General features: G+C 35.7%; 2 protein-coding genes across 2 annotated transcripts; both read left to right on the top strand.

The window, feature by feature from the left end:
• Positions 1-14,504: 14,504 nt before the first annotated feature.
• Positions 14,505-28,602, top strand: LOC134669931 (nose resistant to fluoxetine protein 6-like). The gene is made up of 15 exons (XM_063527550.1): positions 14,505-14,704; positions 15,069-15,417; positions 15,488-15,491; positions 15,823-16,025; positions 16,363-16,442; positions 16,548-16,747; positions 16,896-17,010; positions 17,420-17,631; positions 18,241-18,402; positions 22,244-22,314; positions 23,610-23,748; positions 26,212-26,398; positions 26,597-26,739; positions 27,380-27,488; positions 28,547-28,602. The coding sequence occupies exons 1-15, from the start codon at positions 14,521-14,523 to the stop codon at positions 28,600-28,602; spliced, it is 2,214 nt and encodes a 737-aa protein (XP_063383620.1). The 5' UTR covers positions 14,505-14,520.
• A 2,828-nt stretch (positions 28,603-31,430) lies between these two features.
• LOC134670792 (O-acyltransferase like protein-like) lies at positions 31,431-44,453 on the top strand. Its single transcript, XM_063528617.1, has 13 exons — positions 31,431-31,617; positions 32,752-33,121; positions 33,702-33,890; positions 35,121-35,200; positions 38,207-38,406; positions 38,844-38,958; positions 39,189-39,406; positions 39,510-39,700; positions 40,476-40,623; positions 41,289-41,475; positions 42,071-42,213; positions 43,461-43,569; positions 44,279-44,453. Exons 1-13 carry the CDS (start codon positions 31,431-31,433, stop codon positions 44,407-44,409), a joined length of 2,268 nt encoding a protein of 755 aa, XP_063384687.1. The 3' UTR covers positions 44,410-44,453.
• Positions 44,454-60,948: the final 16,495 nt, after the last annotated feature.

Raw genomic sequence — 60,948 nt, 5'->3', positions numbered from 1 at the left:
ACATATTTGCTGTGACTTATTTTTAAAAAGTATTTTTTTTTATAAAAAGGACGTCATGATCGATTACCTTTTTTCTAATTGGGGCATTTTACCCTATTCCATATTTACTTAAAAATTAATTGGGAGGAAAACTAACTTTTTATCCCGCCAGGCCCCTATTTCACGGAATTTCGTGACAATTGTCGTATCGTATTTCTTGTGACAATTGTCATTAGCTTCGCAAAATAAGTACTTATTAACTGGCACACCGCCCGTCTGATGGTAAGCGGTTACTGTAGCCTATGGAGGCCTGTGACGTCAGTAACAGTGATGTCGTCAATTGTCGGACCTGTCACGTTGGTGAAATAGGAGCCTGGTGGCGAATTAGCGATTTTACCTCGCTTTGACATAAAAACTGTCAAACCACATACATTTTTTGTTTTTTGTAAGTAAGTTATTCTAAACTTGTACAATTTTCTCAAAAATGCCTGAATGTAGTGCGCCAAATTGTACAAACAGAGGAGCTCATTTATTTCCCAAGGACCCAACACGAAGAAAACGTTGGGAAACTGCTCTGCGTATTAAAAACTTTAGGGCAAGGGATTCAGCCCGCTTATGTGCAATGCATTTTAAGGAAGATGATTATTTTGGAAAAAGTAGATATACAGGTAAGTAAATTAATAAATGAATAGAATAGAATATCTTTATTAGCACAAAATGAAATACAATTTAACTTTAATGCTAGTAAGTTCGGCATAATTGTCTTGAATTCTAACATAAACTGTGTCACTTAACTTCAAACTTAGGTAAATCTATTCTGCTGTAAGGTTGGTTATTTAAAAAATAATATAATAATCTGAATAATAATCAACCTTAGAGTAGAATTAATTTACCTGAGTTTAAAATTAAGCGGCACAACTGATATGAGGTGATGTGATGTGTCCTAGTTAATACATACCTGGCTCAGTATTAGTACTATTTGTACTTTCTAAACATTATTTTTTAATTTTCAGACAATGAACCAGTTGCAAAGTTCTTAAAAAAGACTGCAGTACCAACCATATTCTGTTTCACTAAAATAAAACAAGTAACACCAGAAGCGCTTAAACGGCAGGAGCGTTATGAAAAAATAAGTCACAGAAAACTGTTTAAAGATGTCAAACAGGTCTTAGTAGAAGCAACACCATGTGTATTACTATTGTATTGTTCACAAGCATAATGCTGGATCTATAAGTGACAGGCAGACAGTTGAACGAAGTGGTCTAGTGTCAAAGTGTGAAAGTGGTGACAGTGTACTAGCAGATAGAGGATTTACAGTACAAGATGTGTTTATAGACAAAAACATTACTGTAAAGATATATATATCGCAGTCAAAAGTGTGAACTGGTCAAAAGAACTTTTAACCGACAAAAACAGGCAAAACTGCTTTTGACTGAGCATGTTGGTCAAAAGTAGTTTTACCTGAGCCCGTTTTTATCGGTTAAAAGTTCTTTTGACCAGTTCACACTTTTGACTGCAACATATATACTTTTATGAAAGGAAAATCACAGATACCAGGTTTAACAATCATAAAAGATAGACAACTTGCAAGTAAACATGTCCATATAGAAAGGATTATTGGATTGACAAAATCCTGGTACCCTGATAGGCTATAGCCATACCTTGCAAAAAACAGATTCATATAGTAGAAACACTTTTTGTATGAGCATAAAAACCTATAATAGACTGGATAATAACATCAAACAGTTGCCTTTGAAAATGTTTAAGGGGAAACTAATAGCATGGCTCGTACAAAAGGCCTTCTATTCCATCGAGGAATACATGGCATCTTTTGACTGAGGTGGGTGACATAATATAATATTAGGCCTCGACTATTATGACTTATGACTGTTTAAACTTAGTTTTAGTTGTAGTTTTAGTTTTTTGCATGCCAGATGCTGGTGATGTGTTACCCAATATTGTCTGACCATCTTTTGTACCATATTTCATGCAAAATAAAGTTATTTGTATTTGTAAAAACCTACAAAATATTAGTCTTTTATTGGAATATAGTCCATTTCGGCCGCACATCAAAAGGCTCCTCTTCACGTTGGGCCAACCCCAACGCCAACGAGGGACGCATTTATGCGTTAGAGGGAGCAAGTGATATTGCTATCTCATTCTACCGCATGGCTGCGTCCCTCGTTGGCGTTGGCGTTGGCCCAACGTGAAGAGGAGCCTAAAGGGATTGGCCAAGCGTGGTCCAATCGGCACTATCGGCAGTGCGCGGTCGAGGGTGGACGTTCATGTTTTTGTGTTTTTTAAAATTAAAAATGACGAATACGTGGCCGCCCCACGAAAATATAAAATTTTTAGAGCTATATAGGGGAGAAAGCGTAATATGGAACCCCAAACATATAAACACCACAAGGATAAAAATAAGGTAAAAATATCGTTTTACTTATTTATATGTTTGTACAGTCAGCAGCAATAGTTGCTAAGCTGGCTAGGTGTTCAAAATGATCTTGCCGCGACTTTATTGTTACGAGAATAAGAGCGTGTCAAGGTAATTTTGAACATCTCGTCCGCCTAGCAACTTCTGCTGCTGACTGTATGTATTACCTGTTATGTGCAATAAAGTGACGTACATACATACTGTTTGTTCGCGATTATTTCGCGTTTGGCTGAACCGATTTTGATGCGGTTTTCATAAAAGTGTTCGTTATATTCTAGAGAAGGTTGTAGTATACATAGAGCTGAGCTGATGCTGAACCCTCGCTGTACCTAGTGGAACTCAGGTTTGGTGCAACAATAGACACACTCTGTTTTGGTCATCCGACACGCCTAGGTGAGCACTTGGGAGAGCAGTACCCAAATAGAGCTGATGCTGAACCCTGGCTGTAACTGGCTTCCACGTCCACCTTGGAAACCGGTCAGATCACAACTGAAAGTCGCCATCGTGTAGTAGCGTTCCGACCAAGGCACGGCTAAAGGCTCCTCTTCACATTGGGCCAACGCCAACGCCAACGAGGGACGCATTTATACGTCAGAGGGAGCAAGTGATATTGCTATCTCATTCTACCGCATGGCTACGTCCCTCGTTGGCGTTGGCGTTGGCCCAACGTGAAGAGGAGCCTTAACTCATGGGCCAAGCGTTGGCGGAGCGTTTGGCCAACGTGTAGAGGAGCCATGATATGAATATTTGGCATATTTATTTTTAGAGACGTCAAAGACGAACCCAAATAAATAGGTACCTACGTAGGTATGTATGTAGATTGTAGATTTCGTATTAAGTAACTAAGTATTTCTATCTTTACATAATATTAATGAATCTATTTATCTTTAAGTAGGTATTAGTAGTAACGGGGTGGTGTGAGCACAAACCGATTTTGCCTAAAATTTATTAGGTAAGTACCTACTTACTAAGTAAGTAAGTACCTTTAGTACCTTCTTAATTTCCAGCGCACGGGCGGCATTCTCAGCAGGTTAAAACTTGTTCATGGAATTGTATTAGGGTTTCCACGTGTCCAGTTTCTGTTTCTTTGTCCAATGTGTGTTTTGTCTCACATTTTGCTTGAGAGAGAGAGAGTGAGATGCCATGACATTGGACAAACATATCATTGGACACATTACCGCACCGCACCAAGGTCATTGTGCGACGCACCCATAAGTAAGACCTTGACAACAACCTTGACAATGTCCTTGGTGCGGTGCGGTAATGTGTTAGCACTGTTAGCAGCTTTATGGTAACATTCCATTTCTAACCGCAGCTGCACTACCGGTACTGAACGCGTCGATGTTATTGTCAATTTCCATAGTAAAATTGACAGTAATGCAGCTGCGGTTAGAAATGGAATGTTACCATTAGGCATTAAGTAGTTTGTTTTCTATTCTATGTATGTAGGTAAAGGATAACTCACGCTCACGTTAGACCGGGCCGCATCCGGGCCGGAGCTTCCGGCGCTTAGGTACTTTCCTATGACATGACAGGCGAACACGTGATGCTTTCCATAGAAAACGATGCGCCGGAAGCTCCGGCCCGGGCACGGCCCGGTCTAACGTGAGTCACCCTTAATGGGTACTCGTATGTTACCAGTGTTGGGCACTCAAGAATAAAATCATTACTTATTTGAATATATACATATACCTAGTAGTTAGGAGTTCGTAAAAATAAAATCATATCGATTTAATTCCCGTCAAAATTATTCAAATAATTTCTTCGGGAATCCATATCCATACTTCCATACTATATATAAATAAAATAAATATAAATGCTAAAGCTAATAAATGCGAAAGTGTGTCTGTCTGTCAACAACCTCTTCACGCTTAAACCGCTGAACCGATTTAGTTGAAATTGGGCATAGAGATATTTTGAGTCACGGGGAAGGACATAGGATAGTTTTTATGTCGGGAATCATCCTTAAAGAGAGTGAAAAGGGGGGATGAAATTGAGAGAGAGTTAATGAATTGCCTGATCACTGATTGAATGAAACTTATGCTCAAATTGAATGATTGCTATTACACTTTCTTCAGGCGCTATTCTTACACTAGCTGGTAGCTGCTGTTACTGATTCCACGCAGACAAACTTGCGGGCAATAGCTAGTAATTCATAAATGTGAAAAAAACTCGCCCACCGAGGATTCCGTACTTTTTAGTACTTATTTATTGTTATCACTCACACCTTAATAATGAGAGAGTGAGACACTGACATTGGACAAAGAAATTGAATGCAAATTTGACAGGTGGAATACCACCCTAAGGGCCCCTTGCATCATTCCACTAACCCGGGGTTAACCGGTTAAATCTGGAGTTACCTTGGTTACCAGTACAATTTGACACTGGATTAACGGTTTAACCGGTTAACCCCGGGTTAGTGGGACGGTGCAAGTGGCGCTAAGCTAAGTTAGTTAAGTAGTGGTTTGGTATTTTTCCTTTTATGCTGTTTAACTTGTTTGAACTAAAATAAATAAAAATGTAATGTAAAGACACACATTGAAATAGTAAATTTGCAGAAAATTAACCCATTGACCGCCACAGACGGCTGTGGACGTCATTGGAAAGTTTTGCCAAGGGCGCCAACGACGGCTACAGCCGTCAGCTTCGCCAATTCAACAGGGAGTTACGGGAGACTCCGTAAAGTTCAATTTCGCTTAAATATTCGCGATCGACTGGTGTCGGCATGTTCCTTTGCCGTCTGGCGTTCAAAGGGTTGGGAAATTTCATTGTATTGTTTTTAATTTTACTGGCATTTTTCTGAATATTACATAAAAGATAAATAAATTTACATAAAAAAAAAATTCACGAAAGTATCACGACACACGACATTATGTAAAGTTCCCCAAAGGGTTGGTCGAGCACCACCTAGGTCTGACCGTTTGGCCGGGCCGTCTAACATTTTTCTGACCGGAAGCGGTCAGACCAAAAGTCGGAATTTTCTGGAGATCACGAGACCGCCCTCTATATGAAACTGTCGAAGTCTAACACACCACGAACCTCCTTCTGGGAGAACAATTGTGTCATCAGTCAGTCGTGTTGCAGCTATATAATATAGAAATACGTACATAATAAAATTATTTTTGTCCCTGACATTCCATGTAATTTTACAGATTTTATGTAAAAGTCCATTGTCTTAGTGATTACTATACAATACATATTGAATATGTAAAAAAAAACATATTCACGGCCTCCTTAGCCTATTAGTTGATAGTGATACCTTGCCTATAAAGCAGGACGTCCCGGGTTTGCATCCTGGTTAGAGCATTTATTTGTATGTCTATTATCACGTATATTTGTTCAGGAGTTATGGATGTTGCCTATGTATTCAAGAATTTATCGATTATACATATATATATACCTAAAGTGCCCACAACACAATCCTTATTGAGCTTACTGTGGGACTATGTTAATTTGTGTAAAATTGTCCTATATATTATTTATTATTTTACCAGTAAATTTACAGAAAATATATAGGTATACCATTAAGAAGATATTGGTAAATATCATAATATTGTTTGTAATATTACTGACATGTTTCGGAATATTACATAAGACTTAAGTAAATTTACATAAAAATGTATTTTTCAAACAAAATAGTAAATTTGCGAGTTTTTTATGTAAAATACCCGTTCCAATTGTTGAAAATCAATTGTAGTATTACAGATATTTATGTAAACGGGCATTTCTTAGTGACTATTACATATTTATCGTGTAAAAAGACACATTTGAACAGGAAGTTTACAGAAAATTTGTAATATTAAAAAAATGTTGGGAAATTTCATAATGTTTTTTGTAATTTTTCTGTTATTTTCGGAATATTACATAAGAAGTAAGTAAATTGTAATAAAAATGTGTTTCTCAATAAAAAATGGTAAAATCACGAGATTTTTATGTCAAATTCCCGATTTAATTGTTAAAAAAATACATTAAACAAGTATTTGTCCCAAAAATTCCATGTAATTTTACAGATTTTATGTAAACTGTCATCTCTTAGTAATTATTACATATTTATTATGTAAAAATACCATTTAAACAGTAATTTCTACAGAATATATGTAAATTTGAAGAAATGTTGGGAAACTTCATAATGTTTTTTGTGATTTTAATGACAGTTTTTGGAATTTTACATAAGACGTGAGTAACTTTACACAAAAATGTAATTTTCACAAAATTAGGTAAAATTATGAGATTTTTATGTAAAATACCCATTTTAATTGATATAAACACATAAAAAAATGAATTTGTCCCAAACAATCCATGTGATTTCACAGATTTTATGTAAACTTCTATCTCTTAGTGATTATTATATATTTATTATGTAAAGCGACACATTTAAACAGTAAATTTACAGAAAATATGTAAAATTAAAGAAATTTTTGGAAATTTTATAATATTGTTTGTAATTTTCCTGACATTATTCCGAATATTACATTACACGTAAGTAAATTTACACAAATATGTAATTTAAAAAAAAAATGGTAAAATTACGAGATGTTTATGTAAAATTCTTTTTTTAATTGTTAAAAACACATAAAAAAAGTATTTGTCCCAAACATTCCATGTAATTTTACAGATTTTATGTAAACTTCCATCTCTTAGTGATTATTACATATATGTTATGTAAAAAGACCATTTAAACAGTAAATTGAACAGAATATATGTAAAATTAAAGAAATGTTGGGAAATTTCATAATGTTTTTTGTAATTTTACTGATATCTTACGGAATATTACATAAGACGTAAGTCAATTTACATAAAAATGTATTTTTCACGAAAATAGGTAAAATTGCGAGATTTCTAAGTAAAATTCCCTCTTCAATCGTAAAAAATACATGCCAAAATGTATTTATCCCGAACATTCCATGTAATTTTACAGATTTTATGTAAATATTCATGGCTTAGTGATTATTACATAAATTTTATGTAAAACTACATAAAAATTATTGATTTTACCGAAAAAATTTAAAATTTACGAGAATTACGTAAAATGTCATATTTTTCCGTAAATTTCCCAGATTTTTCGGGAATTTTACAGGATTATGTAATTTTTTTGCATGTAAAATTACATAATTTTTAACAGTGTAGCTTTGGGCTATCGCTACTGAACGGATTCTCATACTGCATCAATCGTGCTCAAATTATCAAATTTAAATATTTCTTCACTAAACTGCGATGGGATATCTCTGTGTTAAGCGTTATTTAGGATCGTGTACTAATATGTTGTGTTTTGTTCCTTAAATAAAAAAAATACATCCTTAGGTAATTTGTGATTGATTGCATACAAATAAATGTACTCACTGGGATTCGACCCAGGACATCCAGCTTCGCAAGGGCTCATTTAGACAATGCGAGAACTCGCATGCGAGTTTCATCACATTGCTGGTTTTGATAGGTAGGTTGAATTGGACGTAACCAACAGTCCGCAATGTAACTAAAATCGCATTTGTGTTCGCGCGCCGTCTAAATCAGCCCTAAGGGTCACTACCGACTTGTCTAGGAGGCTGTTAAAATCTTAGAGCCATAATTTAAGATGGAGTGCTTATTATTCAAGTTGTATTTAACAATCATAAACATATTATATATTATTTAATTAAATAAGTAGGTGCTAAAACTTCAACGAAGCAATCATTTCAGTTTGTTAGAGTGTTGTTACTTTTGCAATTCATCATGATGTTGACGGGACAGGTCGCTGGAAAAAGGAAAGATGGCGGTTGAAGGAAATCGTGGTTGCGTAACATCCGAGAATGGACTGCGGATAAAAGGGTGGCCGAACTCTTTCGCCTCGCTAAGGACAAACAAAATTAAATATGCGGAGCTGACTGCTAAGCTTCACTAGTTAGAGTGGCATCTGAAGAAGAAGTTTGTTACAGTGTCTACAAAAATAGGTACCTACTTATTTATCATAAAATTATTTTATAGAATAATTCATAGTGATGAAGGATGAACTTAAGATTAAATCTATTAAAGCAAATTTTGCTTTGATTTCTTATCGTCAGACCTCTAAGCTAGTAGAAAAGACAATTTGTAATAAATTATAGTAAAAGTTTTTATTTAATAATTGTATAAAATGTACACAATAATAAAAATATCGTCAAGTTACTTACTTTAAATGTAATATATTAAGTTCATGTCAAGTATAAATGACCTCCAACATTATAATTTTATCATGAAACAAACCTGTGGAATATATGTAGGTACATGATATTAAACCCGTACTTTAGCTTTTAGTAGCTTCATGTCACATCCCATTGTAGCGTTCTCATTCAACTGACTTGATGAATACATCGATATATTTCCTGGGCAATTACTAGAATTATACACTGAGCAATTATTTAGAAAATATAAGGATACCATCGCCTTATTTGTAATTTTGAGCCTGATTTGGTCTAATTGAGCAAGTAGTTTAAATAAATGATATCCTTTTTCACTAACAAAAGGTAGTTAGGTTGAAACTTGGTTTGATAAAGCACCCACAGACTTTATGTATGTCAAATCTGTGAGTGCTTTTATGATTTCATATTGATATTATTTTGCCATTACTGTATCATCTCACTGCACCTTAATAAATATCGAAACATTAACCGTAGTCATATATGGAAGCAGGCATCAGATCTTCGATAGCAAGTGATAATGAGGACATAGATCTTTATCATGATGCCTGATTCCAAGATACAACTTCAATAAGCTGAGGAACACACATCAAGACGTTTGAATATACAATGTGCTTTATACTTACTTTACTTATACAGTACCTACTTAAACACTTAACAGTACATAAATATAAATGTGCTCCAATAGTAGATCTAGACGTCTTTCGAAAATATTGGCCTAATATTGCCATAGAACGAGACGCGTAGAAGAAAGAACTACACTCTCACCTTTCTATCCAGAGAGGAAAGTAGCTCTAGTCCTGTTTTTGACCATGCTCTTCTTCCTTCACGATTATTTGGTAACCAATTTGTTACAAAATTCCTATAAAACAACTCTAACTGAATACTTACCTATTTAAGCCTTTTAATTCCGTAGGTAAATAATACTTATTTTTATGAATTACATTTCTTTTCCTAAAAATAATATTAATATGAAGTAAATTATGCTTATCATTGGAAGTTAATCACATCATCGCACTCATTTGTATTTTTTTAAATAGTTTTTGGTAATTGTATCCACTTGTTAAGTCTTTGCCCACTACGTTATTTTTATCGGGATAAAGTAATTTAATACCGATATCCTTTTTAAATCCAGTCCCTATATCGAGTGCTAATTGCAAGCAAAATGTAGACATAAAGCCAGCTGTTCAGTGCAGAATTGTATTAAAAAAATTACAATTAGAAAGCTAAAATAGGTAGGTACCTAATTTAGAGGTTTAGAACAACAGATAAAGAAAGAAATAGTTTGGAACCTTTTCCCATAGTATGTACATAATGATATGATGGGCTAGTAGTAGGATAATACTATTACTTATTCTGTGATGTGACGAATGGAGATAAGGATATGTAGGTACTATACGTATATAGACGTCGCTCGACCAAACGTATTAATATTAACATAACCACTTAACATTAAAACGACAGTACAACAAATCTGCTGGCTTTGCACACTGATGCTAAGTTTGTACATATATATGTATTTTTTTCTACTCGGGTACTTTTATCTGTCATTTACATAGTCACGAACGAACATATAAGGGCATACATTATTAATACTCATTAAAAGTCTATAGTCTATTGCCCAAAAAAGCACTTGTGTCGTTTTAGAGACATTACGATACGGTAAGCTAGTGCAGGGTAGCAGGTGCCACATACCGACATTACTACCAACGTGACAAACGATTGAATGCATACGGTTTTTATTAAAAAAGAAACAAATTTGTACTGAGTTCATTGCTACCAACATAATAAAAAATACTTTTATACCCTACAGCACCACGACCCTGGTGCGGTGCGGTAGTGTGTAACGGCTTTAAAAAAAAACATAACCATAGACATTACTCGTTTGTTTCTCGTTTCCCGCCTTTCCCGGTAATTTCTTATTCTTTGAGTACTTTGCGTTACACTATTTGTTTTGCGTTCATAAAAAGTGTTGTAAATGGACAAAGAGGACTACATTGTTTCTACACCTGAAGAAATATCCGCTGCAGCACAAGCAGCGACCGAAAATTTGTTGCCTAAGTACTAAATCTCTTCTCATACGACAAATCTTATGAGAAGTTCATGGCGTGGAGTTTGGAGCACAAAACTTCGTCATTCTCTGAAAACGTCTTTAGTGTATTTTCAAAGACTAATTGGAAGCACCGGATCAGATCTATCTTTTAAGCAAGGTTGGTATATGTTATAAAAAATTTTGATACACATTTTTAGGGTACACAGTACAACGAGCTATATTTATGTACATTTTATATTTTTGCATTGAAACTGAATATTATTTAATTCTCCTCTTTCTTGTTACAGGTTGCAGTAATATTTGGTATTATGGGTGCTTGTCGCAGACAAGAGCTACATGCATATAGTAATACCTACTATCCAAAATTTACATTGACATTTTCATAAATAAAATTTTGTTTATAATTTTTTGTATTTTATTTAATATTGCCTACTCATAGAAAAAGCATTGTATGCGACGTTGTATAAGTAGTCAAAAAATGCTCATGGCGTATTTATTAACAATGTTCGCCTTCGGCTCACATTGTTACCCACGCCACTCACATTTTTTGACCCCTCTTATAAAACTGTTGCATAAAATACTATTATTTCGCACTTGAACATACATCTATTGTTTTTAGCTCGATTAGCTCGAACATATAAGGCTTTATCTGCCACAATATCTAAGCGCTTATATTGACAATCAATTCAGAAATCCATCGAACAGCGGACCTTAGCCCGGCGGGGCACGGCTGGAGATAACGCGGACAAGCCAAAGAGATCCGCCTAAGATACCCCTAACAATTAACAATGCGACATTATACTCCCGTAATTACCGCGGTTCGGCCGATTTGCTCCAGGACTTAAGTTATAGCATCTTGTTTTGTTTTAATTGACTATGGTTACCAGTTTGGAGTAATGATTAATGTACGAACGATACGGTACTGTAGTTTGTGTTGTACTCAGTTAATACGTGGAGGAATTGACTGTTTCATATTTTTGGAGGATGAACATTTGTCACGCTTGACAAATGTTCATCAGTTGAGATTTGAAATTAAGTTATGTAAACGCGGACTACGAAAATGCGTAAGCGATTGATTAAACAAAAATTTTCTAAATTTTAACTTTTATTGACGCAGGAAATACGTTTCTGGAGAAAATATTTATCCAAAATTGTTCTATTTACAGCTCTACAAACATTTCTTCTGATTTTTTGTCACAGGTAGATGAAGTATCAGTTGTCATGAACTAACAGGCCAGTTTGAATATACACTCAATAATTTTTAAGAAAATAAAACCGACTTCTATGGGGCCCGGTGAAAGATTATGGTAGATGGTGCACTATGTAGAAAAGGAGGTAAAACCAGTACTTTCTAGTAGCATTTCGTTTCCGTAAGGGTCGTAGTTCTAGCCTAACCTAACCCACTTCTCTGATAGCAGTTCGGTTCTGTGAGGATTGCAGTCCGTAGTTCTAGCCTAACCAAACCCACTTTTCTAATAAGTAGTAGCATTTCGTTTCTGCAAGTCTCGCAGTTCTAACCAAACCTCACCCACTTTTGTTCGATTCTGTGAGGATCGCAGTTCACACCTAACCTAACCCACTTAACGGCGCATGCGGTGCGGTGTACGGCGTGTACGGGGGTCTGAGCGGGAGGGGTTTGGCATCATCATACTTTATACCTACATTTTATGGTAGGTAATCATATAATAGCGGTTTATTTAGTTATTAGGTTTATTTAGGTATCATAGTGGTTTTCCGGGTCAAGCTCCGGGTCTCTGAGTCCGAGTCCGGGTCCGAGTCCCGGTCCGAGTCCGGGTCCGGGTCCGAGTCCGGGTCCGAGTCCGGGTCCGAGTCCGGGTCCAGGTCCGGGTCCGAACCGGATCCGGGTACGAGTCCGGGTCCCAGTCCAAGTCAAAATCGAAATTCGAAATCACCAAACGTGTACTATGCGTCGTTGAAGAGTTCTGTTCTGATCATCATCAGCAGTTCCACTTCATCAAATGCGACAGTTTTTAATGTAAATGTTTGATTTTATGATGAAAATACAGAAAATTCTATACGTATGCCTTTAAGATTGGAGGAGTTCCTTCGATTCCTTATGGATCCCATCATCAGAACTCGAGCTTGACAAAAATGTGGCTTAAAAACTTAACTTGCTTAACAAACATAACGAAGAGGACAAATCGCCAAACGTGAACTATGCGTCGTTGAAGAGTTCCGTTCTGATCATCATCAGCAGTTCCACTTCATCAAATGCGACAGTTTTTAATAATAATGCTTGATTTTCTGATGAAAATACAAAAATCTCTATACGCATGCCTTTAAAATTTGAGGAGTTCCCTCGATTCCTCATGGATCCCATCATCAGAACCCAAGCTTGACAAAAATGTGTCTTAAAAACTTAACTTGCTTAACAAACATAACGAAGAGGACAAATAGCCAAAGGTGAACTATGCGTCGTTGAAGAGTTCCGTTCTGATCATCATCAGCAGTTCCACTTCATCAAATGTCACGTTTTTGAATGTATATGCTTAATTTGTTGATAAAAACACAAAAATCACTATATGTATGCCTTTAAGATTTGAGGAGTTCCCTCGATTCCTCATGGATCCCATCATCAGAACTGGATTTTGACAAAAACGGGACCAATCTGTATGCATATACATACAAACAAAAAAAGAATTTTCCAAATCGGTCCAGTAATGACGGAGATATGGAGTAACAAACATAAAAAATAAAAAAAATGAAAAAAATAAAAATAAAAATAAAAAAAATAAAAAAAAACATACAACCGAATTGATAACCTCCTCCTTTGGGATTTGGAAGTCGGTTAAAAAGAATAGATAGTATAGAGGGGTCCTGTCATTGTCAATTTTGTAGTCACGGTACATTTACTGCCATCTGTCGACACACGATTAAAACTTAAAATAAAATTGAAAATGTATAAATTAATCATAGATGGGCCTTAGATGGGGTGCCGCAAGGTCGCTATCAGCATTCGACCGCGTGCGACTTGTAGGTACCTACTGCCTAAATGTTATCAAATGTGTAAGAACGAGACACTATATTTACTATGTTGAAATAAATAATGGAATTATATTTTTATCACTATAAATCCATGCCGAGTAAAATTAAGAAACTAATCCCCAATCAATGTCCGATAAAAATATAGAAATAGGGATCCTTAACCATGCGTTTAATTTATGTCACTAGAAATAGTAAATAAAACAGCAGTTATTCATTTCATTCAGTCATTTCGATTTTGATAAAACTTAACAAAGGCAAAACCAATGGCTCCGGCGCCGGCCACTCCAAGGGACGCACCCATGCGGTAGAATGAGATAGCAATATCACTTGCTCCCTCTAACGCATAAATTACGCTGACGCTGACCTATCGTGTAGAGGAGCCATAAGATTTAGTATACAGACAGGAGTGCAGAGTTATATTTGCATTAATAATATGTATTTTCAAGAATGTCTTCACTATTTTATTCGTTACGTTTTGATTTTATCTTAAGCACTAAAAAAGCAAAGGAGACCACGATGGGAGGTAGCACTACTAACGTTTCGTAGGAGTAGTTTTAAATTAATAATAACAACAAAAAAGATTTTAAAGCATAAACTACTGAATACGGAACCTTTTTTTAAAATATTTCTATTATCAATTCTTCTTCCATTGTAAATTATCACTATATCAACACAAGTACAGTCAACGGTAAAAATATGGGTGTAGACAACTTACTCAAAAATATGTCCCATAGTTCTTAATTCACTGACATAAGAGTTATGAAACATATTTTTGAAATGATTTGTACACCCATATTTTTACCGTTGACTGTACCTATACGTACATCGAAAATAGTAGTAAAGGTATTTATAAATAAACCCAATTCAGCAATGTGCGGTTGTATTGGTTCCCAAAAATGGCGAAATTAATTTCTTTTATTATCTTCGTCATTTGTTTGTATACAGTAGGAGCTTACATTGAATTTGATGTTCCTCGCCATGGTCTTGATACGGAATTGTATGAAAATGTATTAGATGAAGAGCTATGTGAAGCGCAATTGAGTTACTTACTAAGTAACAATACAATGTTGACAGCTGAATGTAAGTATACCTTCTTATTAAGAACCGGTAATATATTAAGAACCGGTTACTCATTTTACAGTATGTTTAGTCGAAAACGCTCGACATGTTTCACTCCGTACCGAGGAGTGTCATCAGGAGCTTGCCCGTTCTTAATATATTTAATATGTCTGTGTCTCACGGAAGTTTTGTTATTAAAGTACCTACCTACCTTCTCTTTTAACATCGACTCAAATTACTTTTAACTTTCAAATTCATTTACATGTGTAGGTTTTAACTTAATGAATATCTATATCTATATCAAAACAGAGCTTTCGTAAGTTAACGATTTAAAGTAATATTTCCCATCGTAAATAACAATATATTTTTATTTTGTATTTTATAGTTCTTGATGCAGGCATAAGACTCCCGAGAGGCATTTTACAAGGAAACTTTGTAGACCTCGGAAACTACCATCAGTGTCTAGCAATCAGTGCAAACTTTGAGCCATCCGACATAGAGGGCAAGTATTGTATGATAAATGTTCCAATGATTCAAGATGAGTTAAACTTACCAGTTCTGCAAGAATGGTCTGAAGCATGTTCAGAATGGTACGTTGAATGGCCGGAGATTCCGTGGCCAAAACTTATCTCTATCACAAGACCACACAGTGACATGTTCAGAAATCTACAAAAGGTACGAACAGAAGCAGCAAAGTACAGTCGTCTGACTGGACTTGATGTAGATTTAATGAGGTAAGTAAATATTTGCTCAAGTTGTTATAGCGTTAAATTAGATCTTACTAGTTTTTATTTCGGTTTTAAGCATTGTATACATATAGACAACAGTTTTGAAATTTTGGTATTTCTTGTGTAGTCACGCAAAATTTGTTGAACGAAATTTGGAATACTGACGTAATATAAAATTACAACTGGTATAAAATATGGGATTACCTAAGTATGTAGTTCCTTTTGTTCCGGGATTGAATTCCCTATTTAAAATCGTTTTTGAGACTTGACTTTATCGTTCTTGAGAGTTTTAACGTTTTAAATACTGCCACCGTTTATTCATTTTTCCTACAACAAAATTAATAACACGTCATCAAAGTTCGTGCATCAATTCATTCATATTAATTTTCATGAATACGTTAGAATAACTAGCAATCAATCCACAGGGTATCAAAAGACAGCCCGCTGGCTAATGAAGTCTTCAGACTGGCAGTATGTCTTCCTAAAGTGTGTACACCTAGGCAGTTCATCGACACTGTTTTTATAAACACTACTAGCGTGGGTTTAAAACACTCGGAAGAATTTTGCAGACTGAGAAATGATAAACCGTTTGCACCCGTTGATTATGCTGCTATGTAAGTAATCAAAAATTTACGAAGTTATCTTATTTAGTTTATCATTTGTTTTTGCTACAAATGAGTACTTTTTGTGCTATATTTTTTTAGTTATCGGATGTGGAAATGTTTTTCCAACTGATCCGTTATTGTTTCCAGAGATGTGTTTACTTTGTCACACATAATTTACGTACATTTCTAAATAGCTCATGTACTCATTCGCTAAAACTTTATAAAATTCAGAACAGATTGTGTAAAAATGTAAAAAAAATTGTTCGCGCGATCTCATGAGGCTAGGACTGAACTATTTAGCTCGCTCGCAATATTATTTATACATTATATTTTTGGTCTATTTTAGGGGAGTTTTTGGCTTCATAATCCTTATTACTGTTCTTTCGACACTCTACGATCTATATTTTACCGCGATAAGTAAGGAAGGTACGTATTTAAGTAAATACTGGTGTTTCCATTTGACTATTTCTTATCCACTACCTAATAATATATTTAACAGATAATTCGAGCGTCCATTTGTTAAACTCTCAGGTTCAAAAAAAGCCAATACTCTTGGAAAATCCTTCTCTGTCCATCCGAATACTCGCCGTTTGCTCACATTCAACTCTGGACCCGGAACTTTAGAGAGCCTGGATGGAATCAGATCCTTAGCCATGATGTGGGTCATCTTGGGCCACACGTATTCTACGAATAGGAGAGCGCACTTTTTTAATCCTTTAGAAATGTTCACGGTATGATTTTCAAAATTTAAAAAAATATTGTTACTATTATATATACCAACTAATATGGAACTAACAAAAGCATGCAAGCCATCTCAAACTTTATAGCGCCTTTTGATTTTGAGTTAAAAATCATTTTTAACAAAGCTTTTACTTACAGTGGATGACTTCATTCTCGGCAATTTGGATCGTGGCAGCTCCTATCACAGTGGACACCTTCTTCTTGTTGAGTGGACTGCTGATTGTGTATACATCTGTTGGGAAGATAAGTCCGAGTTAGTACCTTCATTATTAGAGTATAAAGTACAAAAAGCCAAACAGATATAGTGAAACTCTAGCTCCCTAGCGCCATCTAATCGGGTTACTTTGAACCGAACCCTAAAAAGAATAACTAAATGTTAGTCTAACTAACCTAACTAAGTCATTTTCTGTCCCTCCAACTTTTAACTTTTTTCCATATCGACTTAGAATCTTTAGAATATTTTTTGAAATTTATTATTTATGATTTTACTCAACGAACTACGAGTACTTTATTTCAAAATTAATGAATGTTTTATATAACTATAATTTCCCCATGTTTAATGTTCAATCTGTGTTAAAAAACGATTAGATAAAAAATTACTCTTACTAATTCTAAATACCAATGTAGGTAATGACTATCATCATGAATTTTATTTGTTTCAGAGGGTCTGTTTAAAACAATCCATTTATTCTATCTTCACCGTTTATTGCGAATGTTTCCCATTTTGGCAACCGCCGTGTTTCTTCAAGCGTCGTTATTCAATCATCTGGCTGACGGCCCGGAGTGGTACATCATAGTTGATAAAGTAGAACGGTGTAGGACATACTGGTGGTCTACCCTCTTTTATGTGCAGAATTATTTGACGCAAACATGGGTAAGTTGCTTAGAACAACAAACATATTCGGAGGATACGGAGTAACAAAAGTATTGATTTTTTACAGCTGTTAATGAAGTTTGGGGTTATGGGTGCGGAAATATTTTAAACCAGCCAATAAATAAGTCAAAATTGGCAAAAATATGTAAGCGGTAAGTCTTAGCTTCATACTCGTATATACATAAATAAACAAGGGTCAAGTCTAAACAGCTAAAAATCAATTATTATGGTACTCCGACTATAATTTCACTCCGACTTTGCTGCTGCTGCTGCGACGTTTGCTGGTGCATCTTTGATGCGAGTGCTAATCGCTTAAATTAGGTTGCTGTTGTAGCCGCATTGCTGTCACAATTATATTAACGTAGGTACGACAGTAAAAGTACCGTTCGGATTCAGATTTCAACAGCATTTTGCAAAAGTATTGCAGCACGACGTTACTGCCACCTACATTGCTGCTGCGAATGTCAAAAATGCGGACAGCTCCATCTATTTTGATATTTGCAGCAGTACTTAAAGCAGCCGGCAGTAATATCGCACTGCAATATTGCTGCAGTCAATTGCTTTACTGCAGTATATACATGTTTAAAAAACCGTATTTTCATATTTCAGTGTATTGGCCATACTTGGTACCTCGCTGTCGACGTGCAGCTGCATATACTTTCACCACTAATTTTGTTCTGGGTGCTCGGCAAAAGAAGATCGGCATGGATTGCATTAACTCTCGTCATGTTGATCGTCATGGCGGTGTCGACAACGTACCAGCGGCGTAGCGTATGTGTTTGCCGCCCGGGGCCGATCAGAAATTTGCCGCCCCGTTTATGATAAACATTAGTAGTCAGACATGAAAAAGTTCGGTAAAAATGTTAAAATAAAACTTTTTTTTCTTGGCTGGCAATCATTTATTTAGTTATTTAAGCAGGTATTTTAGTATTTAGTATATTACGTTATATTATGATGGTTTGTGTTTATTTAATTTAGTTTTAATAAATAAATCAACTTGCCTAAACAATTATATTTCAGAAATAAAACCGTGTACATAAATGACATAACATATTATAGGTCAGGAAATGAATGCTCAAAAAACGTTGATGTTAGGAACACAATTTTTGACTCCGTAACTTTGTTTTGGACTAGTTAGGAGGTGAATATATCAAAAGTCCCCGGCTGTAGCCCCGGTGCTGTTTATCAAGATAAAATTATATCATTTATATCAAGATAAAATTATAGGATAGGATATCAAGATAAAATTAAAATCCCTAAATAAACTTTCAAGAGCGGGTATCTCAAAAACTATTCAAGATATCGAAAAACTTGACTGGATAAAACTTGTAACTAATTTTATTAGCTTTCGGTTTGTCTTAGTAGTCATGTCGCTAAGACGCAAAGTTTCCAAGATATCAATGGAAAACCGAAAAATTCGACCTTCTTTCCCCTCTCTACCCCCAGCATCGGGGCTACGGCCGGGGACTCTTGATATGTTCACCTCCTAACTAGTCCAAACAAAGTTACGGAGTCAAAAATTGTGTTCCTTGCATTTCCCTCTATACCTTCTTATTGCTTGGCCTATCTGTTATTAAAAATAACAGATTTTTTATTATTATTTTTTATTTTAACAATAATTTTATTATTTTTTCAAGTTCAAGCAAAGAACCGAAACATGATCTTCGACGTCATTGGGAGTTTCAGAAAAAGTGTACCCAATTAGCGTGAGTTGTTAAGAAAAGTTAATCACTGTCAGTTTTGTGACGATAATAAAATTAAGCATTATATTTCAATGGAAACTTGGTTTAAACTGTTAGCAATATTATAATATAAAAAAAATGCAAAAAGTTAATCCCATGAAGATTTCATATGGTTAATTGTCGTCATAAAACTGACAGCGATTAACTTTTCTTAACTAGAGTCTTGTTAATGAAAGTTGTTAACGAAACCTGCAAAATTTCAAAATATCTATAATATGTATGTATACGAGTTGATAGACATGTGAAACAAGCTGTATTTTGCTTTCAAAGAGTTCCATTTTTATATGTTATATATATTTTTAATACAGTTCCAGTAAGTGGCCCATTCCGGATACATAAGTAGCAGCCCTCGTATTATAAAAAATTATAAAAATTATGCAATCCTTGTGATGCCTGCTGTTGATTTTTTTGATATTACCGAGTTTTTGCAGGTTCACCTTTCATTAGCCAAACTCTACTCTCGCTAATTGGGGATACTATTTTCTGAAAACTCCTCATTACACCTTTCAACATAAGTTCATAGTGTTAACTGCTGCTCTGGCTTCTTTATTTGTTATCAAGCTGACAGTAAATTAAATACTGACCGATAGTGAATAAAAATAACGAACACAGCTGTGTTACTTAGAAAGTTTAATAAATGTGTCCATTCCTTGCACGTGCAACTTGTGCAAGGCACAAACAATAGATAGAAGACCCGAACATTTTTTTGGATTTTATTGCTATGAGTTCGCGAGATTCCAAGTAAGACGTCATTATAAATTTTGCTAATTACGATTTACGGAGTCTGCTCTTTGAAATTCGTGTATAAATAAGTAACTACTGTCAGTACCTCGCAGGGAATTAACATTTTGTTCGAGTTACGGAGTCGAAATAATTCTATGTTTACCGCGTTTTTCTATTTAAGTATTTTAAGTATGAGAAAAAACGTCAATGACTGAGAATTACGACTTAAAGAGGTTCGCATTATCGAGATCACACTGTATTTCCAAAATAAAACGGATACACATTATGTACCTACTAATTACTCGGTAGCTCGGCACCTAATTCTAAGGTAGATATTGTAGTTTACGCACATACGCCTAAAACTTTCAAACTAGGAATATATGTACATAATTACATTTAAATTACTCAACATTTAAATACAATAAAAATAAGTAGGTAGGTACTTACCTTTCGACAATAATTCAATAACAATTCGCAAATCGAATCTATTATTTGTTTCCGTAAATATTGCACTTTGCACTAGTTGCACTGTTCTCAAACTCGAAACAAATGACGAACTTTGTTTGTTGTCATCCCTGTCATCTGTGACATAAGTTCGAGAAATAAAAAAACCCACACATTCCAAAATAAGGTTTAAAGTTATAAAAATAAGGAGTAATATTGTATAGTTAGTATAGTAAAACAGTCCCTTTTAGACCGTTTTTTCCGTTCCCTTTCGTCCGTTCGTGTGTAAGCTCGGCGGGCGCTCGGGACGCCGCGCTCCGGCCCGCAGCAATATCGATATAGTACAGTCATTATAGATTTTGATCCGTGAATAATTAGTTCTTGGATTTTTTTTTCGTAGGTCCCTCGGGGGTGTCACTGGGAGTGTAAATTCAAAAAGTAGGCTTAATCAGGCTCCTGCGTATATTCAAAAAATGTTTTTTTTCCAAAAAAACGGTTTTTCTTCAATAACTCGGCCATTTTTGATTTTACAGTAAAACCGTAAGGACAAAAATTGTAGGAAATTTGATTCTCTACAAGTTAGTCCAGTCATTATATCCAAAAAACCGACCCTTCCCGTCAATAATCAGTTCTTGGATTTTTTTTTGTACAGCCCTCGGGGGAATCACTGGGAGTGTAAATTCAAAAAGTAGACTGAATCAGGGTCCTGTGTATATTCCAAAAACGGTTTTTCTTGAATAACTCGGTCATTTTTGATTTTACAGTAAAACCGCGAGGACAAAAATTTTAGAAAATTTGATTCTCTACAACTTCGTTTCCCTTCATTTATGCCGTATCGATAGTTTGGTAATAAAATTTGAAAAAAGCGACAAATTCAAAATATTTTCAACATCTCGTTTATTTTCAACTTTACGACATAAATGAAGAGGACTAAACTTGTAGAGAATCAAATTCTGAACAATTTTGGTTCCCACCTTCTTTCCCCCAAAATCGATATTTTAGAAATTAAACCTGAAAAACGCGACAAATTCAAAATATTATCATTATCTCCTATGTTCCACGCTTTACGGCATAAATGAAGGGAAACGAAGTTGTAGAGAATCAAATTCTGAACAATTTTTGTCCTCACGGTTTTACTGTAAAATCAAAAATGACCGAGTTATTCAAGAAAAACCGTTTTTCGAATATACACAGGACCCTGATTCAGTCTACTTTTTGAATTTACACTCGCAGTGATTCCCCCGAGGGACGTACGAAAAAAAATTCAAGAACTGATTATTCATGGGAAGGGTCGGTTTTTTGGATATAATGACTGGACTAACTTGTAGAGAATCAAATTTCCTACAGTTTTTGTCCTTACGGTTTTACTGTAAAATCAAAAATGGCCGAGTTATTGAAGAAAAACCGTTTCTTTGGAAAAAAACTATTTTTCGAATATACGCAGGAGCCTGATTAAGCCTACTTTTTGAATTTACACTTCCAGTGACCTCCCCGAGGGACCTACGAAAAAAAAATCCAAGAACTAATTATTCACGGGTAGGGTCGGTTTTTTGGATATAATGACTGTACTAATATCCGCACCGCCGTCTCGCGACGTTCGCGCCATCGGTTTTTGAAAAACGTGATTTCTTAATTTTTTTATTTTTTAAATGCCGTGTTTGCCGCCCTCGCTTATGTGCCGCCCGGGGCTATGGCCCCCCTAGCCCCCCCCACGCTACGCCTCTGCAACGTACAACTATTTAAACAAGTTCCCGGCGGCAATGTTTGTACCAACGTAAGTTATAGATTTAATAGGACTTAAAATCACTAAATTTATATATATTATACATATTATGTATGTACTACATATGTATTAAATAATATCTGAGAGACCGAGCTATGCTCGGAAAACACATACCTAACAACTCACAAAGGCGCGCCCACGCACTTGTATACGAATTCCTACTAATCTACTCAAAATTCAAACTTAACCAAGTTAACTTATTTACGCCATAAAAATCATAATTAAGTACACAATTAATTTCCTTGAAATAAAAAAAAGCTCCTGGTGCTACGGGCACGACCACACTCACGAAGTCACGATACCTACCTATCGGATTTCAGATATTTAGGTTAACGTACTAGATTAAAAATTAGAGCATTCTTGCCACTTCATAGTCATTAAATATCTCAAAAACAAAAAAATAAACAAAAAGATGATTTTATGGGTAAGTAATACGTAATTGTTGCCTTTCAAATCGTAAAATTCTGGCCCCAATTTCACATCGGTCACACACAATTGTCATAAACTTAGCAAGAGAAATATCTGTTTTTTCCGATACAACATACATTATTGTCGAGGCTCGGAAGTAGCTACTTGCAGGCTGATTTTTCTGCCGAAAATACGCTAACCTATTTGAGACAGCTAAATAGTCGCTGTACTAATCATCTGTTTGGCTGTTTGATGGGCCTGTGCCTTCATTTGATATGGTCATTTCAACTTTTAAAAAGTTTGGAACTCGACAAATAATGGAATTTGTATGCAACATTGCAGTCCCAAAATCGAGTCTGCATTGTTTTTAACTTTTTAATTTTTGACTGACCTTAAACTACGCGCTTCGCGACCTATTTTTTAGACGGCAAAGTCGACTTTGCCGTCCATTTTTGAGAAAAGTTTTTTTTAATAGGTGGCAAAAAGGAATACGGCTCGCCCGACGGTAAGTGGTAACCGTAGCCCATGGATGCCTGTGACGTCAGCAACAGTGATGTTTTACAATTGTCGCACCTGTCACCGATGTGAAATTGGGGCATGTACCTTTTAGTTTACTTTATAAATTACTGCTGTCGAAACTGCCATCTATGCTAAATATGCTACACTATTAAGCAAACCTACCAAATAATAAAATGGACTTTGATTACAACGCCATCTGTCAAACACAATATACACTAATATCTACAGATGTTATTGGTACCTGCAAGTTGTTACAGTAGTCCACGATATACAGTAAAGATGGCGCTATTATCAACACCCATTTGTAAGTTCGACTAATAGAACATAGATGGCATTTTTATCTAAAGTTTTGTTTTCAGAATATCACCAGAAGATTCCTTCCGCTATTCACGATACTATTATATAAACACTCTGACAAGATGCTCACCTTTCTTCGTTGGCATGTTATTTGGCTATCTCCTTAATATTTTCAAAAGCAAAGAAGTTCATATGGCTAAAGTAAGAAAAATTTACAATTTGATGTTTATATACAGGGAAAAATATACAATTTGAAGTTTATATACAGGATGTTCGAGAGACAGGTACCCGTAGGGTTTAACTGTGTACTTAAATTTTATCAAGAGGCTATCCTAGTTACCTAATCTATAAAAAAAACTGGTCAAATGCGAGTCGGACTCGCGTTTCAAGGGTTCCGTACATCACACAATTTTCAAAAAATTTTTTTGTACGTGTAACGTGACGCGAGTGAAACGCCTTGAAAAACCCGAATGAGTCAATCAAGTTTTCAACACATGTAACATGAAGTTTTCTGGCGTGGTGGCTTATATCTCTGCAAATATGCAAAGTAGCTTCTACTCACGCTTGACTCTAGATTTCTAATAGGTTTTTCTGTCATCTTTAGGAAAAGGACTATTTTGTGTATTTTTTTCAGAGTTTTAGACTTAGTAGTTTCGGAGATAGAGGGGGGGGGGAATGGTCATTTTTTGTCTATTTTCTTGAATAACTTCTAGAATTTTTATCGTAAATTTATAAAAAAAATATATTTGAGATTCTCACAATGAGCTCTTTCGTTTGATATGTAACACGACATAGTTTGCAAAACTTTGATTTTTAATTTTATGGTTTACTCCCCAAAAGTAGCCCCTATGTTTAAAATTCATTTGTTGACGTTACATATCCGTCTTTGGGTCACGGACTTACATATATGTACCAAATTTCAACTAAATTGGTCCATTAGTTTCGGAGCAAATTGGCTGTGACAGACGGACGGACAGACAGACGCACGAGTGATCCTATAAGGGTTCCGTTTTTTCCTTTTGAGGTACGGAACCCTAAAAACCGGGCAAGTTCGACTCGGACTCGCGCACGAAGGGTTCCGTACTTCCGTACCATAATGAAAAAAAAAAACAAAAAAGAAACGGCCACCCATCCAAGTACTGACCCCGCCCGACGTTGCTTAACTTCGGTTAAAAATCACGTTTGTTGTATGGGAGCCCCACTTAAATCTTTATTTTATTCTGTTTTTAGTATTTGTTGTTATAGCGGCAACAGAAATCCATCATCTGTGAAAATTTCAACTGTCTAGTTATCACGGTTCGTGAGATACAGCCTGGTGACAGACGGACGGACGGACGGACTGACGGACAGCAGAGTCTTAGTAATAGGGTCCCGTTTTACCCTTTGGGTACGGAACCCTAACTAACATTCCTATTCAAGTTATAATTAATACACCTGAAAGGATATTATAATTATAATATTTTTATTGAATGATAAAAGGTTGAATCAAAGCCATTACGTCTGGACTGAGAGGTCTTTCCCATTCAGACAAAGATTAATTGATTGTGTTAAAACGTTTAAAGAATTCGTGATTCTGACAGACCCCGTGCATAAGGAATAAAAATGAGGTAACTGGTTATCAAAAGTAGACCTTTGAGGCATTGACCATTCAATGACCACACAATGTAACACAATGTAGGTATGGCGCAGAACAACGTCACCTGTGTTGACTGTCAAACTAGCTCAATAAATTGACAGTAGGTACTTACGTACTTTTTTGTCTGGGACTTTATTTAGTCTTATTGTCTTATCAATGAATTCGGTTGTTTAAAATATTTTAACAAATATATAGTCTAGTCTAGTACTTATAGATGACTAGCATCTGCCCACGACTTCGTCTGGGTGGGTTGATGATGATGATTGATAAAAACTTTTCTATGTAATTTCTTGGACATCAAACTATCTCCATACCAAACTTTATCTAAATCGGTTTAGCGGTTCAAGGTCGGTTTATATCTACAGAGACGCGTGCAAACGTGCATTGAGCGTGCCAAACACGTGCCGTGGCAGACAAAATAATATTATTCTATACAATGTTTATTAACGTATTTATATCTATTTGATCTTTACACGGCCGCGCAGTATCTGGCCCGCTTAATGTCTGTAAATATAAACCGACCTTTAAACGTATAGAGGTAACTACTTTTGCATTTACAAAACGCAATAGTTTAGTGAATGCGAAAGTAGTAAAGTAGCAACCTAGGTAATAACGGTAGGTAGGTAGGTAGGTTTGTTATCACAAAAAAACTGGGCAAGTGCGAGTCGGACTCGCGCACGAAGGGTTCCGTACCATAAAGCAAAAAAAAAACGGAAAAAAAATGCAAAAAGAAAACGGTCATCCATCCAAGTACTGACCACGCCCGACGTTGCTTAACTTTGGTCAAAAATCATGTTTGCTGTATGGGAGCCCCACTTAAATCTTTATTTTATTCTGTTTTTAGTATTTGTTGTTATAGCGGCAACAGAAATACATCATCTGTGAAAATTTCAACTGTCTAGCTATCACGGTTCGTGAGATACAGCCTGATGACAGACGGACGGACAGCGAAGTCTTAGTAATAGGGTCCCGTTTTACCCTTTGGGTACGGAACCCTAAAAAACTTTCGACTGTTTATCTTATTTCAGTGGTTTGTAGCCTTATGCTGGGCCAGTTCCTTCGTGGTTTCCGCTGGCATTATCTACTCCTCATACCCCATTCTTCAAATGGATTGGGACAGCCCCTTTTGGGACGGCATCATAAACTCCTTTGCCAGACCCGGATGGGCTGTGTGTCTTGGCTGGATGATATTTGCATGTACACACGGTTATGGAGGTTGGTACCTATAAATCTGTACCTTCATTATGTCCGGGCATGTGCCCGTAGGTCACAGCCATTTGTCTCAAAAATTATAGCAAATGCTATGTAATTGAACAAACGAATAATTAAGGGGTCACCCATATAAGTAACTAAGATAAGATAACTAAGATAACTAAGTAAGAGTTAAAAAAAATCTTGGTTGGTACTACGCAGGTCCTGTCAACTGGTTGCTGTCGCTCCGTATGTGGAAGCTACCATCTCGGCTTTCCTACGCAATGTACATCTTCCACTATCCCATAATGATTATCGTCAACACTACTTCTGTGTCGGCGAGCTACTTCTCTGTTGAACGCTTTGTAAGAACTTTTTTATATTTCGCTACTTTTTTTCAAACTTTATAAATAATATAATATTTTTTGACTTAAATGTTAGGGAAGATTTCCTAACATTCATTTTTCGTGGCAGCTTTAGTGAAAAAAAAAACTCTTTGTTCATATAAATTTTATTTTTGTCACTTAACGCAAGTATATAGTGTAGAAAGTGTAAATAAGCTTCAGTACCTAAGTATACAATATCGCTCGCACTCAGTATGTCAGGTCAAATACTCTCCTAGTATTAAATATATTAAAAACGGGTATATATTAAAAAAGGCTCACGTATAACGAGCGTTTTTCGACTTAGAATACGTGAGTGACCCGTTTTTAATATATTTAATATGTCTGTGTCTCACGGAAGTTTTGTTATTATTAAAGCTCTCCTAGTAGTATGTATTGTAGCTTTATAAAAGTGTATTTAATTTATTATTAATTAATACATCAAACCATTAATGCACTATGTCTAAAAGACAGTTTTTTTAAAGGCTTAGAATGTAATACAGCTATAGAATGTAAGAATTTTTACAAAGATTAACCAAATCAATGATAACGAATACAAAAAAAAATTTGAAGTAAGTAAGTTCTTAATGAATTTAACTAATTAAACTCTTTTGTTTTTCAGTTCTTCCGATTCTTAGCTCACTTGGTGTCGACGTTTATAATCGCTTTTACAGTGACCGTTCTTATAGATTCTCCTTTCTCTACACTAATAAAACTGTCTATAGGAAGAAGTGAGTTGTTTTTATTTACAAGCTTTTATTTACTTTCACCTGACCGTTGTCTGTAATCAAATCTTGCAAGTTAAATTTGATCCACTTCCCGGTTTCCGATTGAGCTGAAATTTTGCATACATACGTAAGTCGGGTGACAATGCAATATTATGGTGTCATCGAGCTGATCTGATGATGGAGACCAGAGGTGGCCATAGGAACTTTGTGATGAAACAACGAAATCTAATTGTTTTTGGGGTTCGTAGAATTGTCTCGATGAGTATTAGTTGCTTGTGGAAAAAAAAAGTACAGTCGGCGATAACAGCTTGTACCAAAAATGAAATTTTTGCCAAAAACTTATTTATTATTATTTTGGCACTAAAAATACACTGTCATCATGACACAACAACAGATGAAACAAACATACTCTTAGCTTAAAACAAAATACCTACTCGTAACTTAACACAATTCTAATACATAATCTAGAAAAAATGACTATCTTCTGATTTGTGTGTTAGGTACCACCGTCCACACTATGTTAACTGTGTGTACATCGGTGGAATTTATGCTTTTTAGGGTTCCGTACCCAAAGGGTAAAACGGGACCCTATTACTAAGACTTCGCTGTCCGTCCGTCCGTCCGTCCGTCCGTCCGTCCGTCTGTCACCAGGCTGTATCTCACGAACCGTGATAGCAGACAGTAGAAATTTTCACAGATGATGTATTTCTGTTGCCGCTATAACAACAAATACTAAAAACAGAATAAAATAAAGATTTAAATGGGGCTCCCATACAACAAACGTGATTTTTGACCAAAGTTAAGCAACGTCGGGAGTGGTCAGTACTTGGATGGGTGACCGTTTTCTTTTTGCATTTTTTCCGTTTTTTTTTTGCTTTATGGTACGGAACCCTTCGTGCGCGAGTCCGACGCGCACTTGCCCGGTTTTTATAATAATTTATAACTTAAGCACCGACGATGTACAATTAGGATTGTTGATACTCCGCCCACTACTGCCCACCTTTTATTATAAGACAATTATAATGGCATCCAACAAATGTTAATATAGCTGACTATTACAGGTAAAACTGAGATGGTGAAGACCAAACAAGGAAATGAAGACGAACATAAACTGTAGAACTTATATAAGACTAGATTGTACCTTGGGATCAACATTATTATTTAAAACAGATCTGGGATTTGTTAAATCTATTTGTATTTTACTTAAGTACCTACTTGTTAAATAGACTATATTATTTATAGCACATATTTTCTTTTTGTCTTTTCATAATATTCCATACTTAGTATTATATAGATTTGCATCATCGTCATTTGCGAAAAAACGAGACAGCATTTGATATGAACGCATATCAAATGCTTCCGTCCACCAAAGGGTGGAACCGAAAATCTCGCTTTAAGCTTTAACCCATTCAGCGCTAATCACAATTGTCGTTTCGCCTCTACGAAGCATTTTCGCAACATACCGGGTAAGTAGTAATGGGGATGTCGGCGCTAAGCCCGTAGGTTAGCAGTAAATGAGCATCGATTTCAAGTTAACCCTTTAGCCCGTAGCGGCAACATACTTGCCATCATCTTTAAAACATCGAATCGAATCGAATGACTAGAAAGGAATGTCAAATGGTTAAAGGGTTTACGGAGTTGTCGATACACATTGATCTAATTATAGCACTACCACTTGCATTAGTTTCAAATTTCGTCAAATTCAAGTCATAAAGGAGATCCGAGATATAATATATGCCATCACTTACAAAAGCAAATAACAAATTGGTTGGATTTTCTGTTTTGATATAAGTAGAACTATTTCTTAAATTATTAAATCGCGTGAGTATAATTAATTCCAAAATTCATCCCAACGTTTTGAACCTTTAAGGTACGCGTTCCTGGTAAACGGGGCACGTTAAGAAGGGGCGTAAAGTCAGGAAATTAGAAGGGAACAAAAGATCCGGGCCTTGCGACGGAAGAAATATGGTCATTGCGTGGATTTTTCACCTTTTATTTCAATTACTCTGAAAATATATTTCTGTTTAAAATTTTGCTTGTAGATCCCTCGTCAATATCACTAGCTATTTTATACTAATACATCGTGAAAATTAGACGTGCTTTTGTGATTTTTTTCTATCTAGTCCACTTTAACTTTTTAAGGTTTTGGTCAATTAAGGTTTTGGTCAAAGTCTGCCTTGCAAATATAGTTTAGTTTCTATGTATTTCTTTCTTGCGTTTGTCTTTGATTGAAACGTATAAACATGTAATTTAATAACTACTATTTTGCGTTAGTCCCCTCTTATAATAGTTTTATTTCTTGAATACTATACTATCGCAGTAATCTACAATATTTGGCTTTTGTGAGGTCAATAATTAAATATTTTTATTATCATTGATCAACGTGAACGTGACTAAGTGGCAGCTGTTTATCAGTAAGCTTTCAGTAAGTGATTCTTAGGTAAATTCTAGTTATTAAACGTTAATCGCCATATCAATCCAAGTAGTAATCAATTCTATCTAGACATGATGATAAACATTTTTGGTAGCAATATTTTTCTAAGAAGTACTGTAATTATGTATATTACAATTATTAGTATTGTAATATGTATATTTACTAAAAAAAACCAGCTGTTGAATTAATTTAAAATTAATATAATTTATAATCTGGCATGAAACAGCTAATAAACTTATTTGAGGTATTTCCATTGAAGCAGATATTTAATGTACGATTTATCACCGATTCTTGGGAATGAATGTGATTCATATAATTAAGAGAATGTACATTTGCATTGTTTAATAGAAATAAATTTAATAGAAATATGTCATCCAATCGTTAACGTATTCTCGTGCAGCGGCTTATGTTAAAAAAGCCACTAACTCGGAGTTAACCGTTAATATAGGTATAAATAAAATTGTACTGGAAACTCCGGGGTTAACCGGTTAACCCCGAGTTATTGGCTAACCCTGGATACCGCTAGTGACCGTTACTAATCACACAATCACACCTGTAATAATCACTCGCACTATCACTGAGTGTAAACAGTTTGTGATGTTGTTACCAGCATGTTAATCTGTTGTTAGTTTTTTATCCAATACCTACTATGAATGTAATTCTAAATTATGTTATTGGTTCAGGGTTAATCCATGCACAGCACAACGCATATTTTATTATCTCTATCAAATTTTCTTTTACCTTGTTATCTTTACACAAATTGACGTTCTAAATAACAATCGTATGTAGACCTACGTCATTTTAGATAAGACTTACTCGTAATTGGGGTTCCATTTTTTTTGCAACGTTAGAATACATTATTGTTTTTTTATACTCGTATATATGACACCGTAAGATTGTGAACCCGTTAGTTACAATCTAACGTAGGTTAGGTTAGGTTAGATTGTAATCTCTCTACCGTCTGTTAATAATTTAACTAGCGATATTATAAACTGAACTGAACTGAACTGAACTATAAGGAAATCAAGGAGGACGCCCTGGATAAAGTCAAATGGAGAGAGCTACATCGACAAGAGTCTTACTCTTAAATTTACGACGATTATAAACTGACGAGTGTTTACAATTTTACGGTTAACATAATATACCTAGTCCAGCTACTTAGTACGCAGTGATTACATGATAAACGTATTAGAACAAAACACAGTAGGTAAACGCAGTAAGTTTTCATAGGCGTGTGACCTTAGAATTACACATAAATATTATATTGTTTTCGAGTGGTGAGCGAAACTATTCCGTTTAATCTTGGGCAAAAATGCTAACCAGAGCTAGAGAACCCTTCATAATAAGTGTTTATCTTGATTGAATATAGCAAGATATCAAAATCAACTACTAAAATTAATCAATAATCACATTATAACGATTTTAATAATCACTCTAAATCTCAGTCAATTAGTCATGTCGGCGAAGCCCGGTAGGGAGGTTCAAATCAGGATATAGGGAATATTATAAAAATGGCAAACGTGTTGGTTATTGTTTTCATCAGCATCTGTTTACACTCAGCCAAAGCATTTATTGACTTTGAACAACCTAAAAATAATGCATTCGATACTGAATTATATAGAAATGTGTTAGATACAGAATTATGTGAAGCACAACTGAGTTTTTTACGAAATAATGATAGTACTCTACTGGCAGAATGTAAGTATACTTTTCTATTCTAACAGTCATACCTTACTATCTTACCTGTTAATTACTTTACATTATTTTTCATCATGATAGTCTATATTTTGGTGTATCTTATGATAGGATTAGACAGAAGGAATACACTATAAAGTAATTAAAATGCAATGTATAATATATTGATATTCATATAGACCAGTGTCTAGTAAATAATTAAGATACAAGGAAGATTGGCCGTTTCAAAACACCGTGTTGTATCAGTATTAAACTTATTAAACCATTTTGGGGTTTTGACGTAAGACTTGAAGGACCAGGACCTAATGACAATATACATATAAGTAATAAATATATCGCTAATAAGCTACAGCCGCAAATAATTTATTAGGAGCGTCATGGGTTTCATCTTAGAAAAACTATACGTTGAAAAATAAAACAGTCAATAAAATTATAATGATTATCATGACATAATCAACATTCAATTGTTAAAATTAGCTGGTGTGCGTGCACCTTTATAATAAGAACTTCTATATATTGTAACCAGAAACATTAAAAAGTTTATTTAACACTTGCTTTATAGACGAAATAAATGCTCCGTCTCCTAATAAACCTCAGTATTCGTGCAATGAGTAAAAATACATATTTAATTCAATATATTTATTATGAACAATAAATATACATGTGGCTACCTCACTTCTGCTTGTAATCTACAGACATTTTATGGCGTTGCAATATAAAATCGTATAATAATTTAGTCGCGATGATAGATAAGTCCACGTTTTGCCAATTGTCGTCTAGTACTTTTCCTGCCTAAATTCTATATCGGTGCTGTAGACCTACGCAAGGTTTTCATCTAAAACTGCCGAAAATTTCAAAATGTTTTAGTAAGTTTCAAACAGTATACAACCATGGCATGGATAGTCAATAAAAAAATGGACAGCAGTAGATCTGTAATACATTAATTCTAACGACAGATATTAAATAGACACTGTCTTGAGGTACGAGCATCATATTAATGCAAATATGTATGTAGATATATTTAAGTTAATTAAATATATTAATATAATTAGTCTATATAATTCAGTCGAATTTAAATGGTATTTAATTAACGAAGTATGAAACAGGTAGATGACATTTTATTTTGTCGCTTTTCAGTTCTTGATGCTGGTATAAGACCCCCACGAGGTATATTTAAAGGTAATTTTGTCGATTTCGGGAACTATCATCAGTGTATAGAAATAAGTGCTAATATTGAAACATCAGATACACAAGGAAAATATTGTATGATCAATGTTCCAATGACGCAAGACGATTTTGAGATACCAACTCTACCTGAATGGCCAGAGGAATGGCCAGAATGGCCAGAGGAATGGCCAGAATGGCCAGAGGAATGGCCAGAATTTCCTTGGCCGGAGCTTTTGCCGAACACCAGACGACACAGGAATATGATGAGAAATCTTCGCGAAGTTCGGGCGGAGGCAGCCAAATACAGTCAGTACACTGGAACAGATATGGATTTCATAAGGTAAGTAGATATAAATATATGAAATAAATTGACACACATAATTTCTAGTACATTTTTTATAATAATACATATTTTAAATTAGAAAGTAACTGTCTGTTTGTTAACTCTTCACGCTTTAAACCGCTGAACCGATTTACCGATATAAAAATTGGTATGGTGATAGTTTGAGGCCGGGGAAGGATTTTGGTTAGTTTATATCAATCATCATTATCATTTGACGTAGATAAAGTCACGATCATGAGCTAGAAAGTTTATTAAATATTTATGATTCAAAGTGTCATTAAAAAATCTTACAATCGACTTACAAAATTACGAATGTCTTAACCTAAACTACCAACTAACAACAAAAAAACGATTTACAAAATTCGTTTCGAGCCCCTCCAGATGCAAAGGAGCCCCTCTCGCTCACCGCCTTGCCACGTTGAACCGCGATGTTCAACCTTTGCATAAGCACCTTTGCAATGGAAAGTAAAATCGACTTAAGATATAAAAGAAGGAGCAAAGCAACTTCCTAATAGATTATCAATGAGATTCAACCGACGAGGGATTTGTGTTTTAAAAAATAATCTACTTTCCCCAGGGTTGCAGAAGACAGTGCCTTGGCTGGTGAAGCATTTAGATTAGCAGTATGCCTTCCGAAAGCTTGTACTCCTAAACAGTTTATAGATAAAGTTCTAATTAACACCACGGCTGTGGGTTTAGAGTTTACTGAAGAATTCTGTCGCCTGAGAAATGATAAGCCATTTGTACCTGGGGACTATGCTGCAATGTAAGTTTGAAACTTCTTTTGTGTGAACTGCAGTACATAATATTTAATACCTTATAATTAACAAATTACAATAATTAGCCGAAATAGTAAGAAAAATAAGCACTGGTAAAATGAGATTTCCCAAAAGCTTCCAAAGGGTCTAGCAGGCTAAGCGAACAAGAAGTGCCCCCAACGACGGATTTGGTCATTCTTTCAGGTGGTGTACTGGCAGGTCCTAAGAACTCTCTGTGCTTAATATCAGTCCTCGATCTTCTTTTGTTTTCGAGTTATTCAGGATAATGTAAAATCATCAGTGTATCATTGAAAGTGTCATATTTTGGAAACCGTTCAAGTTAGATTAATCAAACAAAATTATATTTGACAACAATAAAAAAGACTACAAAATGAATATGTTTAACCTGCATCATGTCCTTATACTTCATTATAAAAAAAAAACATTTTATTTTTCTTCTCATTATTTTTTATACTATTCGCGGAGGTACACCTACAAAAAAAATATGCATGAGTAGCCACTAATACCCACTATATAAACATATAAAAATATTTGCATTAAATCTTCGTGCGTCATGTCAAAAAAAAACATTATCGAACAAGGATCTCGGAAACGGCTACTCATGCATATTTTTTTTGTAGGTGTACCTCCGCGAATAGTATAAAAAATAATGAGAAGAAAAGTAAAATATTTTTTTTTATAATGAAGTATAAGGACATGATGCAGGTTAAACATATTCATTTTGTAGTCTATTTTATTGTTGTCAAATATAATTTTGTTTGGTTAATCTAACTTGAACGGTTTACAAAATATGACACTTTCAATGATACACTGATGATTTTACATTATCCTGAATAACTCGAAAACAAAAGAAGATCGAGGACTGATATTAAGCATAGAGAGTTCTTAGGGCCTGCCAGTACACCACCTGAAAGAATGACCAAATCCGTCGTTGGAGGCACTTCTTGTTCGCTTAGCCTGCTAGACCCTTTGTTTATTTTTTATTTATTAATCTTATTATAAAACTCGATACGTTCATGTCTAGTCGATTTGATCAAAATACCTTCATTGATAAACCAATAAAATATAAATTTTGCATTTGTTCGACTAAAAATTAGCACGACGTTTTTTGTATCTTCTTATTTCTATTTAATAAATACGAGTAACATACTGGGCTTCGCTGCTCCACACGGCAGAATATTGTTAAACTTTTCTTATGACGTTTTATTTAATTTCAGGGGTGTTTTCGGCTTCATTATTCTAATAACTATACTCTGCACGGGCTACGATCTATATTATACTCATATACTTAAAGGAGGTAAGATTAGGTTACGCTCTATAGCATAAGTAAGCTATAATCTGATATTCCCTCATCTTATTTGAATGCCGATTACGTTATATAAAACGAATCTTTTAACTTCTCCAGATTGGGATACAGCAGTAGAAATTGCTAAGCCAACGAGGTGGTCAAAAGATCTTAATGCTAATAAAAGGAAGTGTATTTTATCATCTCACACACTTAGCTATTTCTGCTGCTGATTTTACATTTACATACAACATAATTATAGAAAAATACAAATACACACTCAATCATGATTCGCCTTGCACATAGATATACGAATACACAACACACAATAACGATACGAGTAGATACGAGTACATAGTAGGTACGAGTACGTAATATCTTAGAGTTAGTTTTGGCACAGTTTTGGTTTTTTTTTATTTGATTTTAAGTAGTCAATTTAGGCTTAATGATAAATAGGGCTTAATGATAAATGCATGATTACCATATTCAAATCAAAGTTTATACCTAAAGGCAAATTGTTTTGTCTGCCTTATCATTATCAACATTGATAACAATCAAATTCCAATAAAGAAATAACATCGAATAGCAATTTAGATATGACGTAGGTAGCTGTTGAATGGTATACATAGGTACTAGTAATTATTATCACGGTCAATCTTTGTGTGATAAGTTCTGATTTTATTGTTTAATTTTACAAAGTACCTATATAGCTGTACTTGTTTTGCATTTTTTTAAGACTTAAGGAGCGATTATATCAATAATATCGTCTTAGTCATTTTTTAGATACCTATCTAACGTACCATATGTTGATATTAGCAAAACAATTATTTCGACATTTTAGTCACAATATGTAGGGTAACAGCACCAGTGGCCAGCCAGGGACCAGTGGTCAGCCTTTTGAGTCGTTTATTGGTCATAAATATCTGGTATATTCGTTTAAACAAATCGCGATTACTCAAATAGGAGCTTTGATTCCTTATTGGTTAATACGTCACACGACAGGTGTGGTGAGGGAACGGGGGGAAGAAATATACTCGTTCATACAGGTGCTGTTTGTCGAAGAGTGCAAAAGTGTCATGTCCGCCATATTTTTTTCTGCACGTGGTGTTCTCTTAACAGGCAAGAAAAACTATGTTTTAATGTTATAAGTTATTATTTTTGTTAATGATTGGATTGATTATTAGTTTATCTATTAAATTGGATTACGTTTTGATGAAAATAACAATATTTCACTTATAAATTGAGGGGGCTGGCCACTGGATAACACTTTTTTCCAAAAAATCCAGTGTTCAGCCCCCCACGGCTGACCTTTGGGTTATTCGTTTATTTTATTATTTTCGAGCCAATGCGACCGTTAGGACCGTTAAATTTACATTTTAAAATTTAGTTTAGCATGCCCTAGTCAATTTTAAGTAAAATCCAGTAGTCAGCCGCATTTGAAATTACGTTATAATGCGGCTGACCACTGGAACTTCTTCACTTCAGTTCGCGGATCCAATACTCAGCCATTGACTTTGCTTGGTACATCGCCGCCAAAAATAAGTCCACATTTTTAAACCCTATCTAATTGAAATAAGGTTCAAAAGTGTATACATATTTATGACGTTAACTATACATAACTATTTATCACTTTGCTTTTTCCTGGTAGGTATAAGACTTTGTTTATTAATGATAATTAGATCTGCATAGAATCGTTTCATTATTTTTTACCGAATAGGTTCTTCCTCCTCGCGTTATCCCGGCATTTTTGCCACGGCTCATGGGAGCCTGGGGTCCGCTTGACAACTTTTTTAGTTAAGTACATAACTAACAAATTTCGTGTCATAAGAATTGTATGTACCTACTAATAAAAAAAAAAGATATACAAAAAATAATAATGATAATCATATTGTTGGTTATGATATAAATATAAGTGATTTTGATCAAATCATTATGAATATTATAAAGGCTGAGTACTACTGGGTACACAGAGGCTGCTTACTGGATTTTGGAGGCTGACTACTGGAGAAAAGTGCCACTTTTTGTTTAAACTAAATTAGAGATATTATAAAGAGGATTGTTATTTTTTTAAATATTTTGTTTTAAAATTATGATAAACAATTGATCTAACTATGTCATTTGTTTAATTTTCCGAGTAATCCTGTAGAAATGCCGAACGTTCAAACTTAAAAAAGTCGTTATAAGGCTGACTACTGGTGCCTTTACCCTATATAAGGTGTAGGTGAGGTAGTAGCGATACATATAAGTTACTTGTAGGTAGGTGTAGGTACCTAATATATTCTGAATTTCATTAAGATAGTTATGTCTTACTAATGACTTAAGTAAAAGTAACTTATGGCCTAATCACTGTGAGGTACTGACACTGCGGACAGACAAATATGATTAAACTACAAGAATTCCTTTGTTGCCGTTTTGGCTACGTAGTCCTGTAAAAAGGCGTATCATAACCTTTGTAATTATATTGATTATGATTACTATCTGGTAGGTATACGAAATATTTCTACGATATGAGTATGGGTATTTCTACAAGAATAATCTTATCATGTTTTAATGATAAAGTACGAGTATTAAATTACAAATAATGGTGCCATATGCTTTTTTTAACACGTGCGTTTAATTACAAAGGAAATCGTACGGCGCGATTCGGGAAATGAATAAGAGATTAACTAGATACGATATAGTAAAGATATGTGACGTCCCACGGGTAAAGGTACCTTATGGCGGTTGGTGCTTACGCTATTATTAACGCCGCTCCAGTATTATTGCAGAGCTATGCGACGTAAGCGCAGGCCACCATAAGGTACCTTCTTCCGTGGATCGTCACATAACTTCACTATTTCATATCTAGTGAATTTCTAATTCATTTCCCGAATCGCGGCATCGGCCGCCATAAGGTACCTTTTGCAGTGGAACGTCACATATCTTTACTATTTCATATCTAGTGAGTCTCTAATTCATTTCCCGAATCGTGCTGGTAAACAGACATGAAAAATAATGTAATGTGATAATTCCTTTCAGATCCTAAAACAGCGAGTGTTCTCGGGAAATCCTTCTCAGTGTACACGAACACTCGACGCTTGCTCACATTCAACTCTGTGCCCGGCGCTTTGGAATGTGTGGACGGCATCAGATCCCTCGCCATGATGTGGGTCATAGTGGGTCATTCGTATTCGACGCATTTATATGCGCCCTTCGTTAACCGAACCGATTTCTTTCAGGTACATATTTTAAAATGATTTTGTATTGTTCTGTCGGTCAGTTATTTTTTATATTTTGTATAGATGAACTACTGCCGATAGATGGTTGATAGCTCTAGGAATATTCTCTTCGGAGTTCTAAGAATATTTTTTATTGTTTATAATGATTACACGTTCATCTCTATGTCGACGTGTCAAATAAAACAAAATTATAATGACCATTTTACAGATTGAAGACAAGGACACTTATGTATGTAAATATGTACTTGTATTCTATTATGAGTTTGGGGCATAAATTCATAATTCCAAAATTACGATCTTTTATTGGATTTCTTTATTGTACTCTGAAGTACTTAAGACTGAAATTAGTTCGTGGGTTAACTCTTTAATTGCTTAGGTGCACTATAAATTGATAGTTTAAATTATTTTTTATAAATACCTAGTTTTTACATTAACAGTGGATGACCTCATTTTCTGCGATTTGGATTATGGCTGCGCCAATCACAGTGGATACATTTTTCATGCTGAGTGGACTGCTAATTGTGTATACTACTGTCGGAAAAATGAGTAGCAGTAAGTTAATTATTATATTTTAAAGATGACTCACGTTAGACAGGGACGTATCCGGCCCGGAGCTTCCGGCACATCGTGAATATAACGTGATCGCCTATCATGTCATAGAAAAGTAAGCTCCGGAAGCTCCGGCCCGAACACGGCCCGGTCTAACGTGAGTCATCCTTTAAGCAATACATTTGATAAACATAAACTAATGTATAGTATTCTTAACTAATACTATTTTTCAGTGGGCCTAATCAGAAACATCCACTTATACTATCTCCATCGGCTCTTACGGATGTTTCCGGTATTGGCTGCCGGCGTTTTCCTCCAAGCGACGTTATTCAACCACTTGTCTGACGGACCACGATGGAATGACGTCGTTGCTCATAAAGTGCACAAGTGCAGGCAATATTGGTGGGCTACTTTGATCCATGGCCAGAATTTAATAATTCCTGATCATATGGTAAGTAGGTTTTACAATAAAACTACAAAAAGTTAATATAATGTAAAACAAAATAATTATTTCCCAAAAGAGAACCTTCTAAACCTTGTGTATTATATTTCAGTGTGTCGGCCCAACGTGGTACCTTGCCGTTGATATCCAGATGCATATAGTTTCACCTCTTGTATTGTTTTGGGTGCTTGGAAAAAGAAGAGCCGCTTGGACTGCCTTAAGTCTCGCCATGCTAATCGTGTTGGCGGCGTCTACAACGTATAATTATTTAAACGAGTTCCAGCCAGCACCTCTAATACCAGCGTAAGTCAATGGTGAAATGGGGATTTCATTAATTTTTGGGGATTTCATTGCTGAGGATCGCGACACATGTATGCTCCGTCTCCACGGTGTGCGATCAATGATCATAGGCCATATGGGTCACGCACTGCATGTTGCCGCCAACCACTCTCTTCACAATATTTCACACTTTCAATAATAACTTCCTCAAATTATAATTACGTTTTTGTATTGACTACTGGAAAATGTACGTAGCTCCATAGTTTGCTCTAAAATTCAAAATAATTAAAATATACTTATTGTATTGTGATATCTTAATATACATGCCGATTTAAAGTAGACCATCACTGGCATCACTACTGTCATGTTGTTACACTTAAATGAGGGTGTGTGTTGTCAAACAACCGTTGAAGTACAATTACCCAGTGGGAAGCAAAGCAGGCGCACACAAAATACAAATAAAACATATTAATAAACTATTCTATACATTTTACTCTATTTACAAACTCTAATCTATTTGACTTCTACATGCACATCTTAGGCGGTCGACATTAATTAAACTCATCTGCCGTAAAAACCATAATACAAGTACCTATCTATGTCATACGAGCTCGTAAATGTGTGAATATCTTCTAAAATGCGTTTTAAGGTGGACTGTATGAATACATAATATGTTTTCGGTATGGTGATGAAGCTTTATCTTTAGGATATCTAGCTTAAGCATAATCTTTTTAATTTTTGGTGCTTCATTATTATCCTTGCTGCATACATTTAAATAAATAAGAATATATATTTTCAGACGTGCTGCTGTGGATCCTGAAGCTTCATCTAACTATATGTTGTACTATTATGTGAACACATTAACAAGATGCTCTCCATTTTTTGTCGGAATGCTGTATGGCTATCTTCTCGCTGTTTGTAAAGGCAAAAAAGTACACTTGCCTAAGGTAAGAGTGACCTCAAATATCTATACAGTGTGTTTTCTGTAACAGGAGCAATAAATCAAACTGTAGGCTGTACTCCTCAAACTGACCAATACAACATTTGTTCAGCAACTTTTGAAAATAACTCATGGTTTGATTTTTATTACACTTTAAAGTTTATTCTAAGACGCAATGTATTGCAAATTTTATTATGTTAAAAGCGTGACAGTAACGTCAAACACACTGATGTCAGCGTACATTGAAGGCAATATTTATTTTGTATGAAAAAGAGGAAGTGTAAAGGATTCATAATTTTTAAAAGTTGCTGAACAAATGTTGGTCAGTTTGAGAAGTACACAGCCTTTAGTTAAATTTATTGCTCCTGTTACAGGAAGCATCCTGTATAATCTCTACTAATCGCTTTGCAAATGTCGTGCTCTGTTAAAGTTGCTCCAGTCAAAATTATCCTTATTATTCAAATATTATATACCGCTCACTGTCAATTTTCAATTGTTATGTCGGTATTTTATAACATCGTTGTTTTCAAAAATGGTTACTTTATTAAATTGTTTTAAAAACTTACAATTTGTGAATCGTTATTTGTAAAACTGCATGCACACAACATTTCACTTTAGGTTGTAATGTCAATCATAGGCAATCAATTAACTCACTTTTATGTGTTCTTTCAGTTCTTCGTGGCATTAGGATGGGCTTGTGCCTTTGCGGTATCGGCTGGTATTATATACTCGGCATACCCTATCCTCCAGATGGATTGGTACAGTCCCTTCTTGGACGGCGTTATTAATTCCTTCTCCAGACCAGGATGGGCAGCATGCCTCGGTTGGATGATATTTGCATGCACTCATGGTTACGGAGGTTAGTATATATTATATTTATCATTACATTTTTTGTATAAAACCTAGCTGTACTAAGGTATTTCGCACACACATCCCAAAAAAATATATATATATGAGCCAATGTTCGTATACTCATAATGTGTCAAATATAAGAATGCACAGAGTATAATTGAGATGTTTTGTTTGAAAGTCGTACGCTTTAACGCCAAATCACCAACGTATAAATCCTATAAAACCGGGCAAGTGCGAGTCGGACTCGCGCACGAAGGGTTCCGTACCATAATGCAAAAAAAAAAACAAAAAAAAGCAAAAAAAACGGTCACCCATCCAAGTACTGACCCCTCCCGACGTTGCTTAACTTTGGTCAAAAATCACGTTTGTTGTATGGGAGCCCCATTTAAATCTTTATTTTATTCTGTTTTTAGTATTTGTTGTTATAGCGGCAACAGAAATACATCATCTGTGAAAATATCACGGTTCGTGAGATACAGCCTGGTGACAGACGGACGGACGGACGGACAGCGAAGTCTTAGTAATAGGGTCCCGGTTTACCCTTTGGGTACGGAACCCTAACTAGTATAGATGTACCTACATAATTGTTTGTTTGCTCGCAGGGCCCATCAACTGGTTCCTGTCATTGCATATGTGGAAGTTGCCGGCTCGGATCTCCTTCGCGATGTACATCTTCCACTACCCAATCATGCATGTCGTGAACGCGACATCGGTCTCTCCGGCGCACTTTACACCTGCTCGCTACGTAAGTTGATTTTTATAAATTAACATCTAACACTAACCTTTAATATAAACCTACCTTACTTAGGCCCACTTGCACCATTCCACTAACCCGGGGTTAACCGCTTAAACCAGGAGTTGCCATGGTTAGCCATACAATTTGACACTAGGTTAACAGTTTAACCGATTAACCCCGGGTTAGTGGAATGGTGCAAGTGGGCCTTACTGGGTCAAACTGATTTTTTATAATAGAGAAAACTCTAGTAACTAGACCGTCACTCTTTATTTCAATGTGTGCTAAAACTCTTTTTGATGACGTGTACAAGTTTTCATTCGGATAGCATCACTCTGACACGCGCACGGCTCGATTTCCCAAAGCCCTTTTTTGTTTCGCGGGTTTGGGTTCTCAAATGTTCTGTATGAAACACATGAGGGACACACCCAATTAAAAGTTTTTTTTACACATAAAAAACCATGCAAGATTTTTTTACTTGTATCATAGGAATGAGTGATGTCAGATTCTGCTGATATGAAACTTTAGTCAGTCTATTTGTTTAACCCCACAATTGTCATGTAAACTTATGTCGTTGCTAGAATGACATATTTCCCTATGATTAGGTTTTAATATTTAAATGTAAACAGTCGCCCAAGAACTGTCTTCATTATGGAGATAAAGCCTTATTGTACCTCTATTGTTGGCTGAACCCTGCAATAAAAAACGTATAAAAATTATGACACGAAAAGTGTCTGGTCAAAATTGTAATCACGTTCGACAAACAATTTCCAAAAGGTCAGTAATCCTGAAAAACAAATGACAACTTATAAATAGGTTGAGTGACAGACAGTGCACTATTATCGTATATCAATTTTTAACAAGCAGATACGTCTGCGAGCAATGCTCCATATATCGATCTGATTTATATATTTTGGGTTTGTTAGAATTGTCTCATTAAGTATTAGATTCCCGCTGAAAGAAAAGTACAGTATAAAGAATGAATTTTTTGTCAAAAACATTTTAGTTACATATATCATTTGTAAGTTTTTTTGTAAGAAATATTAGTATTACCTGTGTTGTGAACATATCACTCGGTAAAATATATTGTATAAAAGTATTTCATTGGATATTTGAAATAAGATATACCATCGCCCACACTGTTAACTGTACGTCGGTGGACCTTATACCTTTTTTAACAAGGTCGACCGATGTACAGTTAGGAGTGTTGCTGCTTGTAGTATTATAATAACAAATATTATAAAAGTGTCTCTTAACAGTTTTTCAGATTTCTGGGTGACTTCTCTTCAGCACTGATTATTGGGTTTATAGTAACCGTGATGATCGATTCACCCTTCTCTACGCTCATCAAACTTGCAATGGGAGGAGGTATGTTTTACTCGTATGTTAATGTTAGTGTTGTGTTGCTGTAATTTCGTCCGGTGACAAGCAAAAGTCACTAAGTACTGTAAAAAAATTTAAGTAACATTGCACTTTATTACACTTGTAACACGGTTTATTGTCGAATAATTTCAATGGTGTTAGTTAGTGACTTTTGCTTGCCACCGGACGATTTACTATCCCGATGTCATCCACGTAGAAGCAAAGTTTAAAATGTTCAACTTCATTTTCACCGATTACGAGTTAAATCGTTTCGTAGTTATGACATCGATTGAAATATTACCCAGACATAGGAGAGAGTGACTAATGCCTACACGTAGTGCGCTGCGGCCGTGAACATGATAGCAATATCACAATTTATAAAATATTATCAAAAAGTTACATTACCTGTCGATAAACCTTCTTTTTTCCCTACGGAGAGAAAAAAACGGATTTCGGTTCACTTCGGACACTTAAAACAAATAAATTAAAGATCTTAACAGTAGTTTACATATGTTTTTGGTGTGTATGTATCTGTATTTCATTCTTAAAAGAGCAGAAAAGAAAGAGATACTAAATTCCGATACAACCATGTTTACTGAAAACATTAATCACGTGTATGGTTTCCATTTTCGTAGGTATTTTATACTTTTTCTAATATTAGGGGTGGAAAGCAAAGTGTATTACGTGGTACCAAAATCAACTATTTTCTTCACAGGCCCGAAGAAACCTAGACCAGAAAAAATAGAGGCTAAAGAAGAAAATGGCGTAAACGGAGGTGTTACAGCAGTCAACCCGGCGATATCACAAGAAGAGTATGAGAGATACCTAAGCAAGACTAAACTATGACACGTTTCATTCATAAATTAGACACAGATTATCATGTCATGAGCAACATGTGTGCACTCTTCTCTCAGATAGTTCTACTTATTTAGATTACTAATAAAGTAAAATAAAGTATTTGTATGGTGGAAGACTTTGGATAGAAATTAATATAATCTAAGTATATATTAGTGTTTTCACTAATAACACGAATAACAATATTTAAAACACTGTTTGATTTATCCCTAAATCTACTAAAGGTTTTTATTCATCTCCAGATTATAAGTTAAGTCGTAAATAAACTGCTCGCACTGCTTCCTTACTTTCCAAGCAGCCATACTACAGCACTGCTTAAATACGCTTTAAAAGAGCTGAGGAGCTTTAGCTCGAACTCGGTCACCTATGTAACGTAGGTTTACTCACAGTTCTATTTGCCCGGGATCCTGACATACTAAGGACTTTTTCACTTGGTCTTTTCGTTAGATTTTTTTTACATTTAGTATAGTACCGAAAAACATACATATCATACACATGCACTCTATGATGCGTTCAAAAATCGCATATTATGGCCGGCATGGCAAGATGAACAATTTTGTTTAGAACAAGTAATACAATTATCATATCTGGGAAAACGACATTATTGCGTACTAATAACATCAATACCAATTTGATAATGACATTGAAATATAGTTTTTTTTTAAACTAAAGAGAATAAGAAAACACATACGTACCCTACACATATATTTGTGTTGTCAAACTTACCGACGAGTAAAGTTACAATAAAAATTAGAATATTGGTAACAAATTTTTATGCTAACAATTATCATAAATATGTTGGTATTGTAATTTTTGCACCTGGTCCTATTTAACAATGTATGGTTTAGAACTGGACCCCTATTCGACAAGCGACGTTTGACGTATGTGGGAAAAATCATAAGTTCTCGAATACGTACAATGTCAAAATTTTACATTAACAATCCACAGTTGAGTTTTGGTTGTACCATATGATATTATCCACCGTTGATGGAATCAACACTCAGTATGCAATAAAATCAACTGTTGATTTGACGTGGATGCGAAATCTGACAGTTGTACGTGTCGAATTTGGCCCCTGGTTTTGATACGATGCATCGCATGCACCGATCAGCGATCTAGGTCGTATAAAAATTTCCAATAATAATCAAGGTAGCGCTCCTGAGCTATAGTTCATTCTTAGTCGAGAGCCGAACGCATTACGAGCCCTTTGTAGCAATGCAAAGCCTTTGTTGCTTCAGTGAGGACTCGCTAGTTACGGTAAGAGGGAAGGAATGGAAATCCATATACTTAGAATAAAATCCTGGGTGGTCAATTAAAACGAAGTACCTAATTAAAATTAAAACGGCGTTAACGGTTTGTTGTTTATTATTAAGCGTTTAAAAAACTTTTACAAGCGTAGAAGAATGATGTACGAGTAACTTGATTTAAGAATAAGTAAGTAGAAGCGTTCAAGATTTTGTACTTTAGAGACCGCTAATTATTTGGTAAAATACCTCTTTGTGGCGTAAATTAATTTAGGTAACCTTTACAATTAATAACGCCTGAAATTTATTATACGAGTCGCTTTTGTTATACCCTAATGACAGAAACCAAACTTTAAGGAAATTAAGGACGAGAAATGAACTGTGCGAAATGATAATTAATTTCCGCGCAATTTGTTATTGTATAATTTCCGTTATCGTGTCTTCTTGAATACTTGTACATTGAAAACGGTACCTTTCAACTGTCATTAAATTAATACATTTTTAACCGACTTTAAAATCCTCTCTCCTAAAGGACGACATTCTCAATTTGGTCTTATGTATTTTCTTATATTTTTCACTTCAGAACTCTGTTGTTTCTGAACTGTTTTTTTATTGAAAGTATACCTAGTTACATATAGTTTTTTTTGTGTTTTTATTAACAAACTAAGAAATTGATATTCAGAAAAGTGACATTTGATAAAGTGGAACTACTGAAAAGGACCAGATGGTCTAGCATAAGTTGCGTTCTCGCTCGTAAGTCCATACTTGAAGTCTCGCTAGATGTATGGAGTCGCGTCTTAGAGCATTTAAATACAAATACAAAATACAAATAATTTATTATCATAAAAGAGTAGTATACATGTGCAGAATATATCTATCAGACTCCAAACTAGGCTGAGCCTGTATCTTGGAAGTCTGCGAGAGCGATTGACAACTATATTCAATTTTTTTTTGGTACAGTGCTTAATACTAAAAATAATTACTACAGTACAAGCTATATGATACAAAGTCACTAAACTAAATTAATAACTGGAATCTCCCGAAAATCTTAATTGTGCAAGTTTTGACTAAAAACAAGTGACAAATGATGAAATGGAACTACTGATAAAGACCGAAATGGAACACTTAAATACAAATCCATGTCAATGTAATAATTAGCCTTTGGTTTTTCTATACCACAATGGTTGCAAACACTCGCGCGGACTGCCTGATGTTAATCAGAATCTGATGTGAAATGTTTTTCTGATATCATTTTACGTACACATTAATTTAGCTGAATATTGATCTCACTTAACCTTTTTACTGGCATCAGGGCATAAATCAAATAACTTTTCAAAGCACGTATACGTAAGTTGTTACCGAGTTCGAGCCCCCCGCTGGTGTCAAGTTACAGGGCCTTATGAACAGCTACTTCACAGTAGTGTACTTCGCAGAAGTTCGTAGATTAAATACCAATAAAAAATGCAACAATGTGTGTTCTTATTAGTTTATAAACACGCACAAATTAATTCACTCTTACCCCAATTCGAATTTAGAATCATCAGCTTTTAGTAAATTGATGTTTACTACCTATTAATTAAATTAAATTGATATTTACGAACTTTTATGCTGAAAAGAGATGGTGCAAAAAATTTATGAAATATAAAATTGAGAGTTCTGGGAATGCTGACGAGGACTGGGACTGGGACTGACTGATCGAGGCATGAATATTAACGAGAACTAAATGATATAGCTATTATTTCGAAGCTGTTGTCTATCACGGTGGAACTGCCAAGTGGCTGAATATGTAATCATATCAGACTACTCTTCAATATCTCGAGTCACTCACTTGATCCCTGTAATGCTATTTCGTACATTTGAAGCTTGGATTTTTGCATTTAAAATGTTCAAGCCTGACTTAAGTTATCTAAGCGATGTTTAAGGAAATATTTAATTTATTAATGTAAATTGATCACCGTAGCGTAGTGTTTTAAATCTTTGTATGATTTGATGTTTCATTCCGTCATGTGAATGCAATACAAGTAACATCAAAACTTTACGGAAGTTGAATGAAACCAAATTACAAATTAAGACAAATTATGAACAAAGCAAGCAGTGGTGGCCGAGTGGATATGTCGTCTGACTTTCAATCCGGAGGTCGCGGGTTCAAATCCTGGCTCGTACCAATGAGTTTTTCGGAACTTATGTACGAAATATCATTTGATATTTACCACTAGCTTTTCGGTGAAGGAAAACATCGTGAGGATACCTGCACACATCTGCGAAGAAATTCAAAGGTGTATGTGAAGTCTCCAATCCGCATTGGGCTAGCGTGGGGACTATAGCCCAAGCCCTCTCGCGCATGAGGGGAGGCCTGTGCTCAGCAGTGGGACGTATATAGGCTGAAATGATGATGATGATGATGAACAAAGTGTTTTTTAGTTGTGCTTGGACATACCATAAAAAGGTCAAATAGGTACGGTCTTCAAACTGAACAAAAGATTTTCTCTGGACGAATTAATCTTTGTGTCCCTAGATGCATGGGAGAGTGGGAAGGGTTTTCGGGGATGTTGAGATTACCGATTTAGATGAAATCTACATCTTTGATTTGTATTTGTATTTGTATCTTCTTCTGAACTTTGAACTGTTTGCTTGGATTGATTTTCCTCTTCTTCTGAACTTTGAACTGTTTGCTTGGATTGATTTTTAAATGAAGTCTCGTAGTTCAGTGTGCCTGTTGGCAAAGGCCTCCTCCAACTCTTTCCAGTATTTCCTCTGCCTGGCCAGTCTTGTCCAGAATGGTCCTACAGTAGTTATTATTTCATCCTCCCATCGTTTGAGTTGTGAGCCTCTAGATCTTGATCCGTCTCTTGGGTGCCACATAAGGATTCTTTGGCTCCATTTTTCGATCTTACACCTTACAGTGTGCCACACATCTTTGATTTAGTTTTAGATAAATATAATACCAAACTTAACTTCCGGCCTGATTCTAATATCATAAAACGTAAAAAATTTGATATTTATGCAGTATTTTTTCTGCATACAAAATCGTCAGACACTGGCAGATCCGATCCACATCGTATCGGGATCTAATTGTTGATGTTTATTAAAATTATAATCTGACCTTTAGAAGCTCAAATAAAACACCACTGCTTGTTTATTTTGCTGACTAAGAATACCTAAAAGCAATTATTTTTATTTTTATTTCGAACCTTTGTGCATCATTTAAAGAAAATTTAATACGCAGTGTCAAAGCTAGCGTCAACGTCGCATCATCGCAACACGATTCTTACGAGTTAACTCTTCTTTGGATGCAGCAGTTTACACGGTACACGGTTCACTAATCTACGTGGACTCTAACGCAATCATCATGTCATGCCCTCACTCCACTCATAAACCCGACAGTAATATACAATAACAAACTCGTTACTCAACATCAATTTCTGCATAACCACAACACATTTCCCGGCGCCAACGAAGTTACTTCAAAGATATTTTCCAAGGCGCTCAACCACAACAGAAATTAGTCTCAAACGAGGCACGTTCTTTGAGCATCCAAGGTAACTGTGCAACTGTCATAGGCTAGGTACGTGGAGTAAATTTAGGTCATGAGGGCAACTTGAACTTTTACTTAAAAGCTTAGCTGATACTGTTACTGATATAATATGTAATAAGTTAAAAGTAATATATATATACTTTGACACAATTTACAAAAAAAAAATGAAACTTAGTACTATTTTATATAGGTATCTATATTCTTCTTCTTTTCGTGTAAAGGGATCAAACTTCTTAGTACTAAATTTTTGTTTGCCAATGTTTTGCCACTTCCAGCCCTCGGGGTGTAGCCCTCAGGAGATCTTCCTCAGTGCACGTCATTGAGCACAGAGAGCACTGTCTCATGTGTAATGTTGTTTGAGGTACTCCACACTCGCAGGATGTATCACCTTGTCGCCCAATTCCCCATCTCAGAAGATTATCTTTTGACCGACCAACTCCCGTCCTAAGTCTGTTGAGAGCTTTCCATACTGGCCACTTTTGCTTTCCCCCTGGAGGCAGGTGTTCCACAGCTGGCAATCGTAGCGATGTGTCGCTGAGTTGCAAGTTCCATGACTTGATGCGAGCCTCCTGAGGAGTTTGCTGCTGGAGAGCTGAATTTGTAACAAAGCTCTTCCGGGACTTTAGCCTTGCAGTAACTGGTTTGTGGCCGTGCAGGGGGTGACGCGGGTCACGCAGTTGTTTTTCTCGCTCCACAGCCGCCGCAATATCTCTGCGTATGTCCGGTGGTGCAATTCCACTCAGTTGGTATAGGTGGTCACGTTTAGTGGGTTTTAGGCATCCTGTTATTAGGCGGCAGGACTCGTTGAGAGCTATGTCAACCTGGGCAGCATGTATAGAGTTCTTCCAGGCTGGGCATGCATATTCTGCAGCCGAGAAGCTGAGTGCGAGAGCCGTTGTGCGTAGGGTGTGTGGGGTTGCCCCCCACGTAGTCCCGGTGATGCATCGCAAAATGTTGTTCCTCGCCGCCACTTTCTGCTTGGTATTAAGGCAGTGAGCTTTGTAGGTCAGTGACCGGTCTAGCGTCACCCCTAGGTATTTCGGGGCGGCAGTGTGTTCTAGCCGGCTGCCTTCCCAGGCGATATTCAGCTGTCTGGTGGCCTGGCTGTTTCGTAGGTGGAAGGCACAAACCTGTGTCTTAGACGGGTTAGGTTTAAGCTGGTTTTCTTTGTAGTAAAGTGACATGCTCGCCAATCCTTCCACTAGGCTATTCTCTACTGCCTCAAAAGATTTTTCTTGCGATGTGAGTGCAAGGTCATCGGCAAAAAGGAAATGTTGTAGGTTATCTATGATCGGTTGGTCGTTCGTATAGATATTAAAAAGTGCAGGTGCCAGTACGCTACCCTGAGGAAGACCATTTTTCAGGGACCTCCATCTACTTTTTTTCCCTTGAAACGATACATAGAACCTTCTGTTGGAGAGTAGCTCAGATATAACCTGCGTGAGTTTATAATCTTTTGTAGTATGGTATAGTTTGGTTACTAGTCTTCTATGGTTTATGGTATCGTATGCAGCCGTGAGGTCGACGAAGACTGCACCTGTCACCATGCCCCTCTCGAAGCCGTCCTCGATGTACTGTGTCAGGTTGAGCACTTGCGAGGTACAGGATTTACCTGCCCTGAAACCTGCCTGTTGCGCTATGAATGCATCCTCCAGGGTTGTTATCATGCGTTCAAGTATGAGGCGTTCAAAGAGTTTGAAGGTGTGGCATAGAAGGGAGATCGGTCTGTAACTTTTCACGTCGGCGGGGTCTTTACCAGGTTTAAGAATGGCAGTTACGTGAGATTTCCTCCATATCTTCGGTAAGGATGTAGTCTCCACACAAGCATTGAACAGTTTCAGTAGCCACAATTTAGCCGCAGGCCCAAAGTGTTTTATTTGTTCGACTCTTATGTCATCAATACCGGCAGCTTTCCCAACTTTAAGCTTTTGGATACCTGCTTCTAATTCCGACATCGAAAAGGGGTCTCCTAGATGGTCTTTTTCGTTTTCAGGTGAGTCCCGGGCAAGTTTCAGTGGTTTACACTTATCTGTCGTTTTTCCGTTGAGTAGAAGTTGGTGGGCTATCTGGTCGGCTGTTATGTTAGTTAAGTAAGTGTGTTGTTTGTTATCACTGCTAAGCTTGTTTATAAAGTTCCACGCTTTCTTACTATTGTGGGTCATATCGACACTCTCCACGAGTTCGTTCCATTTTTTCCTTTGGGTTTCTGATATTTCATCCATGAATTTATTACCCAGGAGGATAGTTTCCCGGGAAAACGGATCGGCCGCATATGCCTTATAGTACGCATTGGCTTGGTCCTTGAGGCTGTCAGACATCCCTGGGATATACTGGGTTTTACAGCCGCGTGGTATATGTCGTCTCGACGCCACTTTCACCAATCCAATGAACTCCTCGTAGCCATCGGCTGTAGGCGGAAGGTGTGAAACGAGGTTGTCTAGCTCTTTCGAGAAGCATTCCCAATCCGCTTTTACGAAGTTGTATCTTCTCCTGAACGGAACTGTACGTGGTCGGACTGCTTCGTATGTCCTGCAAACTATTGGGCGGTGTTGAGTTTTAGGGATGACTTCGCATACTGACTTCCTGCACTGTTTTGAGACGCTTTCGCTGGCAAAGATGAGGTCAGGGTTATAGCCTCTCTTCCATCTGCCACTGTTGAAAGATGATGGTAACTTAGGATCATGAATCAGTGAAATCCCGTACGAGTCGGCCCATTCCTCCACCAGATCTCCATTTTCATCTGCAGCCCTATAGCCCCAGCTCTCACTATGGCTATTGAAGTCTCCCACCACAAACCTTGTGGGCTGTGAATCGAAGTTCAAGGGTTTGTCGAACTGATATGTTTCGTTGGGTGGTTTGTACACAGATGTAATAGTGCAATTGTTGAGCTCTACAGTAATGATCTCAATGTTGTTTGTGTTGGTTTTGTGTACAGATCTGATGTTTAACCCTGGTCTAGTGAACAGTGCACTTCCATACTGACGGTGTTTGATCTCCGCTATGAGGACCATCCCCTCGATGGCAGGGCGACAATTGTCAGGTCCTCTATGGGTTTCTTGCATGCAGAGGAGATTCTATATACATATATACATAGTGGGTACCTAATGATTCTCCGAGAAACTTTTAGCAGATCATCGATTCGCCGACAACGATTCGCCGAACATCGTTTCGCAGAGTCATTTATTTGTCAATGTAACTTTTGGTCAACTAACGTTACGTAGACTCTTGGTTCACATACCGTCCAGTTCGCTTCTGTGTAAATTAGCAGTAACTATTATTGGACGATTTCCATTTAGCAGAGTAATCGTTACGTTTAAGAAATGTTTAGTCGAATAACGTTTCACATTTTACATATAAGTCGTTATTTTTGAAAAAAAGACTTTGCAAAAATAAAGGAAACCCACATCGAAAAGGATAAAATAAAATATTATCCTTTTTAGGGTTCCGTAGGTACCCAAAGGGTAAAACGGGACCCTATTACTAAAACTTCGCTGTCGTCCGTCCGTCCGTCCGTCCGTCTGTCTGTCACCAGGCTGTATCTCACGAACCGTGATAGCTAGACAGTTGAAATTTTCACAGATGATGTATTTCTGTTGCGGCTATAACAAACAAATACTAAAAACAGAATAAAATAAAGATTTAAGTGGGGCTCCCATACAACAAACGTGATTTTTGACCAAAGTTAAGCAACGTCGGGCGTGGTCAGTACTTGGATGGGTGACCGTTTTCTTTTTCCTTTTTTTTGCTTTATGGTACGGAACCCTTTGTGCGCGAGTCCGACTCGCACTTGCCCGGTTTTTTAAGTAAATTATGGTTCATAAAAATTGTTACAATCATTATATTTATATGGTTTAGATTTGTTTTTTTTCTATAGATTTTTGTTTCACATAAAAAATACCAAGTATTTCAAATGGTTATGGTTCACCAAAAAATTAAAACATTGGTTTAGTTTCAAGGACAATTTGTTCATGTAATTTCATTTCACAGAATCATGGACCTGTAGAAAAGTTACTTCTTATAAATACGGTTTTTACCACAATTAAAAAAAGAAAGGGATAAGTTCGCCTTTGTACTAATGATGTGTGTTCTTTCATGTTTTATGTTTCTTTTTGTACAATAAAGTATTTTGCTACTACTACTACTACAATTTAAGATACAGAATAGTCATTTCGTGGAATTTTATTTATTGAGTCGTTAATTTAACGCAATCTGCTTTTCTGGAAAGAATTAATTTTTCAGGGGTCGCAGTTCTAACCTAACCTAACCCACTTTTTCAGCAAGTTCGTTTTCTTAGAGTTGCAGCTCTAAACTAACCTAAACTGGTTTTTTAGCAATTTCCATGAATACTACGAGTATGTGAAAGTTAATTTAGTAAAATAATAAATTAGAGAGAAGTTTTTCTAGTCAATATTAATGCCAAATGAACATTCGACCTATTGTGTTTCGACCAATGGTTTTTCGGGTAATTATGACAGATACTAAATGATTATTCTACGAATAGTAAATATGCGTATCAATGTTCTGCTTATTGACTACTCTCGCAAACGACTATTATGCGTAATGAGATTCGGCGAATCGTTACTTTGCCAAACAACCCGTCTGCGAATCGTTGTCGGCGAAACAAATATCGGCGTAATTTTTTTCGGAATATCAATAGGGCACCATACATAGTATTAGCAGGTATTAGTATAATATTGTAAGACGGATATTTTTAACACAACATTTTACTCAGATATATTCAAATAAGGCGTTTTTATTTTTTGCTTTGAAAACTAAAAAAAAACCGGGCAAGTGCGAGTCGGACTCGCGCACGAAGGGTTCCGTACCATAATGCAAAAAAAAGGAAAAAAAAAACGGTCACCCATCCAAGTACTGACCACTCCCGACGTTGCTTAACTTTGGTCAAATATCACGTTTGTTGTATGGGAGCCCCATTTAAATCTTTATTTTATTCTGTTTTTAGTATTTGTTGTTATAGCGGCAACAGAAATACATCATCTGTGAAAATTTCAACTATCTAGCTATCACGGTTCGTGAGATACAGCCTGGTGACAGACAGACGGACAGCCGGGCGGACGGACGGACGGACGGACGGACGGACGGACGGACGGACAGCGAAGTCTTAGTAATAGGGTCCCGTTTTACCCTTTGGGTACGGAACCCTAAAAACTCAGATTCCTACTAATCAGAAAGACAAGCCAGTCCCGCTTACCCCGCAACCACACTTACCTATATTGACCTCACCTTTCCTCCTGAGACTCCTAGTACAAACTTTTGTACGTATTCCGCAATCTTTTCTAAACTTGTATAGAGTAGCTAAGGGACACAAAAAGAATACAATTGCTTCTGGGTCTCAAGAGGTTATAGACGATTGTTGTCATGTGTCAAAAATATGAAAAAAGCTATACGGCCCCGACACTATCATGGATACTGACATTACTTTGACGGAATGACGTTTTTAGTGATAGTGTAGGGAGTGTCATGAAGGAATGACAGAAAGTAATGAAGTTTATTTTAATAATTTCCGTCAGTATTGGAGTTATGTCAAAGTAATGATACTAGAAATGACATTATACAGACAGTGAATTGGTTAGAATGATGGAATCAGAAATGACAGAAAAGAATGATGGACGATAATGAAGTTACTAAACATTTTTAATATTTTTGAAGAAATGTCAAAATAATGACATTATACTGATAGTGAGTGGAGCGCATCACTCTAATCCCTCCTACCTTTGTATCTTGCAAAGGGCGCCTCTCTCAGCTTTTAAAAACATTCGTAACCAGACATTCTGAACGTTATTAAAGGCATTTGGCAAGTCTTGGATTCTTTCTTATGTGGGTAATTTTCAGCCGCGTTTTAACAGCCCGCTCTTGACGTCTGCAGCATTTAGTCGGACGGGATTTTTTAGCGTCTTCTGTGTTGAGCAGAGCTGCGTTTTTAAAGGGTGTATGTAAGGTAGGTAGAGTCGGACCAAGAAAAGCCTGCAGCGGATTTGTTAGCCCACGTAGTGCAAGTGACGTAATTTCATAGAAGTTTGAAGTTTAAAATAGCACTTGCACTGAGTGGGCTATCAAATTCGCTGCAGACTTTTCTTGGTCTGACTCTAGTGGAAGGTATGCTAATCCACAATATCCACATGCCTTGATGTCGGGAATCTCTCTCTATCCTACCATAAGCACATCGTGCACCGATGCGTCCACTGATAGATCCTTTGTCAGCATCGGACGTTGAGGATGCCTGAGGGCCTAACGCCTAGCCACGTTCGACGTTTTGCCTCGCTGTCACACTTACGTACGAATTTACAAGTGCAACAGAGAAGCAAACACTATGAACGTGGTTTGCGGTAGGCCTCTGGTCCTAAAATAGTGTGTATTGTAATGTATCACAATTTACCCATCTCATACGACCACCATTGGCATTTTTACATGAGTGTATAATTTAGTGTTAGATATTATTATTAAATCAGGGAAAACTTCACGTTAGTATCAAATTAAGAATGTCTAAAATCGTTCTTACTGAAACCAAATCAGTGAAGAACGCGTTAAGAAATTAAGTATATCTAATTTTAATACTTTTTTGTGCAATAAAATGTGTACTAATAAATAACGAAGTTGTAAAAATCTTTAAGTCTATAAAAAATCTAAAAATAGTAAATAAGTTTCAAACCAATACATATGTAGTTACTTTGTTTTCAAAAATACATAAAACCAGAGTTCGGAAGCTATCAAAGAAGGCTTATTATGAAACTTGGCTAACATTTTTTTGCTTGTCAGAGTTATTGGCAAAACGTAGTTTCTCAAGTGGACAAGTTTTTGTTGTTGCTACGGGCTTCCTGAACCGAAAAAATTTATGATCTTTCTCAATTGGGGCATTTCATATGAAGCGGACAGGAAAAAAAAAGTGAGGTTCCCGAATTTGTTTATATTTGGTTTAGTTCTTCTTCTAGTAGGTATAAAACCGGACGCCAAATATTTTTTATATATGACGTTTATTTTAAAAATTATGAGCTTTTAAAAAATTACCGTAATTGAAATTCCGATTTTTTGAAACTCGAATATCGAATAATTAAAATATATAACTTATTATTAAATCAAGCGTTTTGTATAGAATTTTTAATGATCTTTTCTCAAACATGCAATGAAATATTGATGTTATGTTCCTTATAATAGGCTGCGAAGTATGACGTTTCAGGTGCGGCTAGGACAAAAGGTCGTTAATGGAATTTCATACACATCTTGCAGGCCTAGGCCGGCAAAGTCCTCTTTTTTAATTTTCATTTCACAGATATTAGTGACACAGCATCGTGGCATTCATCCATTAAAAAAAACTAGAGGCAGTATTTGCTTTATGGTTCGTAATGACACTCTGCCACTACGCCTATAAAAAAAAAACCAAAAAACAATGTTTGCTATAATTTGCAGTTTTATTTGTATAAAATCAATACGAACTTAATAAATAATACATTCTATAATTTTATAATTTTAAATTATTAATTTAAGTACACAAATAAAAACATTTAAAATATTCCATTTAAACGTTAGCGGTAAAAAGGTCTACTCAAACACGCGTAGTTATATTTTTTAAATTGTTATGGAGGTAAACTTGAAAAATATTCATTCTGTTTTATTGGATTTATGGTGCGTTGTTGATTTTTTGACTTTAATATGAGTTCCGACGAAATAATGAAATTAATATTAATTGTAATCGTAGGTGTTGGAATTGGCAGCGTAATCAGAATTGATTTTAAATAACTTGCTGCCTCTGCCGCCAAGTCAAAGACGAAGTATGTATATGGTTGCTTATGGCAATTTTATTATTTGAGAAACTAAGAAAAATGGCTTACAGATTATTAGAAACAGTTTTGTGGCATATTTTAAATGAATGTAACTACAAATTCGTCAACACTGTGGAAATTATACTTATTTACTCCATGCATAAAGCAACGATGTATGTGAAACATGATATCAACATGAAAGGCTATGTAAACTTATGTGACGAAAACGACAGTCAGACGGATACAAGGCGAAAAAATCAAAGATACATGAAAATATACGGGTAGTATACTTGCGACTCGTGTAAAACATACGCGTGATAAATTGATAATGATATAGGTACGTGTTGGTTATATTTTGGGTGTAGTTTACTTTTAGTTTTTTCTATAAATAAAACTTGGGTTTCGTGGATTTTTTATTTTATTTATTTCATTGCATGTTTGAGAAAAGCACTATACATACCTCGGCGGGAAATGGGGTTGCCCGCGCTCAGACCTATCCGGCCTCGCTTCGCTCGGCCGTCTATATGTCTTCGGCCGGCAACCCCTTTCGTCCCGGCCTCTGTAGTAATGTACTATTTCAGCGAAGAAATCAATTTTGAAAAATAAAAATAAAAATATGGTTAAAACCGGAAGTAAACTTTTCAAAACCATTTTTCAAAAACTTTGACCAGTTTTTTTTCATTTTTTTTATGACAAAATATAGCCCTAAGTATGTACAAAATACACTAGAAGTTGCAGAGTGGGATCTCCATTGGTTAAGACAATAGGTCAATAAATGTATATACATGTCGCCCTAAGTGCGAGGTACCGTACTGGTATACATACATATAGCAGCTGTTTAGCTTATAAGAACATGTATTCAGTAAGACTGCTGGTAAATTCTAATCATATGTTATGATGAAATAAGAAAGTTAACAATTCTAACCAGTTTATTTCATAACTTTTATTATTTTACAATAAGAATCTATGCTAGAGCTCGTTCTTTTTACAAGAAGACCGTCAGTTTTCGGAATAAACGTTTTTGTTCCTGGAATCGTGACTGCGGAATCAAACCTGGCCTGCAAAAATATCCTCTGACGTTGAATATCGTCTTTAGAGCAATAGTAGATTGCCGTTTGCTTCAAAGATGATTTTGCCCAGTCATACAATCGCATTGGTGAAATTATTGATCTACTTGGAGGTAACTGCAAACTTGCACGCGTCGCCAAACGTTTCAGGTTCCCTCCGAGACTGTCGAGGCCCTTTACCGTGAGATGTTGCGTGAAAATGTGCTTCTGCATTCGTATTAAAATCATCCTTGTAATAAATATGATTAACAAAGTTAAACCGATTTTTAAAATGTTGTGAAGCACCATCGGTTATATAACCGATGGTGCCTAAAAAGAAATAGTTGCATCTAAAATCATATCTTTTTCTGAAAGGTGCTTGTATAGTAATATTTGGTAAGCATAATAGATAGCTGTGTCATGTTTTAAGTCATCGGAAATCATGACAATGCTGCCGTGTTTTATTTCAGTGCCATCTCTATAGTAATAAACCGAATGCAGAGGCACATTTTCACGCAACATCTCACGGTAAAGGGCATTGACAGTCTCGGAGGGAACCTGAAACGTTTGGCGACGCGTGCAAGTTTGCAGTTACCTCCAAGTAGATCAATAATTTCACCAATGCGATTGTATGACTGGGCAAAATCATCTATGAAGCAAACGGCAATCTACTATTGCTCTAAAGACGATATTCAACGTCAGAGGATATTTTTGCAGGCCAGGTTTGATTCCGCAGTCACGATTCCAGGAACAAAAACGTTTATTCCGAAAACTGACGGTCTTCTTGTAAAAAGAACGAGCTCTAGCATAGATTCTTATTGTAAAATAATCAAAAGTTATGAAATAAACTGGTTAGAATTGTTAACTTTCTTATTTCATCATAACATATGATTAGAATTTACCAGCAGTCTTACTGAATACATGTTCTTATAAGCTAAACAGCTGCTATATGTATGTATACCAGTACGGTACCTCGCACTTAGGGCGACATGTATATACATTTTCTCAAACATGCAATGAAATATTGATGTTATGTTCCTTATAATAGGCTGCGAAGTATGACGTTTCAGGTGCGGCTAGGACAAAAGGTCGTTAATGGAATTTCATACACATCTTGCAGGCCTAGGCCGGCAAAGTCCTCTTTTTTAATTTTCATTTCACAGATATTTGTGACACAGCATCGTGGCATTCATCCATTAAAAAAAACTAGAGGCAGTATTTGCTTTATGGTTCGTAATGACACTCTGCCACTACGCATATAAAAAAAAAACAAAAAACAATGTTTGCTATAATTTGCAGTTTTATTTGTATAAAATCAACATGAACTTAAGAAATAATACATTCTATAATTTTATAATTTTAAATTATAAATTTAACTACACAAATAAAAACATTTGAAAATTTCATCTAAACGTTAGCGGTAAAAAGGTCTACTCAAACACGCGTAGTTATATTTTTTAAGTTGTTATGGAGGTAAAGTTGAAAAATATTCATTCTGTTTTATTGGATTTATGGTGCGTTGTTGATTTTTTGATTTTAATATGAGTTCCGACGAAATAATGAAATTAATATTAATTGTAATCGTACATAGGTGTTGGAATTGGCAGCGCAAGCAGAATTGATTTTAAATAACTTGCTGCCTCTGCCGCCAAGTCAAAGACGAAGTAAGTATATGGTTGCTTATGGCAATTTTATGATTTGATTAGAAACAGTTTTGTGGCATATTTTAAATGAATGTAAATACAAATTCGTCAACACTGTGGAAATTATATTTATTTACTCCATGCATAAAGCAACGATGTATGTGAAACATGATATCAACATGAAAGACTATGTAAACTTATGTGACGAAAACGACAGTCAGACGGATAAATAAAACTTGGGTTTCGTGGATTTTTTATTTTATTTATTTCATTGCATGTTTGAGAAAAGCACTATACATACCTCGGCGGGAAATGGGGTTGCCCGCGCTCAGACCTATCCGGCCTCGCTTCGCTCGGCCGTCTATATGTCTTCGGCCGGCAACCCCTTTCGTCCCGGCCTCTGTAGTAATGTACTATTATTGACCTATTGTCTTAACCAATGGAGATCCCACTCTGCAACTTCTAGTGTATTTTGTACATACTTAGGGCTATATTTTGAGATAAAAAAAAATAAAAAAAAACTGGTCAAAGTTTTTGAAAAATGGTTTTGAAAAGTTTACTTCCGGTTTTAACCATATTTTTATTTTTATTTTTCAAAATTGATTCCTTCGCTGAAAAGATCATTAAAAATTCTATACAAAACGCTTGATTTAATAATAAGTTATATAATTTAATTATTCGATATTCGAGTTTCAAAAAATCGGAATTTCAATTACGGTAATTTTTTAAAAGCTCATAATTTTTAAAATAAACGTCATATATAAAAATATTTGGCGTCCGGTTTTATACCTACTAGAAGAAGAACTAAACCAAATATAAACAAATTCGGGAACCTCACTTTTTTTTTCCTGTCCGCTTCATATGAAATGCCCCATTTGTTAAACACTCCCTTTGATTTTTTTAACCTTTTTAGGGTTCCGTACCTCAAAAGGAAAAAACGGAACCCTTATAGGATCACTCGTGCGTCTGTCTGTCCGTCCGTCTGTCACAGCTAATTTGCTCCGAAACTACTGGGCCAATTAAGCTGAAATTTGGTACAGATATGTAAGTCTGTGACCCAAAGACGGATATGTAACGTCAACAAATAAATTTTAAATATAAGGGCTACTTTTGGGGGGTAAAAGATAAAATTTAAAAACAAAGTTTTGTAAACTATATCGTTTTACATATCAAATGAAAGAGCTCATTGTGGGAATTTCAAATATATTTTTTTTATAAATTTACGATATAAAGTTTAGAAGTTATTCAAGAAAATAGACAAAAAATTACCATTCCCCCCCCCTC

This window comes from Cydia fagiglandana, chromosome 1 (genome assembly GCF_963556715.1).
Source record: "Cydia fagiglandana chromosome 1, ilCydFagi1.1, whole genome shotgun sequence".
Taxonomy (NCBI): Eukaryota; Metazoa; Arthropoda; class Insecta; order Lepidoptera; family Tortricidae; genus Cydia; species Cydia fagiglandana.
Note: the sequence above shows the minus strand (reverse complement) of the source record. Positions and strands in the feature narration are given on the sequence as shown.

Bases quoted from the DNA above. Each gene is read 5' to 3' on its own strand.
- LOC134669931 (XM_063527550.1), top strand. From the start codon at position 14,521: ATGGCGAAATTAATTTCTTTTATTATCTTCGTCATTTGTTTGTATACA. The intron at 16,443-16,547 runs GTACGTATTTAA...TTAAACTCTCAG, and splicing joins TACCGCGATAAGTAAGGAAG to GTTCAAAAAAAGCCAATACT. The intron at 26,740-27,379 runs GTAAGAACTTTT...TTTGTTTTTCAG, and splicing joins ACTTCTCTGTTGAACGCTTT to TTCTTCCGATTCTTAGCTCA.
- LOC134670792 (XM_063528617.1), top strand. From the start codon at position 31,431: ATGGCAAACGTGTTGGTTATTGTTTTCATCAGCATCTGTTTACACTCA. The intron at 35,201-38,206 runs GTAAGATTAGGT...AATTCCTTTCAG, and splicing joins TACTCATATACTTAAAGGAG to ATCCTAAAACAGCGAGTGTT. The intron at 38,959-39,188 runs GTAAGTTAATTA...ACTATTTTTCAG, and splicing joins TGTCGGAAAAATGAGTAGCA to TGGGCCTAATCAGAAACATC.